The 52,993-nt window shown below is 42.1% G+C and overlaps 1 protein-coding gene and 1 long non-coding RNA gene across 3 annotated transcripts; one reads left to right on the top strand and one right to left on the bottom strand.

Annotated features, from left to right (window-relative positions):
• Positions 1 to 7,597: 7,597 nt before the first annotated feature.
• On the bottom strand, positions 7,598 to 18,592 carry LOC148055843 (uncharacterized). 2 transcript variants are annotated; one of them, XR_015705145.1, is made up of 5 exons: positions 18,449 to 18,592; positions 12,333 to 12,520; positions 10,500 to 10,648; positions 10,065 to 10,183; positions 7,598 to 9,459 (listed from the first exon to the last, which is right to left on the bottom strand). It is a non-coding gene; the product is annotated as an uncharacterized LOC148055843 (long non-coding RNA). The 2 variants fall into 2 exon arrangements; XR_015705144.1 differs by lacking the exon at positions 10,065 to 10,183.
• Positions 18,593 to 19,261: 669 nt separating this feature from the next.
• RAP2A (RAP2A, member of RAS oncogene family) lies at positions 19,262 to 51,901 on the top strand. The gene is made up of 2 exons (XM_087757889.1): positions 19,262 to 19,749; positions 47,941 to 51,901. Exons 1-2 carry the CDS (start codon positions 19,436 to 19,438, stop codon positions 48,176 to 48,178), a joined length of 552 nt encoding a protein of 183 aa, XP_087614015.1. The 5' UTR covers positions 19,262 to 19,435; the 3' UTR covers positions 48,179 to 51,901.
• Positions 51,902 to 52,993: the final 1,092 nt, after the last annotated feature.

Here is a 52,993-nt window from a genome sequence, read left to right as displayed (position 1 = left end):
GATAGTTTAAAAAACCCTGTGCTTTTCTGTAGGTATTTGGCGTACATTCAGCTTGCATATTTAAGCTTTTTCTCTCCTACCATGATGCCTTGAAATGTTTTTCATGTCGCCTAACATGCCCATGTGCTCATGGAGGTACAGTTAAAGAGCAGCTCATAAAATTCTTGAGAAAGGCATGAAAACTGACAACATGAATTTTACAGATTTGGTGAGTTCAAGATGTTCTTATGTCTTACCATGTTATAGGGAGGCATGAAGAGATATGGTAACCCTTTGGCATGCAATATAATTTCTTTGGCCTTAATCTTCACATGGGCTTTATTCAACTATTATTATGCCAATGAAGGTGTGATGTTATCAGTATAACTTAGTCTGAGTGCAGCTGCAATGGGATGAACTGTCCCTGTATGCAAATAAATCCTTCTGTTTAAATGTTTCATGTGAAACGATTGTACCCTATTCTGTCCAATGTAGTTGTGTTGCTTTAATTTCTCTGTCTGTAAGACTTGATAACAAGCTGTCCTTGGACAGGTGTTAGGTAGAGCCTACACATTCATTTCCAGGTTTAAGATAAGTGGTGAAAGGCAAGAGTCCTGTTTTGTGTCCCTCCTCAAGCCAAATGTGCTCAAAAGAAAAGCTACAAAAACAAGCACAAGTAAATGAGGACTCACATGGAAAAAAAGTGGTCAGCTTTGAGCAGATTTCGGTAGGCTTTCTAACTACAGGATGTGATAGAAAGCATTTTCCCAATCTATTGACCTTAAAAGTGATGACTTTATACCCATTCTAGAGAATCAGTGCCCTCCTCCATGTGTGTGAACTTTCCAAGACCAGTCGCTGGAGAAGTGCCTGGGCTGATGGCACTGCCCATTCCTCAGCTGTCATCTCAGAGTCCATGGTAAGTGCTTATGGGCAGCAGTAGAAGCACAGTGGCAACTCCTGCTGTGACCTGTGGACTTTTCATTTTATTTCCTTTTAATTGGATGATGGGAGAGGCTGAACTTCTTCAAGTCCAATTTTATTTGGAGTTGCAGGTATGTATGGGGATTTTTGTGTGGTGTTTTTCTCCCTGAGTTACTTGTTCGATTGATCACACGTCCTTTGTAGCTTTTAAGGGCCAAGCTACTTATATTTCAAGTTTGCTTCAGTCATCTTTAAATGCACATTTCAGATGTGCTCGTTTGTCATCTAGATAAGTTCCTCTTACACTTCACAGAACTTTTACTCTGCAGCAAGGTATTTCAAATATTCTGCTTTATGAAGTACAATCTAAAAAATAATTTATAACAACATACAGATTCTCCTAGAAATTATGCTAAGGCACATGGAGAACAGGGAGGTGATTCGACACAGCCAGCATGGCTTCGTCAAGGGCAAGTCCTGCCTGACCAACCTAACGGCCTTCTATGATGGAGTGACTACATCAGTGGACAAGGGAAGAGCTACAGATGTCGTCTATCCAGACTTCTATAAGACCTTTGACGCAGTCTCCCACAACATCCTCCTCTCTAAATTGGAGAGAAATGGATTTGATGGGTGGACTGTTGGGTGGACGAGGGGTTGGCTGGATGGTTGCATCCAGAGGGTAGTGGCCAACGGCTCAATGTCCAGATGGAGATCGGTGACAAGTGATGTCCCTCAGGGGTCTGTATTGGGACCAGTACTGTTTAATATCTTCATCAATGACACAGACAGCGGGATCGAGTGCACCCTCAGCAAGTTTGCAGATGACACCAAGCTGAGTGGTGCGGCTGACACACCTGAGGGACGGGATGCCATCCAGAGGGATCTGGACAAGCTTGAGAAGCGGGCCTGTGTGAACCTCATGAGGTTCAACAAGGCCAAGTGCAGGGTCCTGCACCTGGGTCGGGGCAACCTCCAGTATCAATACAGGCTGGGGGATGAAGGGATTGAGAGCAGCCCTGAGGAGAAGCACTTGTGAATACTGGTGGATGGAAAGCTGAACATGAGCCAGCAATGTGCGCTTGCAGCCCAGACGGCCAACCGTATCCTGGGCTGCATCAAAAGCAGCGTGGCCAGCAGGTCGAGGGAGGTGATTCTGCCCCTCTACTCTGCTCCGGTGAGACCCCGCCTGGAATCCTGCGTCCAGCGCTGGGGTCCTCAGCCCAGGGAAGACATGGACCTGTTGGAACGGGTCCAGAGGAGGCTACAAAAATGGTCAGAGGGCTAGAACACCTCTCCTATGAGGAAAGGCTGAAAGAGCTGGGGTTGTTCAGCCTGGAGAAGAGTCTCCGGGGAGACCTGATTGTGGCCTTTCAATACTTAAAGGGGGCTTATAAGAAAAATGGGGACAGCTTTTTAGTAGGGCCTGTTGTGATAGGACAAGGGGTAATGGTTTTAAACTAAAAGAGGGTAGATTCAGCCTAGATGTAAGGAAGACATTTTTTACAATGAGGGTGGTGAAACACTGAACAGGTTGCCCAGAGAAGTTGTAGATGCCCCATCCCTGGAAACAATCAAGGTCAGGTTGGACAGGGCTCTGAGCAGCCTGATCTAGTTGAAGATGTCACCTCTCATTGCAGGGGGGTTGGACTAGGTGACCTTTAAAGGTCTCTTCCAACACAAACTATTCTATGATTCTATACAGAGAGCCTATAAGGCAAATGAAACTGAATTACATCAAATTGTCAGCCAACTCTGCACTTCCTTAGTTGCAGCCACCCTATTTGGGAGATGTAGCACGGTATATATGTGGATTGCCTAAACGGGGGCAATAGTTTTCTTCTGAGCATCTTTTTCTGTGTGCAGCAGAACAGAACAGAAGTATGCTTTTACCACACAAAATTCAGGCCTTTTGCATTCAGCCCCAGGCTTCCTGTATAAGCAAATGGAGAGAGAGCGACCAAGGTTTTACCAGAGGGCAACAGCATTCAACTTCTAGGCAGGATTGCCTCTTCTGGAGCCTTCCCAGCCCGGCTGCCTACAGAGATGCCAAGGGTGAACCCCTCCTCTGTTGAGCTGGGGCACATGAAGAGGTGCTGTGCCTCCCCATTCCTGCCCCCAGAGAGCCAGATCCTTCTTGCTCTGGCTTTCACCTGAGCTTCTCTTCTGAGCATATGTGCATCACAGGAACCCCATGCTACCTGCCAGCTTCTGCACCTTTATTTTTGTCTGAGGGTGGTTGGTTTTTTACAGCATCTTGTTCCTCTTTTCTTCCTTTCATTCTAGAAATGATGTAGGCTTTTTTACCATCATGTGGTTGAGGACCATGTTTCAGTCCTTGCAGCATGGCAGCGCTTTAACGGATCATTTAGGCCCATTAGTTGCAATGAATTGATTTCTCTTGCGAGCACAGATTGAGCATGCTGCCTGAAAGGCAAGGAGATGATTTGTAAGTAAGTAAGTGACCTGTTCTGCAGTAATCAAATACCTTTCCCCACCACTACACATGCACATTAATACAAATCCTTTATTGCTTTGAGAAACTTCAGGGGGAAAATGTCCTCTTGCTACTTATAGGCAATATTAGCCAATCCTGTTTTAATCTGTGCGCAGAGGCTTTTATCTTCACCCGCTTGATTCTGCTGGCCTTCCTTAGGAGACCCTTGGATCCAAATTAAGAGCCACGCTGCTCTTGACCACGCAGAGAAGTTCCTTGCAAGCTTACAAAAGCCTGTGCAGGAGTCACTTCCAGTGGGACTGACCAGATGGTCTTCATTTTCATAACTAAAGCGGGAAACCACAACAGTCTGAGCATTTAAAGCGGCGTTTAATTACGGATTTGCTTTGCGTGGAAGTGGTCTAAACCTTCCTGGAGAGGATCCAACTTTCATGCAGGCAGCGCCTCGCCTGCTCCATCCAATGTTTTAAGGTCAGGGAGAAGAGGGAGAGGGCAGGCTGCAATCCAGGCTGGCTGCAAACAAACCCTGCTTCACCAGCAGAAGCAGCTCTCTGCTTACAATTATTTGGCCAGAGAAATTTTCCAGTCTTTCACAGTGAATGCTGTCCACAGGAAAGGTTTTGATGAGAGCTTGCAGGGACGGTGGAAACCCAATGGAAAGCAGAAGGTGTAGAGCAGTGAGGGGAGCCAGTAGGGAATCCTTTTCAAGTGGAAACCAAGTGCAGTATAATCATTCTCTTATTTGCCTCTCACCTCCATCTACATCAGATGTGCACTCTAAAAGACGTTTCACCACCCCTTGGTGGAAAGGACTTTTTTTTTGGACCCGGCATTTGGGAGTTTTATGTCCTTTCTTGTTTATTTCCTCTCCCTTTGCTTTAATTTTAGCCACAAAGCAGAGACCAGCCTTCAGGCTTTGGTGAATGCAGAAGATACACGTTCCCCTTCAGGAGTAATTATCAGAGGGACCGCTTTCAAATCCAAGTTTCCTGTGCAATATAATTATTCTTATTTAAATAAAGGACTCCGGCAGTGCTACTCAGCAGCACCTCGCCATACCATGTGAGGGTTGTTTCCTCTTGACACAGCTTTCTTCTGCTCTTCTCAGAAAATGACTCTGTTAGAATCAAACATTAGTCCGTCAAAGTGCCTAAAATCAATGATCATTTTATATTCAATTGAATCCTTACTTTTTAAAAAATATCACAATGAAACTGCTCTACTTTACTTCCCTTTATTGTTACTATTATTACCTCATGAATACTGCAGAGAGAAACAGCTGCCTCTCCTTTATGTTTTAGCTTCTTTCGAAGACGTAGCTGGATGTGGCTTCATGCTCCAGGAGTCCATGCACTTGAGCCAATTTGCAATAAACCTGATAAAGAAAACGGCCCTGATAAGATGTGGTATTTGTAGAACTTGAATTTAGTTTGCTCAGCAACGGAAACATGTCCCAACGTGAATTTTATCTAGAAACATGTGCTGCGGTGTCGTGGTGTCAGGAGCTCCGCTTAACGGGGCTGATGCCCATTGAACCATTGAGTTTGTGGTGGGGCTCCTCGGCAGCGAGACCTGCCGCAGCTGGGTTTCGCTGGGATTAGAATCTTATTACTGGAGCTGGATGCGCAGCTGAAAGGAGTAAACTTGGGCTGAGTTACCCGAGCAGGGTATTAGGATAAGCTAGTGTGTGAATTTACGGAAACTGCCTGCGGGCTTGTGCTCTGCAGGAGCTGCGGGTAGCTGCTCTGTAATGAAAAGTGCCCTGGCTGTTGGAAATGGAAGCAAGCATCTCATCTTTTTAAGTGTAATGATTTTTTCCAGGATCCCAAGGTGTCTGTCTGTGGCAATCAGCACATGGATAACCAGGTTGGCTGTGAACAAGCCATAGAAGGTCTCCTCAGGTGCCTGAGTAAAAGAGAGCAGCTTTGTCCACCAGCCCAATTACTAGATTTACTATAGGAACGTCCTACAGCCTCCTGGCAGAGCTGGCGGCAACAGGAGGGCCCAGAGGAGAGGACTCGGAGGCAGAGCCCAGGGGATATGTCTTCATCCTGAGCAGTCCAGCACATCCCTGTGGCAGAATCCTAACAGCCTCACCAGCTATCCTGTTTCTGCACATGCAAAATAATATCATTGTTCAAAACAAAACCCAAAGTCCCCTAACCTTTGGCACCAGCAGTAGCAGGACCCCTCTGAGAAGCTAATAAGTATGAAGAAGGAAAGTCTCTGGCCTTTGCAGTAAGTCCTGTTGGCTTCTCCTTGTTGGGATTTCTTCTGCCAAATCTCTGGTGGATGCCAGTGCTGGCTGCCCTGGAGCCATACCCTTCTGCCATGTTTCCTTCTTGCAAAACACAGGGGAACTGGAGCACATGCAAAGACAGACATGTAGAAGTGTCTATTTCTACCACACTTGGAAAACGCCCTTGTGTGGGACCTGGGGCAGCATGTGGGTTTTACAGGGCCCGTTCAGCCAGCTGGGTTATGAGGGAGTCTCCTCAGCTGCAGCCCCTTAAGGAGCCGGAGACTATTTTTAAATCGGTACAATTAAGGCGGCCAGGGAGGTTGATTAGCTCCCATGGGGCACTTACAGAGCTTGGAGGCAGCTGAGGTGAGACGAGGCTTAGCCTGCAACGCGCCTGCCTGTGCCTGCCCTGAACTTCCCCTGGCTATCGATGGCTTCTGCTCTGCTATTGTCACTGGCAGCCAAAGGTGTTGCCAAAGCTCCTGCCCCTTCAGAAGAGAGACCTGGCTGGATTTGTGTGCCTCAGGCCCTCAACCCTGCAACCCTCCCGCTGACTTAATGCTAGCGACACAGGCTCACGTCTTCAGCTGTTCCCCCAGCTCCAACCAAGCCTCCCAGCAAAAGCTCCTCAGCCCTTCCCAGCATCCCTCCATGTCTTCCCTGAATGGGCACGAGAAACAGGGCTTGGCTCGCTGCATCTTTCCCACGTTAGGAAAAGCCCAAGACCCTTATAGAGCATTTTGTACCCATTTAGGGGTGAACTTTGCGTTTGTTTTGATGAAGTGAAAATAGCTGGAGGTTTAGGATGATAGCAGCCCGCAGCTGCACCTGCTGGTACAGCAAACCTGCTGCGCCTGCCATGGGGAGGAGCTGCTCTGTGCTCTGCTGCTGGGAGCGTCCCTGGCCCCTCACAGACCGCTGCCTTTTTCCTCTGGATAAAGCTCGGATTGGCACCTTTTGCCAGTCGTCCGCATCTGAGGTTTGGGTTCATCACTGCCTCTTTTACCTCAGGGGAAAAATAAAATAATTTAAAAAATCCCATTCCTCAGGCATTTACATTCCTAACAATTTAGCTTGCCCACTTTTGCCCCTGTGTGTCCATCTACCTGTCCACTGCAGATGGGTACGATTGCACAGGTAGAGCTGGTGGGGACCTGCCATTTAATTCGTTTTGCCCTCACAGAAATGAAGTGTCCGTGTGGGCGCAAGGGGAGTGCTGCAGCACTGCAAGAGCAGCACCTCGCCCCTCCAGTTTTAGCCTCTGGAGGACACGAACGTTGTTGCTGTCGTTCCTCTTTTGTCCACCCACCTCCCTGTCGCTCCAGTGGCAAGTGAGGGGCTGGGAGGAAGAGTTTTCTTGCCCTGCCAGAGGTTCCCCAGGAGAAGCGTTTGCCCCTCACTTAGTACTGGAAAGCTCTTCCACTGCCTCTTTTGGCTGCAAATACAGTGTATCTTTTAGCATGGCTGTGAGGAGACAGCTTCTTTCTTCGTCAGTTTGCTCATCTGCAAGACGAAAATGGCAATGCCCTGGTGGGGGGTTCGCTGGGGAGACTTCTGCAGAGCTGCTGAAGGTTCCCTTCTCCCCTCTGCTGCTTCACGTGATGCTGCTTCAATCAAGGAGCGACACACAAGCATGGAGTCAGGACTGGACCAAAAGCATTATTTATTTTGACCCTGGCAGGTTGAAAGCTCTGGTATTTATACAGTGGTCCCACAAATCCCAGAGGTCATCTCCTCAGGTCACATAAACCAACGTGGCTTTAAGATATTGGAGTTTATGCCAATTTATAGCAGCTGAGACTCTGGCTGAAGGTTTTCAAGGCCGTGGAAAATACCGCAGCTAAGACTGTTCTTGCTCTTTAATTTCCTTCACGTCTTGTTAAATAGATGTTTCTTCCTCTAATCAAATGGTTCTGTGTAACACTATATCAGCATCAGAGACAATCCATTTCTTAGGCACTAGCTAAAATACCAAAATAAAGGAAATAAAAAAGTGCAAAGAGTTGTAAATAGTCTGTTTAACCAAAACACGCTGCTTTGTCTTTTCTTTGTAAATAGGGTTTTTTCTGTGTGTGTTTGTTAACTATATTATCATCATTTTTATCTGGACAGCTATCTAATTTAGAACATGAGAAAATATTATTTCCTGCTCAAACAGGCAAGAATTAAACACTCTCTGAAAATTCTTGATCATGACCAGGTTTAAATAAAACTCAGTGGTGTCTGAGCCTGTTTACATACACACACAGACGCACACAGGGAGAGAATACACTTACATGTCTACACACACAGGTACTTAGATAATACCTGCAAACTGAATTACCACTTTTTAAAATACAGCACCGATTTTTTTTCCAGCACACTTTTAATAATTTCAAAACTTTGCTTGTAAGAGTATTTTATTAAAAGCTAGTCCGTAACTAGACACATGGTGGCTGATTTGTACAGTTAAAAGAACATTTCAGGGCCACAGTGACCAGTAACTTTTGCTACTCTTATCTCCCTCTACACAAAGAATAATATAAGGTTATCTGATAGAAACGTATTTTCCCTAAAAGAGGCGTGGGGCATGCCAGCACAGTGGTTACACATACAAGCACAGCCAACATACGTACGCACCCACCTCACCTTCAAACGAGATGGAGCTGCAGCACCCACCGAGTGTAGCCCTGTGGGGAGCAGGGGGGCACACATTTATCCCCCCCGGACGGACACACACCCACGCCAGGCTGCATCGCCACGCTCCCCACATGTGCAGTTAGCCCTAATGTGAACTGCAGCCATACCTACACCACAGTGGAGACATACAGGTATAGTGCTGTTCTGCATATATCACCATCTGACACCTAGCACATTTGTTCATGGCTGATCTGCAGCTACTACTGGCTTAGTTTCTCTTCCTCCAACATTAAACTGCAGCTGTTTCTTCTTGTAAAGAATTATTTTGGAGACCTAAATGGTTATTTTCTAGTTTTTGTTCCAAACAACTTCTAAATTACTTCAGGGACACAAATTCCCTGCTGTATCCCATTAGAGACTGTAGCCGAAAAGCTATATAGGATAACTTTTTTCAAACACCTGACTGAATTAGGTGCTCCTGAACCACCTTCACAGGTGGTTTTGGCACTGAAGGCCAAGAGCCATGGGGTGCTACTGCAGGAAAACCCTCCACACCATGGCTGTGTGGAAAGAAATGTCTCTCACCCTCTGCTCTCCCAGCTCAAATTTGCATTGATTTCCTGCCAGCTCTCATCCAACAAGCAGATCTCATTTGCTGCATGCTACACGTGTGACGATGTCTCTCTGGACCACCACTTTCCACGATTCCTCCCTGGATACTTATGTGCACTCCAGGTTATCTGCCGCCTGCATATTATCTGATGCCTTCCCAGCTGAAACTACTGAGAACAGCCCATTAAAATGTTTTTAACTTAAAGGAATGACTGACATAAAGCAACGGATCAGCTGAGCAGCCTCCAGCAGATACTGCCTGCAGACTTGCCTCTCCCTCCAGGTGTCCTTGCGTCCCACCAGGGTGAGGAGCGCTGACGGGCGCCTGGATGAGCGGGAAGCCCAACCGAAGAACACCGTGCCAGCGCGGCACTGGACCTCCGCAAACCCGCTTACTCCCTTAGCGTGGCGCAAGCACCACTGCAGGGCTCTGGGCCCTGAAACTGCAGATTTGGAGCAAGTCCAGGGGTCTGAACACCGTGGCCCCAGGTCTTCAGGCTATGGGTGGGTCTCCCACAGGGCTCCCTTAGGTCTTTGTGGCCTCTGTGTATTCACACTGGAGTCTTGCATCTTTATCTAAAGACAGTGGTAAACACAATCCTGGACTTTTTCAGGATCTTCTTTCCTTTGTGTGGATGGAAATAAAGAATTTGATTTGTAAGCAATCAGTAGCTTTGATGCAAGAGTACATTTCATGACACAGCAATGCAAATTTTAGGAAGCAAAGGCAAATATAAGAAAGTTATATGGCAATATTATTAATTAACAATATTAATTAGGCTTTTTTAGTAAAGAATTAGATTTTACTAGCAGCTGCCTGGATGGGATGTGGCTGGTGAGGTGAATTATGTCCCATCCCAAGAAAAAGCTGAGCCATCACAATTTTTACCTAACTGATGATTTTTTTTCAGTGGGGGCATGATCAGTGGTGCAGCCCTATCTAAACAGGTAGCAAGTTTTTGCAGATACGAGCTTCTCAGGGGAAAAAACCAAACCAACCAGTACCCAGAGAATTAGATGGAGCAGTGCAAATTATGCTACTGATTACTATTTCAAGCTTAGTGAGTATTTATGTGCTGTCTATGCTAGCTGGCTCAGGTCTCTGTAATCTGCATTGCCGTCACTTTTGTGGTCGCAGAGCAGATGCCTCTAAGCTGTATCTGATACACGCTGCTGCTGAACTTGCTAAAATCTAGTTTCTTATGTAATAACAGTAAAGATAATAAATACTTATTGGATTAGGGAACAATCCAGCAACCAGTCACTTATTGGTGTATTATATCTGTTGGCACAGATGATGCTTATTAGATCTGAGGACGATACAAAGCTGAGAAGGACCTGCAAGTACACTGGAGGACAAAATTAGAATTCAAAATTGCCTTGACAAATTGGGAAAAAATAGTATGAAAACTATGATATAATTCAGTGAAGACAAGTGAACAGTACTGCACTTAGATAAGAATAATCAGCTTCACAAAATCAGGATGAAATGCAACTAGCTGAGTAGAAGTTCTCCATGAAGGAGCTGGTTGGGAGAGGCTGATTGCAGATCACAAGCTCAGCACGAATTAACTCCACCATGGTTTTGTTGTAAAGAGGAGTTCCAAGTTACACCGGTAGGTACAAACAGAAGCCTACCCTGCCAAGAAAGTGAGTGAGTCTTACCTACTCAGCTCTGGGAAGGCCTCAGCTGAGGTACTGTGTCCAGTCTGGAATGCTCTGCTTCAGGAGAAAGATGCTCTAGTGAGAAAAACTTCAGGGAAGATGGAAATTCGATCAGACATCTAGACAGTGTTGCCCATGGCACTTCTATCCTGGAGAAGACCAAGGGGAAAATCTGATTTTATCAAAGTTCCTAAAAGTCTGCTGAAAAGGGCACACGCAGCTTCACGACCTGAGTGAACTGGGCAAGGTGTAACAGAGTTAAACTACACAAAGGGAGATTCAAGTTGAACCTCTAACACAATGCAGACAGCAACATGCAGGAATAGGTTGCTTAGGGCTGTTGTGGCACCTCCATCACATGAGGTCTTTAGGAAGTGGCTGTGCAGATGTCCGTCAGGGCTGACCCTGATGCACTCAAACTGCCTCACAGGGGAGCACGACCTATGTGATCTCTTGAAATCCACTCATCAGCCTAATTTTAATGTGGCTCTAAAGAAATTCCAGTTTGTTTCAGTTGTAGCTGCTCATAGCAGTGATCGTGACACTTTTGAGTAAGAGGCTTCAGTGCTGTCCCTCTGTAGGGGTGGAAGTAACACCCTTCATGGGTGATTTCAGAAACTGAGAACTATACCAACTGGTGAATGTTTATAGGGCTGGGACATCAGGATGTGATACAGCCAAAGAATCTGCAAATGCTGAACTTCTAATCAAAGCATTTGGTGGGGTTTTTGTACCAAGAGGCAGAAAATACCGATCACATAAATGCAATCACAATTAAAAAACAGAACAATGCTGATTTCCTTCCTACAGCTCCTCAAACTGCAGCAATAGCCCTGCAGGCAGTGACTGAAAAAGAGCCCGAGGAGCAATGGTGTGTTGGAGCCCAAAGGCTCTGTGCTAACTGGAGCAGAGACCACTGGGAGATGATATGGTGAGTAGCTAGTGGGGAGAGTAGGAATTTGGTCATCTAGTTTCCCTGTGAGAGCTAACATACCATGAAAGCATGGCCTTGGGGAAGAGGAGTTGTGAGGACACTACATTAAAAAGAGAAGAAAGCCAAGAAGAAGCCACATGAGGAAGAGAAGTTTGCAGCAAGTGCAGAATCAAGAATTATTGCACCATGAAAAAAATGGACCAAGAGATAACCCCCTTGCTGCACAGCTGCATCAAACTTTTTCCTTAAGTAAACACAAAATGTTATGTATTTTTTTTTCCCCCCATTGCTGAGCAACTGGAAAAGAGATCCAAGTGTGAGAAAAAACATTGAATTGGAAGGTGACAGGAGAAGCAGAAAGAAGAGAGAAACTGGCAGACACTGACTGCCTTGAGAAGACTGTCACAGAGCAGTTCTGGCAGATTCATCAGTCATCTAATGTGCCCACTACGTTCATCCCAAACCCATGAGGAAATCTTGTTGGAATCTGCCCCAGAAAAGCTATCCTGATAAAGTTCAGCTCTGTGCAGTGGGACCAGAACTATATGAAAGCTATATTATATGAATAATTCTGGAAAATCCAATTTTATGGATTTGTTTAGTGTGTTCCGAGTTGCTCCCAAATTATTTTGCAAGAATCTACCTGCAATGGATTGGGAATTCAGCCTTCACTGAAGTCCCAAGAGGAAATACAAAGACAGGCTGGAGCTAATTCTTTGTATTTTCCTCAAGCAAATGAGCTGTGGTTCTTCTTTAAAGTAGCATATGCATATCGCGCACTTGTAGGATAGGCCTCCCACTACAACGCTGCTCTGAAAGTTTGCTTGAAAGCAGTAGTCACGGATTGCATTCATGTACAGCACTGAAGACCTAAAGAGGAGTATAAGAGCTTCATATACCTCACCAACTCTGTTCCTTTTTAGTTTTTCCTTGCATGAATCTTTTCTCCAGGCTCAGAATGATTACAGAGCTATTTTTACTCCATCCATAGTCAGTTGCCAAAACTTCCAATTTTATGACAAATTTATGATACTGGGTCTTCTTAAAGCACTAGCTTCTGGAATCAACAACATGAGACTCCTGGCTCCTGGTAAGAAAAACCCAAACGTTTAATATACGAGGAAGTAGCAAAAAGAAGCAACAATATCTAAAGGCAAATCTAATAGTCAGTGTTGGGATGCAAACCCTGATTTTCAGGCCTTTATGTTTATCTTTGAAGGCCAGTGGTTAGCAACTCATATGTTGATAAAGATCATATACAAAGCTCACGATTCTGCAGCATTTAGTTAAAACTTCCTCCTCCACTAATTAGAGGTTGGGCTCAACAAGCTCCCAGAACTGGCAACTCCAGAAGACCTTCAGGTAGAAAGAGACAAGTTATTCTACAGGTGACACCTGCCTCCCCACACCCATATCCCCAAACTACCTCCTCTCTACATCTGCGCATTCACTGAGAGAGGGAGCGCATTCACTGAGAGAGGGAGCGTGGGCCCACACCTGAGCTGGGCACACGTGTCCATCTATTTGTGTATGGAGACGGGGTCAGTGTTCGCTGACAAACTGGCTGCTGAGTCTTTTTTGGGGGATCTCACATCCCCCAGGCAGTGGCCAGGCCCCTTAAAATCTGCCTCTCTTCAGGGACCTTTCAGGGGTCTTAGGCGGTTTGCTTTGGAGACTCCACGGAGCAACCAGCTTCACTGCCTAGAACAGATGACGTAAATCATAGAATCGTTAAGGTTGGAAAAGACCCTTAAGATCATCGAGTCCAACCGTTAAATCCAAACACCCAGAACAAATGTGCCTACTCAGACATACACCAAAATGACCAACTCAGTTTTAGGACGTGTACTGAACTGAACTAATCTAACTTATGAACTGATCACACATGGGATGAAGATCAAATGCTGCCCCTTTTAAGAAAATACATATATAAGAAATAAATATAAGTGTATTAGAAATCTTATTTTACTTTGCAGTGTAACTCACAGCAATTAAGGCATCTTCTGATTTAATTCAGTTCTGAATATTTTGCTAAAAATAACCATGTAAAAACAAAATATTATTGTGACTGTAATATTAAATTTTTATTGATGCCTACGAAATCTAATGCTTGTGAAATACAGGTCCCTGATGCTTATACTCTAGTTATTAAAAAGAAGGAGTTAAACTTACTTCCTTTCAAGTCTGACTCAGAAAAAAAATGGCTATGTGACTTGTGACAGATATTGCAAGACTTTTGTACCTTAATAAAAACAGACTATCATTATCTTCACTTTCTCTTAAGTCTTGCGATTGAATTGATTTATTTTTGAACATGATAAGGAGAAAGAAAGAGTCAAATGGAATAATAAATTAGCTGTTTTCAGTTTATTTTACTGTGGTTTTTTATATCCTGAAACTGACTTCCCCTGTTTTGAAGCTACATCTGAACGACAGCTATTTAACTTAACTTTATTGGCAGATGAGTATTTCTTACAAAACTCAGATATGCAATTGAAGCTTTTCATTAAAATTAATAACACCACCAAGGTTTCCTGTTTGCTTTTATGGGAAGCAAAGGAAACTTTGTTGTGAAATGCCACAATACATCAGCAGAAATCCACCAAAACTCTGCTAAAAAAAATAAAAATCAGGTCACAAGCTAAATCATAATATTTTCAGTTAGATTTCTTGGTGCTTTGGGGAATGGTTCGATCAAATTTTCACTCTTCATAAAAAGAGGGGCCAGGAGCAATTATTCTTTTAAAATTTAACCACCATCTTCAATTAAACACGACGACCTTATTACGTGACAGGGATGGCTATCTGACTGCATAAAGTAGTTAAAAAAACATCAGCCCTATCCTTCGACAAGTGATCCTCTTCCTTTGAATGGTTAATCTGCAATGTCAGGAAAGAGCATAATGAGATGGTAACAACAGAAAGCTGTCCCGATTTGCAGAGCTACCAAACTGGCCATCCTCCGAGATAAACTCATGGGACCGAAGCCTTAATGCTCCTTTCTGGTTAGAAAATTAAATTATGACTGAAAGAAGACTTTGGTATGCCTACTGCTGTCGTCTCCATCTCTTTCAAACTGTAAAAAACAAAAAAAACCCAAACCCTGGGGACTGGAGCACACAACTGAAAATGGCAGGTATGGCAACTTAATGAGTGTCTATTGGTGGAGCCACAGTAATTGTGTTCACACTTGTTGTCCTCTCTAGTTGTAAGGTAAAACGCATTAATTGAATCTCGTTCTGCTGGAATGTAATCTAGTTTGTTTCCCTTCACAACACAAAACAGTCTCTTGGGAAGCAATAGCTGGGGGTTTAAACTGTTTCAAGCTGAGGACGGCGTTAACTCTGTTCCTCTTTCATGGTTGAGTCCCTGGCAGCTAGCAATTATAAAACAATTTGCATTTCTAGTCTGGATTCGCTTTCTACAAATTCAGTGAGCTGAACTGGCCCAGCACAGGTGTAAGAGGGAGAAAGGCAGTGTGGGTCTGGGCAGAGTTGGGGAGCTAACACAGCAAGCAGGCGGGGTCTGCTTACACCCCTATGGAGTTGCAGAAAGTGCAAGAGACCTTTTCAGATTTTGGCTCCCTGACTCTAAATATGCTTAAGTGAAGGCTATAGCAATTTAAATAGAGGAGAAAAGAGCTGCCCACGCAACATTTCCCATCAGCTGGTTTAAGATCTCCCCTCTCAGCACGCTTGACTGCTGGGAATCCAAGTGCTAAAGTCTCAATTTTGCCAAGAATTTCCTAGCGCTTACCTCAGCTTTGTGAATTGTCTTCCCAAAACCAGGTACCACGACTAGAGCACGACAATGCTGATCACCGTCACACTTACTACGTTTGGTGGATCAGCTGAGCTTTAGCCCCCGTGCACCCTAGGTTACCAGCTTAGGGTGCTAAGCCCAGGATGGTACACAGGCAACTCCCTGTGCTCAGCAAACTGTTAACCCCAACCAGTGCAGACACTGATGACTGCAATTCATCACTGCAGATTTTGACTCTGATCTTACAATTGAGGTCTATGGAGAGCTGCTATCTCATCTTCGCACAGAGCACCCCTGACTTCAGTAAGGCTTAACACAGACACAAAAGTCATCTCACTCAGAGCTCACTCCAGGCTTCACCACTACAAAACAAAAGCACACCTACTATACCTTCTAAAACAAGTGCTTAGATGTCCGTAAGAACAAAACAAAAAAACCCAGCAAACCCAAACTGGCCTGCAAGCAGTGAAGTTAATGAAGCCTAGCTTCCGTAACACGCTCTTCCAGTGCAGTGAGTTAAATCCCACTCCACGCCCTCCACCAGGCTGGAGACGGCACTTTCTGTCACCGGTCGGGCTCTTGGGCGATCAGAGCTGCCACCCGACTGCTGCAAAACAGGACGGAGGAGGTCCAACCTCCTTTCTCTTTACAAGTGCACTCAGGTGGTTCCTGCTCTCCTCTAGAAAGCTGCTGTTTTCATGAACAAAGATGTCAAACACCTACAATTTTGCAGTCAGTAAAAAAAAAAGGGACAATATTACAGCTGGGATGAAAGGGAAATTAACAGTGTGATCACCTGAAAATGCTAAAGATAGGGTAAGAAAAGTCAACCACCTTTCACTCCAGTTATTTGCATCCTGAATTTGGTAACAACTTTATGGACAGTTCTAAGAAGATAATCAATTTAGCAAGAAATATTAAAGACTAAAAATAATCTCAATCCTTAACACTGGCTACATTTCCTAAAATACTGTAATGGCACATGGTTAGGAGCAAACCATGTGATGACAGAACTGCATTGCCAGCCTAAATGTAAAAATATGACAGTAAGCAAGGACAGGAGATCACTGTTGTTCTAACGTGCACTTTCTTTAGTCCCTGCACACATCACCCCGCTATCATTAAGTGAAAAAACACTTTGCTGCCCATCAAACTCAGCAATCTATGAGACTGAACACCTGGTGTAAATCTTTCCAGTGGGAGCATTCCTGTTACCTCTTGCTGAACCATTGCCTTCTCACTCTAATCATCATCCTCATCACGAACCAGCAGTCAACAGCTTCTTTCTGAGAAGTACTGAACATCAGAAGATTGTTCCAGTCTCGGGATGAGTAAGAAGGGAGGCCCAAATCTCCTCCCTTCAACACAGATCACTTACATCTATTTTGTATGATTGTACATCATCTTCCTGTTCTGAAGAACAATACTTTTTAAAGCCTGTTAGATGTGCTCATCTTTCACTGTTCTTAACAGAAGGTGAAACCCTCAGTCCTCTGAGATAGCTCTTAGCTTTCTATCTAGATTATAATCAGCTTAGATCCATGCTCTTCTAGCAATATTGTTCATTAGCTTATATACCTACTCGCTTGAGCTTGACTCTACCCTGGAGTATTGGTTACTCATAACCCTCCTCCACATTTGCTTTTCCTAGGTTAATCAGGCAAATATTCCTAGTGTACTCTTGTCGATAAGCTTTGTTCTTTTCCAGTAACCCTCCTGGATGCACTTCTGTACAAGTTCCTCTTTCCTGTACACAGTTTATCAGAACTGGACACGCTAGTCTGACTATGTCTCACTACTCACCCAGAAGCTTGACCGTGTGCACACCATAGTCACATTTGCTTTTCCACAACTGCGTTAAATTGGCAGCTTCCTTTCATCGCTGACTAATAAAACCAGGTATTTTCCCATTACTCTGCTAGAGGATTCCCAGATTTATACTACAAATACTTATTAATCCATACACGTTGTATCTTGCATTTTGTGCTATTACATGTTCTTGCAGGCTCCTTTCTATTACTCAAAGGTCTCAAGTCACCAACAGAAACGACATTATTCGTTGAAATTATTACTCATTTCTGACTAGACTGACCACGCTCTGCAACATTTACAAATGGATTCTGACAGTCCTGTAAAAAATTCCGTGTATCTCTTTGGTATTGAATGTATTTACATCACACAGATGTGGGGGGTTTGGGTTTTGCTTTGGTGGTTTTTGACTACATGGGCATTGCGAGAAGCCAGCGAGTAATCTTCTTTCTTCTAGACAGACAAAAGCTATAGGCATCCTTCTAAGATAAATTTGTTTTGAAGCTCTGCAGTTCAAAAAAAAACAAAAACAAACCAACAAACAACACACAGAGGAAAAGTCAAACTATAACAGCAGAAGGCCCAAGCAAAACACTAGAAAACTTAAACCACTGCATGGGGCAAGTATTTAACCAAAAGACTCAGACAGAGGACAAATGGGCTCCAAAAAGCCAGAAACATATCCGCCACTCAAAAACTCCCAGTTGGGTTCAGAAACATGACAACAGGTCAACAAGGAAGCAGAACCAAACTTGCCTGGAAAGCAGGCTGACACCTTAGGCCTTACTTAAGATGAAGACGTGACAATGCGGAAGGAAGAACAGCACAATAAGAAATGTAGCCCCAGGAGTGAGCTCCTTTTCTGACAGCTTTCGGAAAGTATCTAAACGGCAGACTAATGGCTCTGGCTGAACCTTAAGCCTCTAACAGAAATAAAGTCTTTTCTCCTTATATCAAATCATTGCAAACAGTGATGTCTGAAGAAAAAAATGAAGGGTTAAGGAGTCTGCCTCACAGTAGAAAGATGAGCGTCTTTCCAGATGTGAGCTTTTTTCCAGAGTGATATTGGTTCCCATGAGAAACTGTTTACATCTTCGCATTAATCATCTTCATTTTCGTTACTATTTATATGGAGTATTTTTCTCAAACTGCACCACCATTTTTCCTGGCCCTCAATCTCTATCAGAATAAGGAGGCTGGCACTTATTAGTAACAAACACATATGGGCGTCCCTTGCAAGTGCACGCCTGCATGACGATCGCAGTGCATTCAAAGGGAACGCTCACAGGATCGGTGCGTTAGATTTTATGAATCCCATTTACTTTTATATACACGAGTGGGATTAACAGGGTGGCCTCGGGCCCTCCCCACACGCCGCCGCGGCCCGGCCGCAGACACCTTCTGCCTCCGGAGAACTGCCAGGTTTAAAACGGCAAGAACTTACCACGCCAAAGGCCCCCTCCCCCAGCACACCGGGAAGCGGAACCGGGGAGCCGGCACAGGGATTTCCCCTCGGGCGGCTGGGAAAGGCCTCTCCCCCCCTCCCGCCCACCTACCGGGACAGGGGGCAGCGCAGGGGCCGCCGCCGTTTCACCCAACCGCACTGCATCCTCCCCCCCCCCCCCCCGGTGCGATGCTAGCTCCCTCTCGGGCTACAGGGCGACCCCCACCCCCCCGCGGTGCCCCGCCACCGAGCCCCGGCCCCGCCGCCGCCGGCGCCGGCCCCTGACAGGCACTTCCGGCCGCGGGGCCGCCGAGCGCCCGCCCAACCCCGCTCGCCCCCTAGCCCGCGCTCCCATTGGCTCATCCCGCCCGGCGCGTGACCGCTGCGCGGCCGCTGGTTGGCCCTCCGGGAAGCGCGTGTCGCGGCGCTGGCCCGAAGAGCGGGCTGGGGGCGGGGGCGGGCCGCTGTCTCCACGGCGACAGCGCCGGGCGAGGGACGGGGAGGGCGGGGACGGGCGGCCGCGGCGCCGAGTCGCTGCTGCCGCCGGCGTCACGTGCGGCTCCCGCGCCCGCCGATTGGCCGGTGCCCTCCGGCGCGGGGGGGAGGGGGGGGCACGACACACAGGACGGGCGCGGGGAGGTGCCACGTGACGCGGCGCCGCCCGCCCTCCTCCCCGCTCTTTCTTCCTCCCCGGCGCCCCCTCCGCGCGCCGGCCGGTTGGCTGTTGCCGTGGCGACAGGGGAAGGAGGGGGCGGGGCCGGCGCCCCACCTCAGCCGCGCCGCAGCCCGTGAGCGCGGCCCCGCCGCCGCGGCCGGGAGCATCCGCCGGGCGGGCGGGAGCGGAGCGGGGGCGACGGCGGGCAGGGCAGGGCAGGGCGGGGCGGGGCGGCCCATGGCGGGGGGGTGAGGAGGGGCCGTCGGCAGGTGCGGGTCGGGCGGTCCGGCTGGGCGGGCGGTCGGTCCGTCCGCGCTGGCGGCGGCGGGAGGATGCGCGAGTACAAGGTGGTGGTGCTGGGCTCGGGCGGGGTGGGGAAGTCGGCGCTCACGGTGCAGTTCGTGACCGGCACCTTCATCGAGAAGTACGACCCCACCATCGAGGACTTCTACCGCAAGGAGATCGAGGTGGACGCCTCCCCCTCCGTCCTGGAGATCCTGGACACGGCGGGCACCGAGCAGTTCGCCTCCATGCGGGACCTCTACATCAAGAACGGGCAGGGCTTCATCCTGGTCTACAGCCTGGTCAACCAGCAGAGCTTCCAGGACATCCGACCCATGCGCGACCAGATCATCCGCGTCAAGAGGTGACTTGCCCGGCGGCCGCTCCTCCGACGGCCGCGCCCGACGCCCACCTGCGGCCCGGCCCGCCGGGGCCTGCCGGCCGCCCCTGCCCTCCCCCCCCCCCCCCCGCCTTCCCCGGCTCCGTCCGTCCCCTCCTCCCCCGCGCCGGGCCGCCCCGCAGTGCCCGGATCTCCGGCCCGGGGGCTGCCAGCGCCCTGCCCGCTGCCCGCTCAGGTGCCTGCCCCGCGGCTTCCTGCCCTCGCCCGCCTCCCTCCCGCCCTCCCGGCTGGCAGCATCCCCCCGCCCCCCTGCGCCGCTGCCTCGCCCGCAGCCGCGGGCTCCCCGTGGGCGGGTGGCGGCCGGCAGCCGCAGGGGTGGCGGGGCGGGGGCAGGGGGCTCCGGCGGTTTCCGCTGCCCGCCCGCCCGCCCGCCCTCCGCCCCCGGTTTGCGGGTACGGCGCGGTCAGTTTGGGGTGCTCCTGCGTGAAGCGCGGCGGGCGGGCGGGCCGGCCGCGGGCGGGCAGCGGCAGCCTCTGCCCCGGCTGCGAGCGGGGGGCGGAGAAGCAGCTGCCCGAACACGGCGTGGGGCAGCCCCCCGGTGCGCTTTCGCAGCGGACGTGCCGCGGCTGATTCGCAAGGCAAGCGCCTGGGTGCTGTCGTGCAGCACACCCGTCTGCAAAGGCAGGTACAGATCTGCCTTTTCGGGTACCTGCATAGGTATTTCCGCGAACTTCCCGCTCCTCTTACAAGTGCGGAACGCGAAGCCTCTTCCTTGGGAAAGGGATGAGGGCTGGGAGCGTTAGGCCCCGCGTATGCCGGGGCTTCTCTTAAATTTCCCACAGTCGCGTTGCCAGCCACTCTGCTGCGAGTGAATCCACAGTGGTGAGACACGGGTGCATACTGCCAGTTTGTTTTTATAACCGCTACGTTGTTTGGATATGCGTCAATCAGTTAGATGTCAGCAGCTGAAATGCAGCCCGTCACGCTAAAATAAGGGTAGATGCACCATCTGAAATCATAGCAACCGTCTGAACCATAGCGTGGACGAGAAAATGCCGCTGGCCAGATCACCGCAGACCGAGATCTGTTACTGCCCGTGGAGAGAGGTTGTCATTATGTCGCGGGACTGGTTGTAGCTTTGGCTCGGACATCTGAAAGGGAAACCCTTGTAAATAACTTGGTTGGACCACAGCTGTTGGATTTGCGTCTTAATGTAGAGTGCAGCATAAAAGGTGATAATGGCTAATCATACGGTCGGGTATGGTCTGTTCACAGAAACTACCATTCCACACCGAGGCCTGGGGAAAGATGCGTTTTGAAATTGGGGAGGAGGGTGAGTAGGGGAAAGGGGAGGGAGGAGACAAAGCGACGATATTTTTGGAGACTTGCAACTTTCTCGTAGTAGGCGTTTCTTAACGCGTGTCCTAACTTTTTCACTGGGGATTTCTAAAGACCAATGTAATGAAGTTATTTTTAATCTATTATGGAAAATGCGTTTTCCATATCCTTGTCATCCTTATCGTTCGCGCATACCTTATAGAAGGACAGTTTTTCTTTAGGTAGAGTTTATTAATTAATAAATGCTTTTGGTTTTCCTGTGTTTAATCAGTGATATAAATTCATTTAGTCTCTGAATGCCTAGCTGTGCCTTTTGCAGCTTGCATTGGGCTTTGCAATGGAGCGTCTGCATTCAAACCCCAGCTGACAAGCTGTAGATAGGTGAAGCAGAATAGGAAACAACTTGTACTTCCATAGTTACATTGACTCAGCACTGCTCAGTCAGTCTAAATGCTGCTCTTGTTCTTCTGCCATCTCTTTTACTGCAAGACTTCAACTTTAGGTTAAGTACTTTGTGAAAGACATATGAGCAGTGTTTTAATCCTAAATCTCACTTATGCGAAGTAATCTAAAAGCAGCTGAAATCCTGAAAATTTTAGCAAGTCCTGAAAATTTTAATTGAGTTGTAGTTGAAAGGGATATGCTGTTGACTTGCAATATTAAAAAGATGTAGTTTCAGCAAGTGTACCAGATCTTTCCTGGTCAACTTACCTCATCTTATATTTGTGGGTCTTGTTGTTGTGTTTTGGAACTTGACTTAAGTTCGCAGGCAGTGCACGACCTAATGTGCTGTTGACTTAAGCTTGCATCCTTTTTACCAGTTAAACTGGAAGAATGCATATTTACAGATATAATATGTATCTGTACAAGGACTTCTAAGTTATAATTTACAGTTGCATAAATGCATTTAATCTCTGTTGAGAGACAAATAATCATAGTCCTGTTTACTTAGGGATTTTGGATGAGAGGTACCTGAAAATGACAATTACATGCTAGTATTGATACAAAACCACAATCTAAAAATCTCTGAACTTTCATTGTACCTGAAAATCAATTGGCCAGGTCTCTAACCAGTAGGTATCTCTGCATTTTACATGTTGTCCTTGCTATTTTTTTTTTTGGGGGGGGGGGGATGAAAGAATCCCTGTATTATTATATAATTAGAGAGTAATTAAAATTACTCTCCCAAGAAGTAGAAAAGCCAGGTGAAATTCCCTCTTCAGGTTAAGAGATGCACGCTTGAGTTGTCTTCTTCCCTGGTCTAACCACCACATGCCAGGCCAAACTAAGCTGAGGGAGCCCTTCGCTCCACCTGATGCAGCTGAGTTACTTTATAGGAATGAATGACATGCTCATGAATGAAAGAGAGGAAATAAGTGGACCTTTACTTAACTCTGAAGCTAGTGGTTAGAAGAGGTTGAGATCACTCTTGCCGGTATAGTTTCTGTTCTCATTAAATGACTATTTAATATTAACAAATGCGTAAACAGACTTAGAAACAGGACTGAAATCCAGGTCTCCCAGTTTGCAGAGAAGTCTCCTAATCGCAAAACTATGAAGTCAAGCTTCCTTGTGTAGTGTGGGAGCCTAGCATCCCTTTCAGGCATGGTGCACAGCTTTAACAAGAGCGGAGGATGCCTCCATAGCTTTTAAACAGGTAATTAAAGTTCTTTCCTGGGAAATGGTTTAAATGTAAACCATATTCTTCTTTTCGAAGTAAAGAAAACATTTTTGTCTAGATCTTTCTAAGAATGAGTCAAGGTGCTTTACCTTCAGTAGGGGAGCCCTGTCAGTTCTGAGCGGATGGGTGCACCCCCAGCAGTTCTGCCTAGACATAAGGTGAGGAGAAGGAAAAGGTTTCAGAAGTGCTCGCTCTACTCTGGGCCGGTTTCCCACTGCGCAGCATGCTGCCAGCGTTGGATGAAGGATCTCGGTCGTACGAAATCCCAGCTGCGGTTCCTCTTCCTCCAGATGCTGCATCTTACAATAGTTTCTACCCAAGGAGTGGCTTGGCTGTAGCTCGTGTTGTACAAAGCAATCGCTTCTGCAATCAGCTGTTCTTGCAGTGCCTGCAACTAGCCCTGTTTATCTGGAACGTGTGCTTTAGTATCAGTACGTGGGGGGCAGGATACTGATGAAAGGGGATGTGCTCTAGGAGAGTGAAGCTGTGGATGCCTTGTTTTGCTGGATAAGGAGCGTAATCAGAAGGCAGGAGGACAGCGGGGTTGTGCCCTAATGTAGGGTGGTGGGTTGTGCAGAATGAGGTCAAAGGTAAAGGCTCGTCTCCGGGTTTAAGAACTTGAGAGTGCCTCCATGCTTGTTTGAAGCTGTTCTCGCTGGTGATGATAGCTAAGTAGACACTTTGGGAGCTCCTATTCACGGTACAACTGACCGCTTATCTGAAATGCATTTTTCCAACCCCATGATTTTAGTGTTTCAGGCACCTAGTACCAGTTTCTGGATCCCCCTTGTGCCAAATGTGCCCGTTAAGCCTTGTTTCTTCTGATTCTTGTGAACGCTTAGGGTTTGTAGTGTTGGGAAGATGGACTGTACATAAGGATAACATTTTTCATGTGATAGCTTTGAAGGATGCTCCTTGCTTTCTGTATACAAGAAGGATAAAGGGAATCAACTGCTGCTTTACTGCCTCCTGGTGAGATATTAAACAAAATGTTACCTGTGCATTTGTAGGTGCTGCAACTCTGAGACCTTCTTTCCCTCCAAAATGGATTTACAAGCTTGGCAGCAAAGAACTGTCTGTTGTTTACGTTGCAGACAGAACTCACTGTAGTTTCAGAATGAGCTGTTTTCTGGAGAAACCTTTTATTTGTGAGAGCAAGGCAAAACTGGATGAGCGGGCCCATGCCAGCAAAGGCCTGCAGTGAAGTAAGAACAGAAGCTGTCAAATGAAACAGATTGGAAGTGCTACACCCCAGTTAGGTATCAAGGTTTAGAAATAAGTAGTGAGTATGCAGATTAAGCAGTGTAATTTTTTTTTTGTGGAAAGAGGAGTTGGGTAACTTCTAATGCTTTTGTGTTTGTCTTTTGTGTGATTAGAAAGCTCTCTGAAGAGAATCTGCTGATATTTACCATATACTGAATTTTAATTTTGGATATGACTTTCCCAATGTTTTTCTCCCATGAAGGTATGTTTAAAGCTCGTTGGGTATGTATTCTAGGTGCTTATGTAGCCTTCAATAATGTAATCTCTCAATCTGTCCTACGGACTTTAATATATATATATTCTTAGTAGAACCCCATGACATAGAAAAGTATTAGTATTTCTATTCAAGCAGAAGACTAAAGCACAGAAATAGAAAAGAACTCACAAAGTTAATTCAGAGTTCTTCACTTGCAATACTTTCTCTAGATGTCTGACCAGTGCTTTAAAGACAGGACTGTTGTATTTGTGTTTTGGAGAACTTAACAGATTCTACTTAAAATAGCATTTTTGAGAAATGCTTTATTTCAAGTAGTGAAAAAAAACTTTTCATTCATCTATTGCTTTTTCTCTAGGAAGCAAAGACCAGAAAATGTATTAATGTAGATTGGCTGAAAATGCAGACTAAATGATATAGGTGGATTGCTATGAAATATCACAGAAATGCGTCTCAGGTTGACAGTGTTCTTTGTGGTGGTGTTTATCATCAAGATGAAAGTCTGCCTCCCAGTCTAGGGATTCTGTGTGGTAAATTAAAACATACAAGAGATGCAATTATTGAAATTTATTAATTGTGAAATCAGCAACTCGAGTCAATGATAATTGATGTATTTAGTGACTTAATGGTGATTAAGTCTGAAAAACTATACTTGAAATTACAAATTGCTCAAATGTCTAGTTTGAAAATGTTGCTTTCCAAGTACTATGAAAACTAAGTACTGTTTTTACTCAAAGACCATTTAACACATTGGGGTCCAGATCCTCATTAAAACTAGATAATATGATCATAGAGATGACTGTCAGTAAATATAGAGTTTTGAGGAGATGAAATAGTTTAGTTTGTTCTTTAGCTCTTCACTGTAGTAAGTACTCTTTAAGCAAGGTTGAATTTACCAGTTTTCTGAAATTCTATGTATTTCTCATCTTTATTTTATTTTAAGACAATATTTTTCTAATTCTGAGAACTATTTAGAGAACTCTTCATAAACACTGCTATGACACATTCAACCACAAAAGTGGCTCCAACCTTCCAGGAAGAAATACCTAAGTGTTCAGAAGTGAAACTTGGAAAATACTATTCCTTCTGAAGTACTGTACGCAAAAGGTTGACAAATGTCTAGGGACTTTCATAGGTGCTAGCCGTGTAGAGATGTTAGAAATAAGAACAGAATGAAATCCTGAAATCTTTTTTAGCAAAAAGGTTTTGGGTTTTTTTTGTTTTTGTTTTTCTCCTTGCAATAATCTCAATGTAATGGATTGATTAGAGTACTCATCTTTAAGTGAAAAAGGCAGGGCAGGTATTAAGCATGGCCCCCATCCTCCACAGGATGCCTGGCCAAGCTGCCAGCCACTCTTGTGCACCCATCAGATGAAACTTAGCACTTATTGCAAGAACAGATTAATGGATTTTAAATCCCGTCAAACGCTTGTACGTATTTCTAAGAAAACGTAGAAACCTGAACAGAATTCTGACATGGTGCAGACATCAGCCATTGTGTTAAAATATTTAAGTACAACAGAAGAACTATTCTGGCCTCTTTTTTTTTTTTTTTTTTTTTAAAGGGACTCTTACGGATAGCTGTTTGTCAGGTGAGAACCTTATTGATTTACAAGAAGAAAATGCAAATATTTTAAGCATCTGTGGAGATAAAAAGAAGTAGTAAACACAAGTAGTCAGTTGTATCAAATTGACCCTGTATATAACATCAGAACCTTCAGCTGTATGGCCATCTCCTGTGTCTTACTGGGGAAGTGATACGTAGACTGTCCCCTAGAAAGTGTCTATAATAGAAAGAATACAAGTTTGCAGGATACAGGACATTACTGTAAAATTTATTTAGTTTTAAACTCAGATTTTTAGTTTCTCTTTGTGCTGTCATGCTTTTAAAATAACTTTGCAACACTTCTTTCTGGCTCTATAGAGTTTAGATTTTTTTTTAAATGAATTACCTCTTTTAATTTGAAATTAATGAACTAATTCTGTCAGACAAAATTATAGGTTTCTTGATTTAAATGGGTAATTCATACATAGACAAAACTCTAAAAAATGTGTCTGACAGTGTGCAATTTTAAGCTACAGAACATTATTTTAAAGTTGCTTGGCTTAGTCTTAAACTCGGATATTTCAAGGTGCTCATGCATCTTCAGAACATATTACCTTTAATATTTTCCTGTAGAAGCTTTTGAATTAAATTCCATATTTGCAGAGTTCTCTTTCTTGATAATCTGAAACATTCATGCTACTTTGAGTTACTTTCTGTGGAAACCATGAAAATTTGAGACAATGATTATAACCAGAGTCTTCTAATGGGTTTTTTGGCTGCTTCTCCCCCTTGCCCCAGCTAATTGTATAGGTATTCCTTTCCAAGATTTATTTAGTTTTCTTTGTAAGGTGAAGTGACATGATAGCTTCCTTATGTGGGCGCTGAAAATAAATCTTTTTATCCCCTCCTGCTTTTTAGGTGTTCTTTGGACTTTTATTGAGAGAAAAAAAAAAAACAAAAAACAACAGGTAGGCAAGCTCCATTTGCATGCATGTTTAGTTTAGTGTGCTAGTTTAGAGTATAGAATATCTTTTTTATGATGCCTGTATCACTTAGCATCATCTTGTCTTTTCAGGTCTTAATTGCTGCTGTAGCTCATGTTGTTGTAGAGGTGTGTGAATAAATATGGATAGCTACAATTGTCAAATAGTAGAATAGTATGTGGCAAGACTTCTTAAATTTGTTTTCAGTTGTGCAGTGTTGCTTGATCGTGTCTGTGTTGTAAAAATGCTATTTAATGTGTTAAAGACCAAATAGAACAGTGACTTAATGGCTTTCATAGTTTAGTACAATAATATAGCATTACTGCTTGGGGTTGAATGTTTTCTATCTTGCTATTCATTAAGCTGTTTTGACACAGATTTTTGCAATGAATATTTGGAAAATTTTATCAAAAAAAAAATCATTGCTCGTTAGAATTTCTGTTTTGCCTTTGAATTTCTGTTTTGCCTAGAGGACAATAATTCTTTAAATACTGTTTTTCGTAGCCAACACAGTTGGCAGTAACTTGCATCTTTTTCTTTGAAAATAACCACTATTCTCTATGCTTCAGTTGGATAGTATGTGGATAGAAACAAATTTTGTTGTTTGGTCATACATAAAACATTCTGGGTAGCAATATTTTTAGTTAAAACTCTTATGTTAGCAGGCATACTTTTTGGACTGAAATTTCAAATATAGACATTCTTTGGTGATTGAAATTTTTTAGGTAAATAAAATTTAAAATGTCTGAGTGGGTGGCTCTCCCAAAAATCATTAAATCCATTCCTTTTCTAGTTTTCCCCTTAATAATTCAGTGTCAGATTTGTATTTTTTGCACCTAAGAACAAACCTAGGTTTACTGGTTATTTAATTTCTGAAATATTGCAGTGTTGCTCAAATATCTTTTTTTTTTTTTTTTTTCCTCCCTTTTTTTCTCTCCTTGTAAATTGTGTAGGTGGTATGTGATGATAACATTTTGAGAGAGAATAGAGAAGCAATTGGGACTGCCGTGCTAAATTATCCTGGCACGTAGTGACTTGTACAAAGATTTATGTGACTGTTAAGGTAATAAGAAATATAGCTATCTGCTTCTTCATATTCCCCTATTCATTAGGTTCCTGCTGGTCTGTTTTTGGGGTTTTTTCTTCCAGAGGTTTCCAGTACAGGGCTAGTATTTAGTTTTTGCTGCTCTAAGGCAAACAGTATAGTCTAGGTACGGTTTACAATGATGAGTGCAACTCGAACACTTTCTTTGTCAATGGGTTGCATTTTAGCAGCTGTGTTGTCTTAAATCCTAGTCTAGACAAGAGAATTAAAGGTGTGATATGAGCACGTTATCCTTTTTTCAACATCATTGTCATGCGGCTAGCTCAGTTAGTTGGTGCTGTACTCTTTAAAAATGCACTGGTGACAATGTTTTAATTCTTGTCTTGATTAGGCCTAGACTAGGTGAAAGACCAGGTGAAGAATAAAAAAAAAAAAAGGAGTAAGTGTTTTTAGAGCGATCGGCTTGTTTTGAAACATTGCTTGCGTCATGTAGATAGAGCTTTAACGTCTTTTAAAATACTGTTATTATCTTCTGCAAAAAGTCAGGGTAATGAGGCAGACATTAAAGCATTTTAAAATATTAGAATGTAATAGCTTAGGGTAGTGGTCTGCAGTAAAATAAAATATAACTCTTATTTTATAGAATGATTTAGTGACTTCCTATTATTGTTCTGGTTAACAGGTAGCCACCTTAACTAAAAGATTAATAATGTTTGAGATTCCCATGTGAGTATCAACTCAACTACAATTTAATTTGAACTGGAAATGAATTGGATCAGGGCGCTGAACTTGAAGTGCTCTGAATGTTGTGAAGAAGAGCTTTGGTCCTGGATTTCTGATTAATTGCAAGAAAAGATGCTTTCAAGAAATAGCCACATAGATTGCTTCTGGGCTATATGTGCGCTTGCTGTCATGAGCAAGTTTTGGTAGGAGAATGTTGGTACCGTTTGCCCTCTTACTCCTAATATATTTTACAGTGTAGAGGATAAACCAGGACTGATCAACCTACTTTATCTGATTAGATCTAGTTGCAGTTTCCCACATTGCTATAACATCTTTTTAACTGCTGTACAAAATCTTACTTGAAACGTTTTATAAATGTGCAAATAATGAGAATGCTTTTTGCTTTTGAAAAAGCCATGGACTTTATAAGACCTATCTAGAAATGCATAAATTAAGTCTTTCCTCAAGAACTGCTTTTCTTTTGAAATTTCCTTACCATGTTTTCAATTTCATTTTTAAATTTTAGAAGATTGTTGCTTTTGTCAGAACAAAACAATGAATATGAAATGTTTGGGTTTTATACCATTTTCCCCCAAAGTTATTTCACAGTGGGGAAAAAAATCAGTTTTGGTTTTTGGTTTTTTTTCACCCACCTCTGTATTTAATTGCACTTGGCCATGATGCAGGATCCTGGACGTGTGTATTTTTTGAACCACATGACAGCAGTTCTTGTTTGTATACTGCTATTTGTACACTTTTTAAGAAGGTATGTTTTCAGTCTGTGGATTACTTTCTACTGCCAAAAGGACTTGATGTTGTAAAGAGTTTTCCTAGTAGTAATCTTCTACCTCCAGGTTCAAAGTTTGCCCCTCTTCTGCTGTAATAATTCTGCTGAAAACCAGTCAAACGGTGGTTTTTTTGTGGTTTTGTGGTTCAGGGTTTTTTTGACTTTAGGAATTAAATTTCTTTTTGAAAATAATTTGGAGGGCAGAAGATGATCACCTTGAACTATTTCTACTGGAGCATTTTATCGGATGCCTTTCATACCCCCCATCCCACCCCCCCGCCCCCCGAAAAAAAATAATCTAACTAGTCTGGGTGCTTCTCAGCCTCTGATAAAATCCAGGCTCTCCATCTCACTGCTTAAAGAAGGCATCTGCTCTGCTAGTCTCAGAAGCAGTTAGATTCTTGGTAGCTGACATGCAGGTTACTCCCTACAATGCTTGGAAGAGAGAAGCATGAGTCACCTTCTGCTGGGTTAAGGCTGCGGTCCACAACCAAAATCCAAGCAGTAATTTGGAATTAATTCTCCCATTGCTTTCGTCCGTTTGGGTGTGGTGTTAGGTTTGGGGAGGTGTGTGTGGGGTCAATGTAGTACCACTTTAATCTGTTCAATCTGCTTGCGTTCTTTAACAGATAACCTCCTCAGTGGGGGTTTTGGGGGTAGGAGAGATTGGTTTGTTTTTGTACCAAGAGTGCAGGATGCTGTCCAAAGCAGGGAATCCTGGCATTGATCTCCTGAACATCCAACGCATTGGAGGAGGTGCAATTCCTGCCCCCCCCCCCCCCGCCCCGTGTCAGCCTTCTCTTTTCTTTAATTTCATTGAGAAATAAATGAGAAATGGGTCTTGCAAAATAGCTTAGTGTTTCTTTTCTGTGTCAGTTCTTTAGGAATCTGCGTTGCTCTGAGGTGTGTAGTCCTGTTGCAGGAAACCACTTGAACTATCTCCTTATGTATGTGGAATCTCTCCTCTTGAGAGTCAGACCCTCTCGCTGACCTTAATTCAGTTAAATTCTAAAAGAATGGGAGAAAAATGGAAGCCACTGTGTCATCATGAAGCAACAGCTGACTTTTCCTAAAATATTGTAGTCACCTGGACTAGAAGAGTATTCTGGTGACCATTCACTGCATGGGATATTGATAGTGCATTTTTGCAGTGACTTTGCAGCGACTTTTTTATCTTAAGTGAATAAGCAGTCCTGAGAAATCCCTGGGTTTCAGTCTCTAGTATCTTTCTTCAGCTCGTACACCTGATCTTTTTCTGTTGTTGTTCCCTTGGGATTTGTGAATTTGCCTTCATGTATTTGTATTTGCTTTCACAGTGGCTCATCTTCAACAGGGAGATTGAAGAGTATTTTCTCAGTGTCACTTGTAGCTTAGTGGTTAGGGCAGTCTTCTGGGAAAAGCAGATGTGAAACATCTGTAAAGAAGTTGTGTGGTGCAGGTCTTTCACCTTCTTGATCAGTGCTGTCATCGCTGTACTGCTGTGTTAAATGCAAGAACCAGCATTGCCACTACTTACTTTTAGTCCCATGGCTTTGTGTGGAAATGATATCTGTTGCGTTTGTTATCGAGTATCTTACTGTTGGTGTGTTGCTAGATGGTGTGTTTAGTGAATTAGGCATCTTGAGGGACTTGGCTGCTTGCAGGCCTCGCCTATAAATCCCAAGAGAGCTTAGATGTGTGACCCTGTTGTGGTTCCAATATATGGCTCAGCTAGGCTTGCACAGCTGTAGGCCTTCAGGCAGCTACCTTGTTTTGACAAAAACCTTAGGCGGATGTGGCTTGTCAAGAAATCAAGTGGATAGGCAGAAATTTCGTGGAGCAATCTCTTGGACGCACATCCCTAAGTTCTTCTGGAGTCCCAGTATATTTACCTACCTCGATTTTGCATTCAGGCCCAGAAATATTTGCCATCAGAATGTTTTCCTCTCTTTACCTCCTGCTTTTTCACATAATTTTTATTCCTTACATTTTGAGCAGTGAATTCCTGAATGCTTTAGTATGGATCTTGTTAGTACAGAGTATTGCGTAGACCACAGACTTGATGATCATATCATCCACAGCATGGGCTTGACAATTCTTGTACTTCAGATGCCTTCCTTCTCTAAAAAAGGAGTTCTAAGCACAGTTTATATAGCTGATTGTAACATTATATTTGGAGTAGAATCTGCTTAGGTGGTTATCCTCAAACACATAGTTGTCTGAGGGATGATAGACTCTTTCCTAGGAAGAAACCGGAGAAGCAGATGATATCAAGACAGCTTGCTGAGAGTCCACAGAGTTTTAATGTTAAATATCAAATGTGAAGAAACTTGATTAATTAGTCTTCATAGGTGTCTCTTCTGTGTTTCCTCTAGTTTGGATCTGCAGCCTCACTTAACATTAAAAGCTGCGGATGCTCAGCAGGCTATCTTCATATCATCTGCTTCTCCAGTAGCTGTTACAGGTTGGCCACGTGAGAATAGACAGCCTTCTGCTCCTTGATCCTTGATGATGTTCCATAAAATTTAGGCATGACAGCATGTTCTGGAATGTCGCTCAATCCAAATATTCCCAAATTTGATTCGAATTGTGGAGAAGCTAGGCTGCCAGTTGATGTGGTGAATGACTGGCTATGTTTTGATGGGATTAGGTTTGAAGAACCCTCTGTCGCCTTCAAAGATAACATTATGCATCTGATGATAATTTTTCCTGGACTGTATGAATGGATATCTAATGGTCTTGCCTCTAGTCTGGCACTATATACATTATAGTCGTTCCATCTGGGACTGTGTAGCCTCTGTTGCTTACCGAAGTTATCACTGTCTTACTATGTAGCTGCTGCAAATTTCTGATGAGTCTGTTTACCATCTAGCAGTTTTTAGTCAAATCTCTTGTAGCCCTTTTATTTCTAGTGCTCTCTCTAACCAGATTTCATAGCAACCAAAGTCAGATGCTTGCTACCCATCAGATGAGTCTGTCAGCAACTGTTGGCAAGGAATGCTGTTCTTGTTACCAGTCCGAGTACCAGCTTTTACTTAAAGGTCTGGTGTTATTGTGGAAATAGTCCTGCTGCCAACCAGGCCCTGTGCCTCAGATTCTGCACTGACCATGTAATTGGAGGACTGCTGGACTTGCTCCGCAGCTGCGTGAGGGTGGTTTTCAGGAATCATAGTGAGCAAATGCAGTCCGTGGACAAACTCCTGATGGACTGGAGCTGCTGTTCTTTCCATCTTTTTGATTTACGCTGTTGGTTATGTTTGTAATTGCCCAGAGTTCAACTACTGGGCAGCTGTAATGGTTTATAGACAGAACACATAATGTGAATGTTTAACTAAAAGCAGGGCCCTTTCTCAGGGAAAGGAAGTGACTGGGACTTGCAGACAATATGAACCCTCAGTCATAACTAAACTATAGCAGATGTGTTCAAAATAGCATTATCTGTCTAAAAATTATATCACAAGAAGCTCAAGATAAGCATCATGGTAGTCCGACCTGATGATGGAAAGGTGGTTGCTCCTGACTGCTTTCTCTTACCACTTTCGTAAGTCTTTGATTAAACAAACCACATAATTCAGTTTTTATCTACCAAAGTTTACAATATAACTGTGTTCTGAAAAGGAAAATAAAACATACGGAAAGCTGGGATCAGGATACTTGAACTGAAAAGGTCCAGACTGCTCTGGAACATAAGGAAGAGGGAAGGAGGGTGAGGTGCATACCATGTATTGCAGCGCTTACTGGTGTATCCCTAGGCCTGATATGGACACACTGAGGAAAAAAAAAACCATGGTTACAAAGTTTTCGCTGCTGGGAAGAATTGTTACTTTGTAGACTCAACATAGGAAAGAAAATAGGATTTGGGGGCGGGGGGGGAAGTTTACCCCGTATTCTTTCCATGGATTCTGAAGAACTTGGTCATTCAATATGGTTGCTGTTTATTGCAGGATATTGGGGTTTTTTTGTCTTTATCTTGTTCTAGCCCTAGGAAACTGTATTTGGCTAAAATATACAAAAAAGCATCCTTTTTTAAATTGAGATGAGCATATTCAAGAAAGAAAACAAATCACCTAAAGGTGTGAAATCGCTGAACTTAGCGTATGTTGAATTCTTCTCCAGATGGTTTTTATTCAGAAATAGTGACTGCCATCATGGTAGCTTCACCTGCCAGAGAGGGACAATGGAAAGCTCAGTCTTGGATGAAAGCTGAGAAGGCACACCTTGAAAGTCCCTTATTACTCTGAAATTAAGCAATTGTATTGCCTTCCTAGCTGGGATAATTGGACTGGTAATTGAAGTCTACATTCTTCTCCCAGAGATGATCAAAACACCTTCCTTTGAAAGACTTTCTGTCTGTCTGCAAGAAATGTGGTTAGATTAAAAGGACTGGGAACAGTCTGGGCTTCACACCCCCGCAAACACCTTCCTATTAATTGAAATGGCCTTTCTGCATAGGACAAGTTAACGTGGAAAAAATAATTAGTGGACTATTTTCAGGAAATTCTAGTTACCAATTAGTGATTCAGCAAAGAAGGTGTAATGGGCACTAGGGTGTGTGGTACCTTTAAATATAGGCTCTTTCTTAAAAGAAATCCAACTTTCTTGCATATTTTCTTACCATTATTACTGTCGTTTTTGAGGGTTAAGGATACAAATTATCATCCTTTCTGTACCTAGAATGTGACAAACAGGCATTGAAATACTGGGGTGGTATTTTGTTTCTCAGAATAAAACAAAGTACATTACAGTTTAGCATCTTTCACAAACTGTTACCTGCCTAAATGCTGCCACTTTAAAAATAAGTTTACTCAGAGAGATAGCTAAAATGTACGTGTATACACAAATATATGCATATGTGTGCAGAGGGATTGCTCAGTCTTCTACTCTGTGGGATCAGGAGTCAGGACAAAAAACCAAAACGTGGATTTCACCAGGTTCTGCAGTCATCTTCTATTTAAAATAGGCTTTGTCCACATATGAAAATTTTGTCACTAAGTTACTTTCTGAATGTTTGGTTAAACCAATGTAAAGCCACGTTTTTTGTTTCCTACCCAATTTAAGCCATATTAAAATTGATGTCCGTGTGGGAATTTGGAATATTTTAAAGAAATTATTTACGTTGGCCTGGCTTGTTTGTTTTTTTTTTTCTCCCTCTGAAAAAAAATATGCCAGTAAGAGACATAGCCTCTTGTTGTGAAGGTTTTCATTCTTTTTCTCTCTGCCTCCCTCTCTCACACACACATGCACGCGTTGCTTTTTCTATCAGCTAGCAAAGCCCATCCTTTCCGTCAGCTGAGTAACTGTCTCTTTGGGTGACACAGGCCATCAGCCGCTGTACAGCCACCGGCAAAACTCCAGCACGGAGGTGCTCGAGTGCCCTAGGGATGCTGAGGGCTCTGACCTCAGCTCTGATGCGCCTGCTCCGCTGCTGACGCAGCTTTGGCACCGGCCAAAGCAGCCAGGTGCCTAAAGCCCCAGAGATGCAGCGGTGTGGGCAGCTGTGCGGTGACGGAGTCCTGGAGGCTAACCTTGCTGGTGCAGGCATGGCCTAATAGCTGATTGGGTTAACGTGTGCAAAATAAAACGGCCTTCAAGGTGATTGAGTGCCACAGAGTGTCTTCATAGACAATAAAACGGCTGTCATACAGGTTAATAAAACTCTTCTGGGAAAACTGAGCTTTTTTTAGCCTAGAGTAGACCCAAAGAAATTAACATTTATACAGTAGTTACCATATAAATAGCTCAACATCTGAGATGGTGAGTATATCTGAGCTCCTCATTCTAGCTGGCTTCATTTTAATAGTTACTCAAATATTAGACTTGAGATACACATACACACATGTTAGGAAGAATAAAATGTTTAAATTTTACTGTTTTATGTACTAGATACCTTATATCTGATGTGATTTTTATTAAAAAGTTCTTACTAGGAAAGTTCTGGATACTAGGATGGGCAAACTTTAGTTTCAAGTCTTCCAGTATATTCAGGACGCTGATTTAGAATGAAGTACTCTGTTGTTTTGTTTTGTTTTGTTTTTTTTCTGTAATTGCTACCTGTCTTATTGTAGGAAGAATGAAAAATGTTCCTAAGAAAATTATTCCTGAAGCTTATGCTCAACATAGAAGAGAGGTTATCAGTAAATCATACTTTATATTTGCTGCATGGAGGTAGTATGCTGGAAGACAGTATTTTATACTTGAAGATGAACCAGAACTTACTTAAAAAACCCCCAAACAAATAACAACAAACAAACAAAAAACCTCCCACATGACCTTGGAAGCTCTTAGTTTTGTATATTCGTGTTTAGATATGGAAACAGTTTCACTTAACTAGCTGATGTGCTCTTTTTGAATCAAATTTCTAGAGTTACAAAGTTGAGTTCTTAAAGATGGAGGTAATTTCTGAAAACTGGGGAAGAAAACCTTCTTGGTGCTCTGTTCATTCAAACATTCAAATTATTTAAACCATACTTATGGTAATTAGATAAATTATTCTGCAAGATGAGGGCCACCAACTTTCTGAAGTCACGGCAGAATGTTTTTCTTTCCCAAGTTAGAAGTCAAATGATCTGGTAGAAGCTCTTCACTCCTGCTGAGGCTTTCAGAGCATCTGCTAATGGAACTAGTCAAGGCTTTCAGATTCACATCTGGTTTTTTTTTTTCTCTGTTGGTGACAAATTTTATGTGGTAAAAGGACTTGACTATAGTCAAAAGGGTATGAAGTCATAATACTGTTTCTGAAGTAAAAGAGAAAATGACAGAACTTGCACTGTTTTCTCCTAAACTGGTTCACTATACCAGCGTGGCCACTGGCTTAGAGTTTCTGTAAAATAGTCTGTCTTCTGAAAAATACCCAGAGTTGTAACCTAATTGTACCGTTGTGAGGAAAATCTGTCTCAACAGAGCATTTTTTGCAAAGTTTTCTTATAAGCATTGTAGGATATTTTTATTAGCTTGAAGGACATTAAGCTGTATTCTTCTTTGGTTACTAGGGCAACAAAGAAGTGTCTGCTTTGTACTAGACACACAAATTCTCTTCAGGCTATGCAATGTCATATAAACTCTGGTATCTGTCTGCCTTAGCTTCTACATGGGGATTGGTGACAGAGCAGAAATTTATGCCAGGTTGTTTGTCTCTTAATCCCATTATTTTTATTTTACTGTTTCTTAAGTTTTAAGTGACCTGAAGCTAGGCTCACCGCAAAAGGTCAAATTCTTTAAAAAGTTAAATAAATAAAAGCCGCTATGGAAATGCGGTTCCTATCCATATGTGGTACTCAATTCTACAGAACAGATAATGGCAATCACATTGTCAGAGGTGAGTTTTGTAATCCAGGCTTGCATATGTTTTCAGCACTGGGTAGTGCTGAAAGTCAGCAGCTCTCACTTCTTGGAGTAAGAAGGCTCTTACCTCGACATGGAGGAGAAGCTGTTGCTTTTTGTGTGGTTCTGACTGGATGGCACGACGTGATCATTCCTGAACTCTAATCCTTTGGAAGCAGGTGATGGTGCTAAGAAGGTTTTGAATTAATTGTTAGGCCTATTCTTGAAGACTGTAAAAGTATAATTTTAATGAGCTAGAGAAAATCCTATTAGAATAGTTTAAATAAGTTTTGCAGTGGGGTTTTTGTCAGTGATAATAAATTGGTTAAAGGAATATAAGAGTGTGTTCACTTTGAAGACTGAAATAATACCTTACAGGACTTTAGTCTTCTGGCCCTTTTAAAATGCATATGCATTTGACTATTTTTGCTAGCCAAAGTTTTTACTTTGTGTATCCACTAAAAAGTTTCACTTTCTATAGTTTAAATAAACACGGATAAAGAGACTGAAGTTGTCATTAACTTATGCTTGAGCTTTAGTTAATTCTGTAAAGTATGGTTAATTCACTTTGCTTTCATAATGCTAGGATATATGTCTATCTTGAGTCCTGTAAGTATGATTATCAGTTCCTCTACATAAACGAATAGCTGTAACTATTTGTATAGCTTTGGCATTTGTTTCTCAGCCCATTTTCTGTGGAAACAGGCCTTATCTAACTCAGTTGTCTGCTTGTCTCATCTTCCTCCGTTACCTGCCAGTAAGTTTTGAATTCTGTGGCAAAGTTAAACTAAATTAAATGCTGGGGCAAGTTCCCAAAGAGGTTGTGGAAGGTCTGTCCTTGGAAGTTTTCAAGACTGAACTGTACATGTCCCTGAGCGAACTGGTTGAGATCTCCTGGCTGACCTTGCTCTGAGCAGGGGGTCAGACTAGCGACCTCCCAAGGTCCCTTCGCGCCCTCGTGGTTCTGTGGTTTGAAGTCTGGAACGAATTAGAAATCTGAATAATGATTAAGTTGTATCTGAATTGGTGGGAAAGAGACCCTGTCAGTGCTCTAGTTGTGGAAAAAACTGTGGCATGTTCTCAACCCTAATTATGGAGTGGAGAATGGTGAGGGGAAGAGTTGTAGGCAGAAGGAAAAACTAGTTTTAGATATCAGCATTGACCGCATATATAAGAAACTAGACCTACCATTGTCCTCATAAATTACTTGCCAGACACTGTGCTTTGTAAAGGGCTGGATGCTGCTTCAGCTTTTCCAAATGAAATATTAACAATATATTTGTCTCAAAGATTTTTCTTTAACCCAGCTACAGGCATAAACTTTGATACATCTGAATTGGTACAAATCTGTTTGGTCACTTTCCTTCTTGTCCCCCACCTTTATCAATGCTTCCTTGTGCAGTAGGTTTATGATATTATTTTAAAATATTACAGTAATTCATCTAAAGGTTTGCATGTCAAGAGATATGCTTCCGAAAGAAATTTCTCGTGACAAAACATGTATTGATAGATAATTTGTAATGCATGTTAGGGTCACGGTTAAGTTCTTTGAATACAGCAATGTAATAAATTCCAAATATGAAACAATTAGAATCTGTACATTTGCTGTATGATGTGCAAGAGGCTTATCTTGTGTTTAATAGGTATCTGCAATTTTCATTGCCTTTGCAAAGGGACCTATTCAATTCCACATGATCAGAATAGGCAAGCTTTTTGACCTTGTAGAAGTTTTGTGTGGAGAAGAAAGAAGGAGGAGAAATCCCTTAATATCAGCATGTTTTAAGATACTGTGAACCCTTGCAGTTTCTGCTTAAGCCAGTGGAGTTGAAGTGAGGTAACCACCTTGGCTTTGTCCCCCGTGCTGGTGTTCTTGCTCCTGGTCTGAGGCACACTTAATCCAATAGCTTTATTCTTTCTGCTGGAAAGCTTGATGTTGGTGCAGAATCTACCCTAACGTATCTGTTCTCAATACTTGTAAAGAAAACACGAAGATTTGTGGTGTTACATAGCCTACTGCTGAGAATAGCTGGGATGTGGGATGTTTTTCTCTGGGAGAGCGAGCAAAACTGCTAACGCATCCTTCAAGATGTTCAGGTTGCCTCCATTGCTAAGGATGGAAGACCTCAGAAGTGTTAATGCGCCATAGGCGTTCAGAGATTAAATCTGATGACTGTTTTCTTCAGATGGAGAACAGAGGTACAGAGCTCAAGGGACTTGCTAGAAATCATGCGGGAAGTCTGTAGGGGGGTATGGAACTGAACCCACATCTCTTAAATCGCGTGTCAGCACTCCTCTCGCTTGATGCTTAATGTGTTTTCTGCAAGGTATCACAGGATAAAGTTTAATTATATGTGGTTATGTCTGAAAGAAATGGTCACTTTAAAGAATTGTCTTTTTTAAAGACTTTAAAATACAAATAAAAGATAGATGGTAGTCTCTTTAATTTTAGTATCTTCCATATGTTGTACATTTGGTAGGTACTGAAAACCTTGACATATCCAGTCATACTCATTATATTGGAATAAACATTAATATATTAGCATGGCATATGGCTTAAAAATATTTAAGGTCAGAAAACTAATACGGTCATTAAGTATAATTTTTCATTTTAATTTTTTTTAATGGACCCAAAGTTTAAATACTTAAATATGAGGCCTAACTTTCAAGATATTGAGCCATTCCTACAGCTAGTAGCAGCAATTTTCAAAAAGTTAGATGCTCAGCCTTAGTGTCTGGAAATTTTGAGCAAGAACTTTGTATTTAAGCAACCATGCTGTGCCTCATAACCTGCTCATAGTTTTCTTGAGAACTGGACTTCTTTCAATGTGAACTGAGTGTAGACACAGAAACTAAGTGAAATCGATCCACCTGTGAGTATCTCAGATTTGTAGGAGATTCTGATTTTCCTTTTGCTTTTAGAAACAAGAGAATTGGTCATGATGGAAAAAGTCAGGTGAAACACTTGCCTTGCATTTTATATAGAATTGAAACTTGTGGTTATTGCTTCTTAAACTATACCAAGGAATAGAAAATTCTTAATTGAAAATTCCAGTGTTTCTAAGTTGCTAAATGTGGCCGGCACTTCACGATTTCAACAAGGTGATGTTGATGCTCAATTGTATAAGATGAGAATTTTGATTGGCATAGAGAAGGAACTCAAGGATTAAAATATTGTTTGAATATGCTCACAGCAAACCTGCTGCTGAGCAGGTAGATGTTATATGCCACTTAGAGTCTTTTCAGTCTTGGTAGTAGACTTCAGTGGTAGATATTAGGGAGAGGTGTCCTGTTTTAAGGTGAAAGCTAACCTCTTGTTTGCGAAGGCTTTTGAGCATCTGAAATGGCAGTGGATGAGAACGGCCGTTACTCCTGCCACAGGCTCCTTGTTGTCATCTCCAGCGCTCAAAGTGCCTGTCGCTTCCTATGCCAGCGCCGTACTGCGAGGGGAACTGATGAGGTCATTGGATGTAGCTTAAACATGCATGGAGTTCTGCAAACTTGCTGAGAAAAGGTCTCCCTAAGATCTTGATGATCAGGGATTTTTCTTTAGGACTTTCCTTTAGTGACTGGTGAACTCTTCTCCCATAGGGCATGTTGGCAGGCCATTGAATTTTCGGGTACACTTGCTGGTTTACCATTTAAGCAGGTGACAGAGCTGAAGATAGGTTTTATCCGCAGTGACTTGCAGAAGCAGGTTGAACGTGTGGAAGGAGTTTATTGTTATTCTAGTTGCCCCATGAGATCTTAGGTGTGGAAAATCCTCTATAGATAAGAATTCCTCTCTGAAGTGATTGGAAATAACCTGGAAAGTTCTTTAGTGTCTTTCATGCAGAAATTATGTGCTTCATCCTGTTGCCTCTGTTGCATCAGAGGAATATAGGTTTACTAGATAGCCTTTGAGTATGTGTATCAGATAGTATCATCCACCATTCTTGTCCCTTGGAAGGTCTCAGCTGTAAGCTGCCTAGAAATAATGTGTTCAAGTGCTTTGGCTGAAAAGTGCTTATAGTAAGAGTTGGGAAACAAATATATATAGTGCTTCGTTACATTGGGTTTTGTTATTGTTGTTGTTTCTTGGGCTTTTACTTGGAAGAGAACTATTTCCTCTAATTACTTACAAGCACAGTACCAAGGATGAGCCTGCCAAACAATTTCAGCAGAACTGGCATTGGTTGAGACTTTTCCTAGACCTTCAAACCAAACTGGAAAGTGTAAACCGGCTGTAACAACCACAGAACTGAATTGACTTTGAAGTATTTTATTTAAGTTGAGGTAATTATTTCCAGAAAGTTTCATGTAGAAGAACAAAGATAGTTTCTGAAGCCTCCTCAAAAGTGATATGGTCTGGTGGTTATTTTATTATTCTAATATTATTCTTTGAGTTGTTTTACAATTATTATTTAATTTGCTGTCCTATGAGTAAGTACAATTATCCTGACTTTATATACCTCAGTCTATCCATCCGAAGAGTTTGTTTCCCAAAGGCTATATAAGGAGTTCATGTCAAAGCCTAGAAGAAAATGTTAGATCCCCAGTCCTGCAATTAGGGCATACACTGTTCTTTATAGCAAAATAATTCATGACTCAGCCACCTAATTGCAGTGGGACTTCCAATAAGCTCTTTAACATCTACTCATTTATAAAAATTATTTTAAGACTTTTTTTTTTTTAAGTTGGGAGTTGTGGCTTAAGTAATTAAATCCTTACACAACATAGCTTACAAAACTGAGTATTAAATGCAATTAATTGGTAAACTGGAATGACTTGTTTGCATCAGAACGATGGGGGTTTTACAGCTGTTCTGTATGGATTTACCTGAGAAGCTGTAATAATTTCCATTAGAGAGCAAAGTGCTCAAACTTTGCAGAAATCTGCTTATTTTTAGATTTACATATCTATCTCCTGACACATTCTATACATGTATACATGTGTAGGCACATCTTCATTGGTGTATATTTGCCGGACTCCATGGAAAAAGATATAGCTCTGCAGACTGAGCCCCTGCTGTTGATTTAACTCATAATGTTAAAATTTTTAAAGCTACCAAAATACAAGGAATCAGGGTTTGGAAACAATGAAACGTTCTCTGCATAAATTTCTTAAGACAAGGTAGTAATTGCTTTAGAAGTACGTATGTGTGTTTCCTGCTGCTTTGGTTCAAGACTTGGAAGCTTTCAACAAAGGGTTAAGATTGATTGTTTTCCCCTTGACAGTTCTGTGGTCTTGCTTCCTCTTCCTGGTGTTTGAGAGGCTCAGAATCAGACTAGGGAACACTCTGTCTTTTCGTATCCTCTGAAGCTGATGTGAGTTTCAACTGCTGAGGATTCTGCATTAAACATCCAAGGAATTGTGTGAAAGGGATAAGAAAAGGTCTTGATAGTTACATTTGGAATATGTTCTTTCTCTAGATGAGGGAATTTTTAGTTCAAGTTATGACAGATTTTACTGCAGGCAATCAAAATTTGCAAGTTACGTTACAAAATAATGTTTAGTAATATTTATGTATGAATTTGTAAACAATCTAATAGATTTAACTGTTGGTTTTGATACTTTTTTCATATTGCCCAGAATTCTTTTACTGTGTATTTTGGCAGGATTCTTACCACAAATTTTTTTGTAAGTCTAAAATGAAGAATAATTATTTTTACTGACCTTCTGATCTTATTTGCATCATCATTGTCCCATTTCATCCCTTAAATTACTTTCCTTTTTGAAATACTATCAAAAAATGCCAGAAATACATTTAAAAAAAAAAAAAAAAAAAAAGAGGGGAAGACACCCTGCATGTAGATGAGGGTAATAAAGGTGATTTAGTACTGGAGACTCCTTTTGATGATTAGGAATAGTTATCATGGAAAGATACCTTTACATTTCAGTGGTCCCAGTATTTAACATGTAAAGCTAGAAATCATATGTCTTTCCATAAACTTCAACAGGACTTAAGCTAGTTATAAGAAAAAGTCTTTAAGAATACACATTTTTTCCTCTTAATTTGTTTTTATTATACAGAACGTTTCTGCATTTTGGTTGAACATATTTGCCTCTGATATGAAGATCAGGCAAAAGTCCTAGAAAAGATGCAACATTTCCAGAATGTGAAATCAGAGAACAGGAACCCATTTGAACTTTTTAATGTCTTATCCTGTACTGGTCCAGTTTGCTTTTCCACCCCATCCCCAGTTTAGGGGTACTGGACAATCTCTAGCACAGTTTAAGGGAGTCAGATCAGTTTATTAGCCTTGGTGTACATAATTTTTTTGTAATTCTTACTTTTTTAATTCTTCATTTTTATTATATTTTCACTGCATGTCATCTTTGTTTTATCTTTATCCAATGACAGCTCTAATGAGAAATCTGAAAAGTACCTTGTAAAATAGATTCAGATGTGATATGAGGTACTGCCCATGTTTTTCTCTCTCTGAATAAGATTGGAGGTAGAAAAAATGGGAGGTAAAAGTCTCTGAAGATCATTTACATACCATTCGTCTTGAGGCTTTCTAAATGTTTTAAGCTGTTACTCAAAGTACACATATTAATCTAAACAGAAATGTGGATAATGTATGTGCCATGTGAGGCAAGATAAAACGTAGAAACTGTTTACTGCTGTGTGGCATATAAGGCTGTGTGGTCAGTGGTACATAGCTGGGCCACATAAAGCATTTAAAGTCCATGTATTTATTGATTCCACGTGGCTATGGTGTCCATCCTCAGGAAAACTGTGGCATTTACTGTGGCCCGGTAGTCCCAGAAGCTCATTAAAGATGGATAAGAGGGTGGTTTTTAGCATTGAATAGTTATCTGGGACTGGGAAATACATGCTGGTTGTCTTTTATGGAGCAACGACTGTATCTTGCCAGTAGTGATATCCTAGATATGATGATATTTGGCTCCGCACCAGTGTTTTTCATGGGCCTATAAATGACTGCAGTCGTGTTATCTCTTCAGGAGTTGCCACTGCTCAGTATCTGTCGTATTGGAGCCTGAGATAGTGAGGTCATTTAAACAGGGTGAAGTACCTTGTTCTTTAAACGTGTTCTGCAAACACGTGTAATTGGTCTTGCAAAAATCTGTTCCTGAAGAGGTCTTGAAAAGTCAAGCCTTCCTGTGCTGCATTTGAGTATATTTCTTACAGGCTCTGCTATGATGTTTGCCCCAGAATACATACTGCGCTGCACTGATACAGAGGAAACTGGCAGGCTGGCCAGGTTCAGGTGGCCCTCATGCTTTTCATTAGGAATGGTCAGTGCTGCTCAAAGCTTTTCAGCAGTCCTGAGAAAATTGGATTTTCCTGCTGCAGGAAGGAGGAGCAGAACTGTGCCACTTCTCCAGCGCTAAGGGGACAGGCAGGGGGGAGATGGGCTGCACTGAAAGGCAAGACCTCTGCCCAGCTCCCATAGCAGGCTGAGCTGCCCTCTCACACCTCCTGCGATGGCAGAAGCAGTCTGGCTTCTCAGGGCTCTGGTACAGGTGGTGGGGTTTTAGCCTCTTTTGCTCTGCTAAAAGTATTCGTGAGTAGGTTAGATCCTACTTGAAGACTTTGGAAGGATTTGTGAATTCCCGGGTTTGATTTTTGTGGTTGTATGGAAGGGTTCTACATTGCTGCTTGGGCGTTGCAAGGCAGCTCGTTTTCCTTTGTAAAGAAGCTGTTTTCCTCTTGGGTCACTGAAATTCAGCAGGGTGAAAAGCCTGTGAGGAAGAGATGTTCTTCTTCCCTTCAGATTTCATTAGAATTATGTAACTCTGCCACATCTGGGAAATCACCCTTTCCCATTGCGGGCCTGTGCTGCTGCACACCACCTCAGCGGTGGGTGTGCCAACATCTGGCCTGTCCAAAGCTCCGCAAATAGCGAGCGGAGCCTCCAAGGGCAGGCAGAAGTCGCCTCCGGCAAGGTCAGCAGCTGTGGTAACGAGAGCATTGAACCAGGGATTTCCCCCATACTCATTAGAATAAAATTTGTCCAGGATACTAAGTGAGGCAGAAAATTCTGGCAGTGTTGGGAGGTAAAGGGTGGAGAGCCAGCTTGAACTTCAGAGCTTGCAGAGCTTTAGTTGAGAGCTAGGGCTTCCACGGTGAGTTACCAGAACCCAAAAGCTGGGAAGGACAGTGCGGAGACCCTTAGGGACTCTGAATGCAGGCAAGCAGGGGCTAGAACCACTACGTGGAACAACGTTGTTTCTGTAAAGTCCTGTTAGTTCACAGTCAATCCATCATCATCATCATATTTGGAGAATACAGTGCACAGACATCTGGTCTGGCTCTCCCATACTCAGCTTGGGTCTGGCAGGACTGATACTGAACTGGAGCTCATAAGCCCATACTGGAGCCAGTCTTCTGCTCAGTATCCATGGGCTGTTTTCCCCTGATTTGCTGTATTCCACCCTCTGTTATTCTAGATAATGGATACTGACTTTTCTATGTAGAAAGATAAATCGTGTGATTATATGTATGTGTGTGTGTGTATTATAGACAGTTCTTCGGCAGGCGTAAGTATATATATTTATATATATAAAATATACATAAATATAAAATATATAAAAAGTCACACAGAATATACATATATAAAAAGTATTTTCTCTGTAAAGTTGACTACTCAAAATTTAGGTAATACAAGGATATATTTTGCAAGAGCAATTTTATTTTTGCCCTGTGAGGAGGTATTTGATAAGATGGCATAATGAGGGTTTTGAAGAAACACTTTCTTACACAATTTAATGTTGCAAAGTGGTTATTGGATGAATCTGGATTATAAGGTGAATAAGGCTATTGACTATTGGATTCCTATCTCATTTTAAGTAGTGAAGGTAGGCAGCGAATAGGGTAAATGCAAGAGGCAAAAGCAGGAAAAAGCAATACAGAAAAGTGCTTCTATTTGTTCTACCTAATAGTTCCTAGGTGGTCCTGTGCAAATAAATTAAATTAGACTTTTCACATCTATCCTGTCAGCTCATTAGTTCTTCTTTTTGTTCTGCAGTATGAAACTTCACTATTTCCACTGCTCCATTTCCCAGGTGCTGAGTACCCGTAGTAAACAGATCCTCAGATATGTAGTTGCCCAGCTTTTCTAGGGTTCCTAAACCTTTTTAAGCCCTTGAATATTTCAGTGGAACTGGCTATAAACCTGCAACAAGTGTGTGGGTTTTTTCCCTCATATATTTCTCAACAAATTAGAGTGATCCTGCAGAATGAGAAGAGAGGTGATCTTGTGTGTTAATTCTGGCTCATCTACTTCTTCACTGAATGTTTCTCAAGTGACTGCTTTGAATTTCTCAATTTTTCCCACTGGTAAAATTGAGAAGATATAGAATACCTGGAGGAGCTGGCAGGGGGAAGTTTGGGGCCCTCAGATATCAAGAAATGCAGTGAAGGTGTACCTGATTCCACTTTCATTGAAGGGTTTTTAATGCCTTACAGCAAATACAATAGGACACATGCATCTGAACAATAAAGATAAAAATAAATATTGAATTGCTGTCTTATCTGTTGAATGTCATCCATCTTATGTAATTAAAGACTATGCTATCGTGTTTAAACGCGGGAGGACAGATTTCAAGATGCTTGTGTGTATTTTGGTACTTAATTAATGGCAGCTTAGCTTTTGCAAGAGTTCCAAAGGTATCATTGTGTTAAATACTGTATATCCACAGAGTAAGAAATGGATTGTGTCTCGTCAGATGGTAAAGGAGGGTAGGATAAATGGTGAAAGTGAGGGGAATTCTCTACAATTATAGACCACAGCCCTAGGCTGTGGCTTAAATGACATTCCCATAGTTAGCAAAGAGACATAACAAAGTTCAGAATTTCAGCTGCATCTTACGACATAGTTGGACCAATTTTTGATACTGCTGTGGTGGTGTAAGAGTTGCTGAGGTGGTTTGAGAAGTTACTGCCCTTTTGTCCTATCTGACTCTGTGGGAGCCTGCCATCCCTGCAGTAGAGCCAACAGGAGCATGTAGGTTCCCTCTTCCAGTGCAGTCTTGACAGCTGAGGCTCGTCATGGCTGGTAGGTTAGACCAAGCTGCTGGATGTTTCCCTCAACCAGCCGAGGCACATGCACCAGCTCTGCTCCGCTGCCCTGCCTGGGAGGCAGGGAGGGTGGGCGGCGGGGATGAAGAAGGAGTAATCGGTGGCTTAAGGACAGCGACATCTTCAACTGCTGCAAGCATCAGCTATGACGGTTGTCTGTCCACAGCTCGTTCTTACACAAGTGATTTGACTTAAAGCAGTACTACTAAGCCAATACAAAGTAGAAACTCAGGTTTAAATTAAGAGGGAACCATCTTGTTTCTTGTAGACTTTCATTTAGTTTAAGTGCTAAAAGCCATAATCAGTTTTTCTCCCAGTCCTTGTCGCTTTTGTGAGAAAATGCATGTAAGAGTATTTTGGAAATAGGCCCAGTGTTTTCTTCTCTGCTATGGCAAATATGTAAATTTAAAACCTGACTGAACACTTATTTAGTTTCATGTCTGAAGAAAGGTTTATGCATGTGAGGATGGGGAAAAAAAAAAGTAAGGAAGGCATTTTAATTTTTTTTTTTAAAAATTGGCAAGGATCCTCGCACAAGGAGGTGCAAAGTCATAAATTCCTTCATAGCTCATATGATCTATTGTGCTGTCCAAGTTGATTATGAAGCAGAACTGTGATATTATTGCCTGGAACTTAATTTTTTTTTCTTTTCAGCTTGTTTAACTGGCATAATGATGTGAATGCGGCAAGGGAGAGTTATATTGGCTAATACATGTTTTTGTATAACAATACTTTTGTATGTATACAGTACTTGAAGTGGGCTACATTTCCTGAAATCAAACAAATTTGCTGGCCCTTTTGGTTTTCTCCCTTTTATTGCTAATCTAAGAGTTCTGTATATATTAACCAAAGGTAAATGTACCTTTGAAAGAGAAGGTGATGCATCTTTATCACAAGCAGGAAATACAACATGATACCTGCTCAGGGAGAAGGAGGACGTAATGTTGAAGGGAGGGTTGGACATCCATCCTGTTCTTACACCCTGAGATTGCCAACATAGAAAATATTATTATATTCCTAGTTTTTGTAGTGTGGAAGTGTTCCTGGTAGATTTCCTGGTGGGAAAGAAAATTCGGAGGAGGAAGCATTCCCTAGAACTCTAAGAAGGCTCTGGGGAGAGAGAGATGTGCAACAAATCGCTAGAATGTGAAATATGCAAAGCGTTTTTTCAATGTAAAATTTTAAGATCATCCAAAAGTCTCTTTCCTGTTGGGGCAGTACTGTTTGCAAATAGATGTTTACATTAGAATGTTGCCGTTCTTTAAATATAATTATGCTGTTGTTGTTGTTTTTTTTTTTTTTATAACTGTAGGTATGAGAAGGTGCCAGTAATTCTGGTTGGTAATAAAGTGGACCTGGAGAGTGAGAGAGAAGTATCATCGAGTGAAGGCAGAGCCTTAGCTGAAGAATGGGGCTGCCCCTTTATGGAGACCTCTGCTAAAAGTAAAACGATGGTGGATGAGCTCTTTGCGGAAATTGTTAGACAAATGAACTATGCAGCACAGCCAGACAAAGATGATCCATGCTGTTCTGCATGTAATATACAATAGCATTAAAAATGACCTAACCTGGACTTAATTTGCAGAAATTTTGTAAGGTGGTAAAACTGTCTACTTCACTTCCTGGTTTGTGGGTCACTTGAAATACATCTGTAGTGAAGTAGCAACATTAACTCAGAGCTGAGCATTGAAAGTCAATCACTGACTCTGAATATAATTGGGTTAAATGACCACATCTCACCCGTTTTTCCCTTTGAGCACCTGCAATTTTATGGCATAGCCAGTTGATCTACAGGGTCGTTTCGGTCGAGCGTACGTGTTTTGTCATGTCAGACAGCAACAACAGCAACTATTTCCGAAGAAGCTGGAAAACTTTTGGAAATGGGAAACAAAACCAGTGGAGAGAATATCTCTGAAGACCATTCACAACTAGCATAAGCGTGAAAGGAGAGCCAAGTCTTTCAGTGTCTAATTACCGTGCTTCAGGACGTGCGCTATCACTCGTGGCCAAGTTTGTTCAGTCAAATATGTTGATTTCACCAGAACTTCTGACAGTGTTAGAGGAAGAGGCTACCAGAGACCTATACTGTTTGGATTTTTTTTCAAAATTGATGCTATTATTTCCACACTTTATCCCACATCTTGAAATAGAAAACATTGCATCAGTGTGTGAAATGAGGGGCAAGATCTGAAAACAAAGGACGGGTGAAGAAACAGTCTGGCATTGGAATGTTTTAAATCTTTCGTTTTGCTGCTGAAAAATGGAGGATTGCTTCAGGTTTTGGTCTGCAAAAAGCCAAACAAACCCTCTGTTTACAAAGCAGGAAGCATCTTTATTTATCACTTTACTGAACCAGGAGGAAGCAACTGTGATGAAAAAAAAATTGCTGAGCCTTACTAACAAGGAACACTTTAATAGATTAACTAGTACCATCTTGTAAGGAAAATTAAGCCATGTTGCATCCATATGTTCCCTTCTGCAGAAACCTCGTGGGACAGTATGAACATCCTGCATTTTTAAGTTTGTTAAAGACAACAGTTTTTCTTGCCTTTAAGGGCTACGTTCTCTGGTGTGATCCCTAACTAACCTTTGAAAATCAAGTTTGCTATTTGATAGCTTTAATGTTGAAAACTTAAATTGAATAACCACGTGAAATCATTTGGTTCAGAAGTGAAATAGTTATGGTTGTAATTCCTTAGGTGAGTGTGGAAATGGCTCTTTAATTGCCTGACACACTGTTCAAAGGTTGCCCCAATTATTGGAGTGTTAAATGGTGGGAGCAAATATTTTATTTTGAAAGGATGCTCGAGCTCTGACTTGCTAGTTTCATAGCAGTGAAGTATTTATCATTTGCATGACTAATGGCACAGAAATACCTATTCCGAAGTCTTACAATCAAAGTATAGAAGAGTTTTCAATCACAATGTTTAGATTTTAAATGCTGGAGAGATTGTCTTGAGCTGGATCTTTTATAGGTAAATTTGGCCATAAAAATACAGAGTCACTGAGCCTGTGGTCTAAATAACACCATGTGTTTATTAGTTTTTCAATCTTGTGCAGTAACAGTGTAGTTCCTTGTGTTTAAATGAGTGAAAACAGGGACGCTGGGGTGTGTGTGTGTGTGTTGAGTGTGTATGTGTGTGTGTGTATGGCCCTTAGAAATGCCGTAATTGGAGTTAGGTTCGAGAGTTTTGCCTCCATCTGCAGAACTTCCTAAAAACGCTCTCATCTGCTACAAAGAAAACTTGAGTACAAAATGCTTTGCAGACTTTCATACATAAATATCCTTAACATTTTGAATTATAGTTCAGTGGATGATAACTAAAGGAAATCATATTAATGGAAGAGAACTGGCCATCGCTGCCCTTAATCTTTCAAGACCTTTCCACAACCAATGTATCAAAGGGCATTAGATGTCGCAAAACATTAAGCCTTACTAGAACGTAAATGTAGCCCGTTTCCCATCTACCTTGCAGAGCTTTCGTTACTGTACTTTGTTCTCTTAGGGAGATAGGCACACCGTTTATTTCTGGCATCTGAATGCCCATTTTGGGTGCTCTGAATCGCCCTCCTAGAGGCACCTACCTCTTGCCATTGACTATATAGTAAACTTAGGCTTTTAACTTTGGTCCTTCAAGTCACACAATTTATATGCCTAAACTAGATGGTATGAATGTTCTCTTCTCCTCTGCCCGCCCAGTGTGTCAGCCATCAAGCTTAAGCAATATGCGAGATGTTGAATTAATGATGTTTCAATGTTTAAAATATCTAGATTGGGAAGTGGTTTATTGAGCAGTACGACCTAAAAAAAAAATCCAAACCCAAAACAAACAAACAAACAAACCAACAAAACCAAACCCAAATTTGAAATTGACTTGGAAGTGCATGTTATGCAATGTTATTTACAGAGATGTTAAAATCTTACCTCACAGATTGTTCATCAACCAAGAAAATGGCATGAAGTACAATATGAACAGCCTAACATGAAGTTCATAATATAAAACAGATGGGCTTTTAATATAGGAAAAATTGCACAGTGAAATTTTTAACAGAAAATATTAATGAAAATATCTCCCAGTCTTGTTTCTTCATTACACTCTTACATTTTCAAGCAATTAGGCCATATGTAAGCTACCACACAACGTGGCGGGGGGAAAGTGTAAGTGGTGTTTTTCATTGTATAGTTCTGAGGAAGTAGTTATGCACTATTTGTATTTCCACTAATGTGAAGATAGTGGAGCTTGAATCAATGACAGTTGCACTTGACAGAGATTTTTTCAAATTCTAGGGGTAGCAGAAAAGGGGGAGGCAAGTGAGCCATGCAGCAGCTGTGTGGCCACCCTGCGGGAGTCGTTGGTCTTGGGTCACTGTTTCGTTTGTACCCTGATAGGATTACCAATTATAGTATTTGAAAGTTTCTTCTAACATGCCTTAAAATATTATGATTTGTTCCAAAGACCCACTTTTCCTTTGGCTGTTCTTGTAGAGCTTTGTATTTTTCTACAAAGACAGCATTTTTCCAGTTTCGTTTTTTGGTTGGTTTTTTTTTTTTTTAAATGTTGCAACTTTTATTCTTTTAAGCTATGATAGTGAGAGCAACTGTTTCCTCTTTCCCTTAAAAATACACACAAGAACTAGTCAAAGCAAACAAACCAGAATCAGATCAAGAGTATTAAACACAACTGCATTGGGTTTTGGTTTGGTTTGGTTTTTTCTGTCATGTCTGTTCCCCCCGCCCACCCCTTCAGAGCATCAACAAAATTTTGGTGACATTTTCTGTTCTGGTTCTAGCCTCTCCCTAACCCCAGTGCTACAGTTGCCATTACTTTTCTGTGGGAAAACTACTGGTATTTGCTTTCCTGTATAGAATGTTGCCTAAAGATGTCAGCCATTTGGCTGGGGGGTTTTGTGCATGTTTGTTTTTTATTTTTATTTTTTTTTTTTTTACCAGTGTGCTGTCAAAGCACTGGTTAGGCTTTAATTGTGAAACTCCGCAACAAAAGCAAATGTTTGACAACTGCAGGAGGCTTTTATCTGCATTGTTGTGCATCTGTTAATTCTTGATCAGGGTTTGAAGAAAGACTGAAGTGGGTTCTGGAATCAGGCTTAGCGCTGTTGATTTGGAGTTTCCTAGGGGTGAATTAATGTATTTCACAGTTAATTGTTGAGCTCTAATACAACTGGCAACTTAAAATGGGGCAACAGTTTGTTTTGTAACAATGTCAGTTGTTTAAACCTTGATGTTTCAAATAAAACAAGAATTGTACATAGAACTCAATGCAAACTCAGCAGTTGTATTTGGAGTTAAATTATTTTAACAAATAAATTTATTTAATGAAAACTCCCTTGCATTTCCTGTATTGTCCATTTCGATTGATCAAAAAGCTCATCCAAAGCTGATGAGGGCTACCCAGTCATTTCAAACAACGCTGTCAACTATTTGCAGTTCAGCTAAGTATTTCTTGCCAAAAGACTCTTCTGGTACTAATTAAATAGCAATAAGTAAAAAGCAAATATACTTTAATTTTTATGCATGGATGCATGTTGTGATTTAAGTTACAAGCTTGATAAAGAACCATAGCAAAGGGGTTTTTTGTTTACTTTTCTTAGAGGGATATACATTGACAACAATCAGTAAGACTCGGTATTTGATGAGATATGGCTCTTGCTATGGCAAGAGAATAGTGCTTATTGTAAAATATAATAAAATGATGTACGAACCTGGTCAATAGATGATATAGTTAATACGCAGAACTACTTTTACAACATTGAGGTTGCAAAGAGTTAAACAAAAGGATTGTTTGTTATATCAGCTGTTCAATTGATGACTGTTTTGCAGGCTTTCAGTGCCATACAAAAGGAGTTAGTGTTAGAAAGAACTTCAAATACAATTAGCGGTGCAGAGATTTATAAATGAACAGTTGAGCTAATGCTAACAGGATTATTCTAGCTAATTGGCACTGATCAGCAGTTACATTTTAGTCATGCCAGTATCACTAAAATACCCTGTTTTCAGTAATGATGGGTGCTTGGTGCTCTCTTGTTTTCATGTCATGCATGCCATAAGGAACAAGAAGCCTGAGGCTGGCTCTTAAAAGCTCCTAGTTCTATGGATAATATAGAAGGCTGACACATACTGCTAATTTTATGTTTTTGATTTGCCCATTCATTCTGTAAAACAGTTCCAGGGTAATTTTTGCTGATGGGTTCTTGCAGGCTCGTTAATTTAGTAATATCCTTTTGTTTTGCCCCAGAAGATACCTATACAGGGACATGTGCTCTTTTCAAATATTGAACAACTAGAAAACTTTGAATGTTGTACTCTTAACAAATGCTTTCTCTGGGGCTTTTTTTTTTTTTTTTTT

Source organism: Nipponia nippon, unplaced genomic scaffold, assembly GCF_047370975.1.
Source record: "Nipponia nippon isolate SJK-2023a ecotype South Korea unplaced genomic scaffold, ASM4737097v1 scaffold_2, whole genome shotgun sequence".
Taxonomy (NCBI): Eukaryota; Metazoa; Chordata; class Aves; order Pelecaniformes; family Threskiornithidae; genus Nipponia; species Nipponia nippon.
Note: the sequence above shows the minus strand (reverse complement) of the source record. Positions and strands in the feature narration are given on the sequence as shown.

Coding starts and splice junctions, on each gene's coding strand:
- RAP2A (XM_087757889.1), top strand. CDS start 19,436: ATGCGCGAGTACAAGGTGGTGGTGCTGGGCTCGGGCGGGGTGGGGAAG. Junction 19,750..47,940: donor CAGATCATCCGCGTCAAGAG/GTGACTTGCCCG, acceptor TTATAACTGTAG/GTATGAGAAGGTGCCAGTAA.